This window comes from Hibiscus syriacus, unplaced genomic scaffold, assembly GCF_006381635.1.
Source record: "Hibiscus syriacus cultivar Baekdansim isolate YM2019G1 unplaced genomic scaffold, ASM638163v2 tig00110450_pilon, whole genome shotgun sequence".
In the NCBI taxonomy this organism is placed as follows: domain Eukaryota; kingdom Viridiplantae; phylum Streptophyta; class Magnoliopsida; order Malvales; family Malvaceae; genus Hibiscus; species Hibiscus syriacus.
The window spans coordinates 10726496-10797416 of record NW_024062743.1 but is presented as its reverse complement, the minus strand read 5'-3'; the positions used below and the strand labels follow the sequence as shown (position 1 = coordinate 10797416).

General features: G+C 33.8%; 2 protein-coding genes and 1 pseudogene across 2 annotated transcripts; 2 read left to right on the top strand and 1 right to left on the bottom strand.

Moving 5' to 3' along the window:
- The first annotated feature begins 10506 nt into the window (after positions 1 to 10506).
- On the top strand, positions 10507 to 24975 carry LOC120126225 (annotated as a pseudogene).
- Positions 24976 to 26883: 1908 nt separating this feature from the next.
- On the top strand, positions 26884 to 28933 carry LOC120126083. The gene is made up of 2 exons (XM_039144382.1): positions 26884 to 27236; positions 28226 to 28933. The coding sequence occupies exon 2, from the start codon at positions 28258 to 28260 to the stop codon at positions 28666 to 28668; it is 411 nt and encodes a 136-aa protein (XP_039000313.1). The 5' UTR covers positions 26884 to 27236; positions 28226 to 28257; the 3' UTR covers positions 28669 to 28933.
- Positions 28934 to 51700: 22767 nt separating this feature from the next.
- On the bottom strand, positions 51701 to 52996 carry LOC120126040. Its single transcript, XM_039144338.1, has one exon. It carries the CDS (start codon positions 52826 to 52828, stop codon positions 51806 to 51808), a length of 1023 nt encoding a protein of 340 aa, XP_039000269.1. The 5' UTR covers positions 52829 to 52996; the 3' UTR covers positions 51701 to 51805.
- Between the last annotated feature and the right edge of the window lie 17925 nt (positions 52997 to 70921).

The window sequence follows — 70921 nt, the reverse complement described above, 5'->3', positions numbered from 1 at the left end:
CTCATTAGACGTTGTGTACCCGAAGAAGAACAGCGTGACATTTTGTACCATTGTCATTCAGCCCCATATGGAGGCCATTTTGGTGGAGCAAGGACTGTTGTTAAGGTTCTGCAATCAGGCTTTTACTGGCCAACTCTTTTTAAAAATGCCCAAGCATTTTACAAGGCTTGTGATCGATGCCAACGGACTGGAAATATCTCCATAATACATGAGATGCCGATGTAAAATAGCTTGGAGATAGAGCTGTTTGATGTATAGGGCATCGATTTCATGGGACCATTCCCATCTTCTGAAGGAAAATTATATATCTTGCTTGTTGTGGATTATGTGTCAAAGTGGGTAGAAGCAATAGCAACATCAAGGAATGACTCCAAGATCGTACTCAAGTTTTTGCACAAATATATTTTCACTCGGTTTAGAGTACCTCGTGATATTATTAGTGATGAAGGAACCCACTTTGATAACAAGTTGATTGCCAAGGAATTGAAGAGATATGGAGTTCAACACAAGATTGCCACGGCATATCATCCGTAGACAAATGGCCAAGCAGAGATATCCAATCAAGAGATCAAGCAGATTTTAGAGAAAGTGGTGAACCCAAGGCGAAAGGATTGGTCGCCAAAGTTTGATGAAGCACTTTGGGTATACAAAACATCTTTCAAAACTCCTTTGGGAATGTCACCATTCAAGCTAGTGTATGGTAAAGCTTGTCATCTCCCGGTTGAGATTGAACATAAGACGTATTGGGCCATCAAGCGATTGAATTTTGATGCTCAACTAGCTGGGGAACAAAGATTACTGGAGCTTAATGAAATGGAAGATTTTAGAGAACAAGCATATGAGAATGCTCGGATATACAAGGAGAAAGCCAAGAAGTGGCATGACCAAAAACTGATGCCACAACATTTTCATGTTGGGCAACGAGTCTTGCTTTACAACTCCAGACTCAAACTCTTTCCTAGGAAGCTAAAATCTCGATGGTCAGGGCCATTTGAGGTGCATTATGTCTACCCCATGGAGCTGTTGACATCAAGAGAATTGAAAATGGGATGATCTTCAAGGTGTCAATGGCCAGCGTCTGAAAGCCTACAATGGAGTTCCACCACTGCACAACAAGGACGTGTTACGTCTGCACGATGCTAAAACGTACTAAGAGGAGAACCAAAATTTGATGTCACGGCATTGAATTTGTGTCTATGTATAAATAAAATTTAAAATTTAAGCTTTTATTTTATTTTATTTTATTTTATTTTGTAATTAATTTTTGATATGATTTGTAGGGACCACATTGCTGCAAACCGTGCAAGGAGCGGTCACCCAAATGGAGGAAATGACAGCGCATTAATGGGAGAGATATTCTTTGATTTTGTTTCTTTTTAATTTATTTTATTTCTGAAATTTCTTTTCACTCTCCAAGAGTTTTGTCCCATCATCATTATTTCTTTTGGAAGTTTTTACTTCCCCATACACGCATAACCCCTCCCCACCCACTAATTTCTCCTTTAACCGTCCTATCACCCCTTTTCCCTTCTAAACTTTTAATTTTTTCTTTTCTCTTTCTTCCTTAACTTTCTATTTCATTTTTAACTTTTACTTTTTACCTCTCATATTCTTCATCTTCTTCACTCTTATTTCCATAGCCAAAACTTCATAAAGCTTTTGAAAGCTACTTCCTTTTCCATTTTTCTTACTTCACAACTGTTGAAAATGGTGCGCACAAGACCGACTGCACCCGAAGGTTCCAAGTTCCAACAGTTTGAGAACGAGGAGGCCAAGGCTCGGTTCCAAAACTTCAAGAACCGAAAAATCTTCTATGAGTTAGGTTTTATTTTTACCGAGGAGACCGATGGTGGCTTGGGACCTGATGGAATGAACATTATTACGCCGCTCAAGTGAAAGAAGTTTGCATGCCATCGGGTTCAGTGAATGCCTCGTTGGTTAAGGAATTTTACGCAAATATTTCCAAGCCAAACCAACATGCCATTTTTGTGCAAGGTAAACAAATTCTTTTTACACCCACTACGATTAATCGATATTATCATTTGCAGGATGTGGTGGACCGACATGCCCAGTTCAAGGATGAAGTCGATAGCCACACTTATGATGACATTCTTGAGGATTTATGCTTTTCAAACACTGAGTGGAATGGGTGCCAAACAAGTAGATACTCGGTCAACCGAGAACGTCTTCAGTCGCATGCCAAGTTATGGAATCGCTTCCTTAAGCATAAACTCATGCCTACTTCTCACAATACGACGGTATCACTTTCTCACTTACTGCTTTTACATTCGATAATGGTATCTCGTCCTATTGATGTTGGTCGTATTATTTTTCAGTAAGTTCATGACTGCTTGAGTAAAAAGGCAAGTGCTTTAGTGTTTCCTAACTTAATTACTGCTTTGTGTCGTAAGAAAAAAGTAGAGGAAAATGATTTTGATGAAATTTTACCTGGATTATCGGGCATAACTAGGGCCAGACTACCACTGCTGTTGGGAATTGAATATCCCAAATCTAAAGACCCTGTTCATGAGCAATCTACAAGAACTACACAATCCAATATCAAAGCAAGATTGCTTGCTCTCGAGGAAGCTGTGATGCAGACTCATACTCACCTGCATGCTTTACACGGTGACATCCGTAATTTCTTTGGGTATATGAAGCATAGAGATGTTGTGGTGGAATCTATGTTTCAAGAAATTATTCCCCACGGTCAACGGAATTTCCCTGGCTTCCCAAACAAAATTCTACCGGCATTCAATGCCGAGGCATATCCAGAGCCCGAACAAGATGAAGAAGATCCTCCAGTTGATGACCCAACTCCTGATCAGCACCGTTCCGAAACCCCTGAATATCTGCCCACTGTCTTTTTCGAATAAACACCCAGTCCCGTTCTTGCACCACGTAGTGGCCAACGCATCAAGACTATGGCTGGACGTAAGAATATTATGTATTATTACTATACTTCTTCAGTGTCCAGCCCAGCACCTCTTCGCAAGCGCACCGATGAGGAGCTGCTAGCACCTCCACGGTAACACCACCACGAAAACATTGAGGTACCTCACTTGCATTCATTTTCATTTAGTTTGTATTTCATTGCATGGCATTTAGTTTATATTTAGTTTAGTTCTCTTTAAGCATTGAGGATAATGCTTCCTTTAAGTTTGGGGGAGGTAGTGTTCTTGTTAGGACATATGCATGATAGCATTAGCATAGTATTATGCCATGACATCAGTAAATGGTAGGATAGTTAGATAGAATGTTTTGAGGATACCCGATGATGATGATCTTGTTAGGCTAGAATATGAATGTAAATGACTGTTAAGAATGATAGAACTCACTCTAGGGCTTGGTGCTTTGTGAAAAACTTTTACACGATTTGTATGTTCTCTATACTTAGAAAATTTGGAAAAAATTTTATGAAGGAAATCTAGTTAGTTTTGGCATTAAAATATGGTTTTGTGCTTAAAAGAAAAATCAAAGATAACTCCCTTATATATAAAACTGTGAATAAATGCTTAGACATAGCTATAGAGGGACACTCCTCTTTGACGTGCCATTGCCTAGAACTCTCTTTAATAAATGGCAGCCATGTGTATATGAGTGAATGAAAGTAATCACGGGATGACTCTACTTAACTAGCTCGGGGGTGAAAGGTATGCTCCCTTTCACCTAGAGTGTTGGAAAGTAGGTGTGATGAGCTGACTCCCTTCGTAACAGCACAAAAAAATCATCAGAAAAAGAAAAAGGGAGTAAAGAAAATATGCTTAATGAATAAGTAAATGCATTGACAAAAACTAGGGGACTTGAGTAGAAATTGTCAAAGTTTGCTAAGTATAGATTGGATACAATCACGCACACACATTACCACAAAGGATCTTGACCTAGGGAAAAGTACTTGAATTCTTGATAAGTCTAGCATGTTGAAGCCTATTTTTCTGAGGGTTGAAATCCAATTTTATCCTATTGTCTTATTGTTGAACATTTCCATGACATTTTGCTTATGTAACTGCTATCCATTGCTTGAGGACAAGCAATAACTTAAGTTTGAGGGTGTGTTAACTTCCTAAAAAGGCTACTTTTAAGGCCTTTTTCACTTAAGTTATTGTTTGTTTAAAAGCTCATTTTAAGCATTTTAGGATCATGTAGTTGTATATAGTTGCATTTGTGGTGATAGTGCAATTTTATTTCTTAATGATGCTGCTGGAAAGAAAGGTGCAGTTTGTCTGTGGTGTGCAGGGAATAGCAAGCAAAAAGGATTCGTTGGGAAATAATGATGCGGCATCACACGTTTCTGAAGCAGATTGAAATGCCTTGGCATTACTGGCGCAGAAAATGACAAAAAGATACAGCTGTACGAGGACAACTGCTCTGCACGTGAAATGATTGTTGTAACCGCCTGCCAGAGCTGCTATGGGACCATTGCCACCTGGAGGATAAGGTTCACACACTACATGTGATTCTAGGGGTATGAGGGGTATTTTACACCCAACAACCTCATCATTACCCCTAGATATTTTTATTATATATTACACCTCAAGGGAGACACTACAACATGTGAAGAGGCACACGCATAGAGCAGAAAAAAATCAGATTTTTATTTCCTTTTCCTTTTCTTCTTCCTTGGGTTTTCCTCCATTGATTAAGCTCCAAGGAGTGGCGACCTAGGTGCCGAGAGGAGCTAGCGAGCTAAGGTGATTCGTGGTGGCCGAGGAGACCTCCGGTGACGCATCGAATGCTACTTCTCACTTCCCTTTTACTACTATTTTTATATTTATTTATGGGTTGTTGGAACGAATATTTGCATGACTTTGTGTTTGGATATTTCGAATCCCACCGTGAACTAACTTATTTGGTGGTTGTTGGTTTAATGGATGTTTAGACTTTATTTTAATAGTATATTTAAGTTTATTTTGGTTTTTTATTTGCTTTGCTTATGAATGCTTCGCCATCTAGGCTTGTAAGAGGCATGGAAATGTCCATTTCTTAGATAAAGTTTAGGTATTCGGGAGAAACCTAAGCTAAAAATACTTGTAAGTATTCGAGAGAACCGCAAGACAAGATCCTCATAAGCAATGGGTTATAGTATTTTCAAGGGGCTTTGAACCAGCCTAGGGATATTATAACCTAATCCCTTAGATCTTGAGAGAGACTAGGATAGGATTTAAACGACTAAAAAGGGTGTCTTTATCTATAGGGTAGGCTAGCCAACATCATTGAGTGAGAGTAGATGTCGTGGCATCCTATTCTGTTAGGTTCCTTTGAGAACAATTTAGGAAAACCCTGTCAAGCAAGTAAAGATTAGATAGCTTAAATATGCCTGATAGATAAGTTTAGCATCCTTATATCAATCCCTACCATTCATTCCATTGGAAGCTTGTCACGTGAGGATTATCTTCTTTTCATTTTATTTGTTGTTTATTTACTATTTATTTACCATCTTCCATTGCCTCGACATTACACCATTTTCAACACTAAACATCTTATCTTGCCCCTGCATTTCCATCTGTTACACCATCAGACCATTCATCTGCATCCATTAGCATACACATTTTCATTTGCCGTGACATTTGTATATATAAAGACTAACTATACATAGATAGATTAATACTTAGCTTTGGTTAGACTTTAGTAATTTCGCCCAATCCCTGTGGAGACGATACTCACTCATCATTATATTACTTGAGCAATTGTGTATACTTGCATATTATTTGCATATATTTTATAGTACTCACACACGCGGACACGGGTTAATAACCAAATTATGAGATTTTAAAATTCAGTGACCAAATTAGATAAATTAAAATGTTTAGAGACTTAATTGAAATATTTTATATAGGATGGTTTAGCAAAGAAGGAGGAATTAAAAGGGCAAATGAGTCATTTGAGCATGGGAATAATTAAAAATTTGTTGGGGCTAATTTATACCCATGTGGAACATGGTTGGGAAACAAAAATTTCCAGACATTTCTTCTTCACTCTTCTTCTCCAGCCGTGAAGCCCTATAGCTAAGGTAAGATGACTTTCATTTGGTTAATTCTTGAGAATTAGTTATGGTTTTGATTGATGAAACCTTAGGAAAGATTAGGGAGATAAAAATAGATATAGAAACTCAAAGAATGGTGAGATATGGATGATTTAAGGTATGAAGTTATTAAGTAAAAATTTGAATAAGAAGTCTTAAATGAATTTGGAAGCTGGAATTGACTTGTCATAGATGTGAATAAGAAATAATAAGTGTTAAAACTGAGTTTGGATGATGTTGAAAATCGGTAAGATTCTTAGTTTCAATAATTGAAATGAGATATGGAAGATAATAAGGTGTTGAAATGATAGAAGATAGTTAAGATGCTTATAGTTGGGTTTAGTGGCAATAAGGGAGTTAAAAATAGAAGAATTTAGTAAAGAGCTAATGATTTTCGGGTGAAAGAAGGTTGTTCTGGGTAAGGGGTATCGGTACCATATGAACAAGTATTGTTACCCTAAGACCATTTTAGTCGAACATCTTCATGAGGTATAGATACTGAAAGGGGTATGGTATCGATACCAGAAGGCATGTATCAATACCTGGAAACATCGAATCTAATTTAGGTACCGATACCCAAGTAGGGTATCGATAACATTCTAAAGGAAGTATTGGTACTGTACATTGGGGTGCCGATACTACTTAATAGAAAAATGTAAATTATGTTCATTAAATAGCTAAGTTATTAAGATCAAGCTTTAATTTTAGAATTCTGATAATTGCCTTGAAAATTATATTTATGTAGATACCGAGCCTAAACGAGTTCCGTAACAATTGACGAGTAAGATTGAGCGAGGAACGACAAAGAACTATAGGTGAGTGCATATTGGTAGAATAATTATATTATGATATGGAAATTAGACTTGTGATAAGTCTAGTTCCAACACAAGTAATACATGATTGCATTACATGATATAATACATTACATGAACTCCTATGATATGCATTAAATGATAATGATCTATGTGAAAATATATATAAGAAGTTTATATAAGAGATATGATAAAAGGTAAGAAATGATATATCGATGAGATATAAACTACGTGAAATGTAAAAGCCTATGTTATGTAGATGAGAGCTATAGGTATAATTGGCATGCCATGAGTCGAGGGTCTATGCGGTCCTTCAGGATATATATGTATCATTTAGAATATTTATGAGGTCCTTTGGGACACATGATTGGTCTTTTAGAATATGTATATAGTTTTTAAGGAGATTTCTATGTGGTCATTGTGGACATTTTACATGGCACTTCGGTGCATTTCTACGCGGCACTTCGGTGCAAATTCTACGTGGCACTTCGGTGCATTTATACGAGATGTGGTGACAAAATTGTGCACAACCTCAATGTACTCGCATACCTTAGGTTCTCAGTATTGTATCATGGGTTAATGAAATAATTAATATGAATTCATATTTGTTACCTTGATAAGTTTATATGTGGATTTCATGATTAAGTAGGTTACATTGCATGAATGCATTGTATTTTATATCATTATAATATTATTACATATTATGCCTCACTAAGTCGATGACTTAGCGTGTGAGTGTTTCACACGTAGGATTCAAGAAGGTAGACGAGCAAGGTTACACAGTCGGGACGGCATTACTCCTGCAACTATCATATCAGAAACAACTTAAACAGTAAGTTATTTTATTATGAGAAATAATGTTGGCATGTAGTCAAAAGTTTAAGTTGTATATGCTCTGATTATTTTTGTGAGTGTTGTATTAACTGATGTAAATTATGTGACTTTATAATATAAGTTTTAAATTTTCTATTATTTTGTACAAGTATATGGTTTTAAAAAGGTAATGTGGCATCTCGAACTCGTATCTGGGTCGAGTACGGGTTGGGGGTGTTACAAGGGTTTTCTCCGTAGATCTACACCACTAGGTTATTTTTTTGGTTGTTTGATTGTCGATTTTGGGTTCACAGTGTTGAGATGAGTTATTGAGGGGTTTTAGAAGTCTCCGGCCATCGTAGGTAGTGGTCAAAGCGGTAGTTAATGAGGGGTTGTTTGGGGTTGAGGTTGTCAGATTGGGAGAGAGATTGAGAAAGTTTTTTTAATAATATGGGGTAAATACAAGGCAGTATCTGTTCGAAGATAACTCTCAACCTTTCAACATTGAAAGCTCACACCCTTAGCTTCTATGGTGCTCGAACCCAGGTCCTCAGGAATAACAACTTCTTTACCACGTAGACCACTTGATTCGTGCGAGTTGAAAGAGTTTTTTAAATTGTTTTTTGTGTAAAGAGTGATAAATGAAATAAAAATAGAATGTTGGGCCTTTTCTACCCCAATATTTTGGGTTTTGGATAAACTATGTATGTCATCCTTCATATTTTGTTGGGGATTCAATTTGGTCCTTCCTTTTTTTTTAATTTCTTGTAATTTGAACCTTTAGTTTTTAATGGTATTTCATTTTGATCTTTAATGAATTTTTTTTAATTAATTTTCTTTTAATATTTCCTTATTTATATTTTATTTCCTATAAATTGGTACATTAATATGTTTCCTGTTTTTGCAACTTTTATTTTTAGATTAAATATTAATTTTACTTTTAAGGAATCTTTTAATCCTGAAATCTCTTCAAAGGTAAGTAATATAAATTGATTATTTAAATTTGTTGTCTAAATTTTAATTTTTGCAATTAAGACAACCAATAATCGTATTGGTACTGAAAGGGCAATACATGAATGCTCATCCTTTCTCATTTACAATCGATTCCCGAAATTGACAAATCTTTGGTCAGACGTAGATCGGTAAAAATGATATGTATAAGGTATTCAACCTTACCTTTATTCAAAAAGTTCGATAGCAACTCTATCACCCAATTCAAGTCGAGGCGAGATACCAAACTATTCGAAGGACCATTGCGACATTTATAATTAAAGGTTTTCTAATTTAATGAATAATATTTTATTATTAACAGATACAAATCGGCTATATAAATATTAATTTATTAATAATAAAAAACTATAACCTAATCAAGGAATCTATTTTTTTGCCGTCAGATCTTACAACCCTAACATTTTTCATATAAATATGTCCATATCTGATGATAATTACGCATAGCAAAAATATCATACATGATTGGGATTATTAATAATTCCATACCCTAATCTAGAATATAGACAAATGAGATGTCCGAAGCTTCCCATGCAGAAATTATATAAAATTATAAATTCATATATAGTTTTTATTTTATCATCGTTTATGGTGCTTTACTGCTCTGGATGTACTCTATTGAAAATGCCACCTTACCATTTCCTTGCTTTCCTTTTTTGTTTCTTTCTTTTTGATTCATGTGTAAAATTGGGACGCCTGTCATTTTAATTTTGAATTTCGTTTTTAACTTTTTTTAATCAGATTTAATGTTCAAACGATTTTTTTATATAATTCATACTTAAGGTAGGGAGAAATTTGTTCCTATTGAGTATTGAACTAATGACCTAAAGAAAATGAGAGGTGTCAATTGGCAGTTTTTAATAATCTGTTCTAGAGATTGTTGACTGTTCAAATGAGAATTTTGAAAAGTCAATTTTGAGATTTAAGTGAGAAACGAGACTAAATAGTGTAGCTTACAAAATTTTAGGAGTTAAACTCAAAATACGTTAAAATGATGGATAAAAATATGAAATATAGAAAATTTTAGGAATTGCAGCCTTTTTGTCTGTGATTGCTTGTAAAACTATCTTACGTGAGATCAGTGGCAGAACTTGGTGATAGAATTTGGGGTAATTTAAAATTAAAAAAAAAACGGAGATTTAAATTGAAATTTTTAAAAAATTTTGAAGGGTTTAGTTTTCATTTTTTTTTCCAAATAATTAGGGTCTAATTAGAATTTTTGAAATTTTGATATGCTTAATGAGAATTTTTAAAATTCATAGGAGGGTATTTAATTAAGAACATTAAAAAAATTAAAGTTTAATATGAACTTTTAAAATTTTAGAGGGACTAAATTAAATTTTTTAAAAAAATTAAAGGCTTAAATTATAATTTCTTAAATTTGGGGGGCATGTTCCCCACTAGTCCCTCTTTAGTTACTCCACTGTGCGAGATGTATTGTATTTTTGTGGTAGCTTGAAACACTTTGCATATTTGTGTACCTGGTCTGGTTGTTGTTGAATGGTGTTGTCTGTTCATACAAATGCATTTATTCATGATGGCACTTAACTTTTTTTTTTATATAAATCAATGTGAATATAAGATAATATTTGTTCAAAAACTTTAAGTCGTATTATCAACGAGATGAAAATCTTTTATTTTATTATTTGGAATTAGTGGGGGAGGTAGCTTTGATCATGTCAAATAGGGAATGAATGTTCATTCCGATCCATTTTATGTTTTAACATATATTATATAATTTATATTCATATCTTAAACCTCAAGGCTTTGTGGAATATAATTTATATTCATTTTATGTTCTCCATCTTATCTGCATCTCCTTTTCTTTGATTTTTTCCCCGTGTATTCTGCGAGGCTTTTTATCTTATAAGTGATTCATACTACCACCCAAATTAGCTCCACTTTCTGGTGCTGCCCGAAACAATTGGATTACTTCATTTGTAAATGAACGCTCAGAAGCTTGATTGTCAAGAAAATGTAGACCAGAACCGTGGGTTCAACGGGGACTACAATTTTGATCATGTTTGTTTTCAACACCCTTGGAACATGGCTGGAACCGAGTCACTTCAGCCAAATCCTGGAGCTCCGAGATCATCGTCATCGTTGATGGATACGACCATGGGTGGTTTTACGACGCCCGGTGCTGCCTTTTGTGCAACTGAAAGATGCATGGGGTTTCCCCAGTACAAGGTCTTCTGCAACTCTCAGTTTCCTTCATTTCATGTCGCGGGAGAGAACTTTTCCTTTGCTGCTCAAGATGAACCAAACTATGAGTCCATAAATACATTGCAGGCTTATTGGAATTCACATGGTTCTTCGCCCGTGAATATAAGCTTCTTTCAACAAGAGAAGCAATCTTCAAACTGTTCATCTGGTTCCGGGGGCTTTTCGGTTTCTTCCGGTAAGGCTGCTTCGACAGGCTCGGCGCTTGCTAGTAAAACTCGAATAAGGTGGACGCAGGACCTCCATGACAAGTTCGTGGAGTATGTTAAACGCCTCGGGGGTGCTGAGAGTAAGTCGATAGGGAAAATCTAGAGAATCCATTGATTGATTCTTCAATTAATTTGTTTATGTATTGCTTTTGATGTAACAGAAGCAACCCCGAAGGCAATTCTGAAACTGATGGATACTCAAGGGTTGACCATCTTTCATGTTAACAGCCATTTGCAGGTACTAATTCAGTTTTAAGAACTTGGGATGTTGATTAAAATATGATGATACTGACTTAATGCTAATATCAGATTTTGTTCCCGTCTGCTTTGTTGCAGAAATATCGAACTGCAAAATACATGCCACACTCTGCTGAAGGTATAATTTGCTATTATGATTCTTTTTCCTTTCTGGTTATAATCCAAATGGTTGGTAAATTCAGATAAGAAAATCCTTACGGTGTAAATGATTGGATTATGATTTGATTGATTAAATGATAATACGAAAATTCATAGTCTCCTCTCATCCAAAACCCTTTCCTTGTTGCAGGGAAATCAGAGAAAGGAACAAGTGATGTAACTCAGATGGATGTCAAAAGTATACTTCTTCACCCCCTTCATATTCACCAAAAAATGTTCATTTTTGTTTGCCCCAAAGCCTGAAATTCACAACCATTTTTCTTTTCTGCGTTTCCACCATGTTTGATGCTGCAATTTAATCAAATTTTTCTGACTCCATTCCCGTCTGGTAGCGGTTTGCACGTCACAGAGGCATTGCAGCTTCAATTGGATGTACAGAGACGTCTCTAGACACCCGTTTTTGTCCGGGTCTTTTTTGTCATTTAATTTAATTATTGTTATTATTATTATTATTGTTATTATTATTATTAATATTGCATTTTTACATATCATTTTGCAGGCCCAAATGCACAAACCCAAATACCCAACTCAAAATTACAAAGGCCCAATCTCGGAGCCCAGATAGCATACAAGCCCAACAGCAATTGACCCGACCCAAGCCCAATATGTGATAACCCAGTAATTTTAGGGTTTTTGAAACCCTAAACTAAAGCTCAGCCGTTTGGCCTTCCAACTCTCAACCGTCGCCTCTTCAGCAAACGTCGCCGTTAATACCAGCTCAAGCCGAGCCTTTCCTCCCCGCCGTTAACATCCCTCAAACCTGCACTAACAGTGATAACATCCATCCAACAGTGACCTATTCTACTCCCATCAGTCAAAAAAAACAAACATAGAAGAAAAATCACACCAAATCACAAGGATATCTCGATGAAATCGTGCTACGACAGAGACTGAAATCCATCAATTATCAAGTCATCTCATGCATCAAAATAAAAATAGAGGAGAGTGAAGAAGCAGAGGGAGATATTAGGGGAACCCATTCGGAAAAACGAAAGAGAAGGAAAAAAGAGAAGAAATCTCAAAATAAAAGAGAGATAGAGTGAGAAGCTTACCCTTTTTCGACCATCGTCGCTGCTTCACCGGAATTGAGAGGTACGTTCGATTCAGAAGGTAACCCCTTTATCTTTTGGGGTTTGGTTTTCATCAAATGAAAAGGCTTTGGGCTTTAGATAACTAAGAGAGGTCTTTTGGGTAGTCATTTTAAGCGTCGGCCGCCGTGCTCGGCTGTTGGGAACGTTGTGGATCGACATATATTAAAGGGGTTTGGGGAGAGAGTTTAGAACTCTCTTCTTTCCCTATTTTTGGTTGAGAGAGGGGAAGGAAAATGATTTAGGGTTCAGTTAAAACCCTTAAATATGGTATATAACTCACGCACAAAATGCAGCCGTTTTGCCTCCTCAACCTCATCCGTGTTTTCGAGTTATGGGATAACTACACTTTTAATCCCTATGGCTTTGTAAACTCACGCGTGTTCTTCAAGGTTTGGGGGTAAATCATAGCTTAGGTCCCTCTAGCCTTGTAATATTTATTTTTTTGCTATTTAATGAAATTTCATCTTTTTATTTCGAGCTGTGTATATGTTATATATTTCATTTTAGTCCTATATGTATTAATATCTTATATGTTTAAATATTTTGATTTTGATTGTTATTTTTGTAGTGATCGTTTTGGTTATCATTTAATGTTTCCGTTTACTTCATTTTTGCTTCAATATTTATTCTTATGTCATTTTAATCACTATTTGTTTATTAATGGATTTAGGGTGAATATTTTGTTTTGAGCTATGATTTATGATTAAGTTCATTTTAGTCACTTATTACATATGTTGTGTATTTTCTTTGATGTTCAAATTTGGCCACATAATTTGTGAAATTTTTATTTTGGTCACTGTTTGTTATTTTGTGTTAAATCCTGAATGCAACATGTATGTTTACTTTTATTTCATTTTAGTCCTTTATCATAATTTATGGGTTATTTCCATTTATGTACTTGTATTATTTAACATTTGTTAATTGGGCTCTGATTTATTTGTAATTACTATTATAGTCCCTAAGTTTCTATTTGTTTTATTTTAGTCCTGTAAATTTATGTTTATTCTATTTCAATCCTTTAACTTTTATTTTGCTATTTTAACCCTATAAGTTTTTTGTTTTATCTATTTTTGGTCCCTAAAGTTTCTCTTTTATATATTTTGGTCCCTAAAGTTCATGTTTTTTCTATTTTAGCCCCTAAAGTTTCTATTTTCAGTATTATGGCTCTTAAATTTTTGTTTTTACTTTTTTAGCCATTTAAGTTTATGTTTTTTTCATTTTAGTCCTTAAAGTCCTGTTTATACTATTTTGGATCTTTGAATTTATATTTTTCCTATTTTGTTCCTTATAATTTCAAGTACTTACTTTTTGGTCATTATATTTCGGTTTGAAATATTAAGTTGTTTTTATACATTATGTATGTACATTTTATATGTTATGTATTTTCTTGTGTCACATGTAAATATGTTTATCTTTATTTATTGTAAATATTTTTATGTTTCAAATTGTTATTGTGTATATTGTATTCCCTTAAATATTAATATTACTCGAATATGTTTCAAGAACGATATTTATAGAACGGGCGTGGAAAGTACCACTTGATCGAAGTGATACAATCCAATACGACATTCGAACAAATACGAACTTTAAATAAATCAATTTTATTTTACTAATTAATTTATTTTAATGATACAATGTGTGTTTTTTATTATTCACAATTTATTTCATTTTATGCGAATGCAAATTGACGATCTTCATTTATATTCAATTCATATTTTTTAATCAATGAGGACAAAAATATTCTTTAACAATGAAAAATAGTTGAAATAGTTTTCCCAACGGAGGATTGTTAATTTCAAGATTTTTTATCAAGTTAAAGGATTTTCTTCAATTTATTAATTTTGAAGTAAATTAATTATATTTCAATAAATGGATCGTAATTTAACTTTATATTCGATTTGTAATTTCCACCATTACGATAACATGTAAACGACACAGTACCAATTTTGGGCGCTGTGGGGGTGCTTATCCTTCCCCACGGGTAACCGACTCCCGAACCGTTTTTAATCGAATCTTTGGTCAACACAGGCCATTTTTGTCTTAAAAAATGATTTTTCTTAAAATTGTTTTAAAAGACGTTTTTAGGTATTCAACCTACCTAACCCAAAGGTCGATGGTGAATCCTTTTAATTTAATTTCAAATTAATTCCAAATCACCAATATTTCCAAAATAAATTCATAATCATTTTTTAAAATAATATTTAATTGTTTTACCCAAAAATGGTTATGACAGCTTGGCAACTCCACTGGGGACCTTTTTTAGAGAGTCATGCTGTAAGTCGCTTACACATTTCAATGTGGTGAAAATCATGAGTTCGAGTCTTTAGTTAGCTTATGATCCTTTTATTGAAGTTTTTAATTGCTTCATTTCGTTTTATTGTTATACTAACATTTTAATTTTGCTTTCAGATCGATCTAGGTTTTTATCGAGTTTTATCTTTTTTTGTTTTTGAGTCAAAGGTAGGTACGTTCCTCTTCACACACATCACGTGCATTTGTATAACATGAGCTCTAGAAACGAGCTTCGGTCCAAATTAGTCGGGGCGAATACTTTACTCTCGTAAGAATTTATTCTTCATATGAGTTTTAGCAAATAACCCATGGGATACATACCTTATACCTTCGTAGGGATTTATTCCTCGTATGGGTATAAGGCAGTGAATCCCCTTGAATTGAACTCATTCCGTTCGAAACTTGTAATGGGTGAGAATCGAGGGTCTTGCAGTCTAAGGGGGCACCGACATCAAGGACAATTCAAGTCCTTTTTTCCTATTAGATCCGAAACCATGCATATAGTGAACCGTAGAATGATCACCCTAGGCATAGTCATACTGAACCTTTGTCCGTCAGTAGGTACCCAAAATAGGTGTACACGAAGGAGGAACGACTCTAAACCTTTATCTTTTGCTTTAAATTCGTAGAATATATTTTTTTTCCGAATAAAAGCATGCGAACTAGATAACATGCGATTAGGACCAATTTCTTGAAAATAAATCATTTTGGGTAGATAGCATGTCCGGGCAGGAATGTTATTTAATTAAAGCATGTTCGGGTAGATATCATGACGGGGTAGGTGCTATATTTATCTGTAGATATCATCTTTTAACTCTATCTATTATCTTATTTGTACTAACTCATTTTTCTCTATGGTTTGTGTTACTAACTCATTTTTTCTCATTTGCTTGTGTTATTTTTCATCATTTTTTTGCATCATATTGCATTGACATGACATAATGCGAAAATGTTGATCCGCAAGGGGATAGTCAAGAGTAAATTTTCACAAGAAGAGGTGAAAGTTTTCAATCAAGCAGTCTCGTATACATACATGCACTGAGGGTTAAAAGAAGCTCAGAACACAAAAATGGGATTTACTCGAAGATCGTCCATAATTCGAGACTGAAATGATGATCCACTGATCCCAGAAGTAATCTAGCAGTAGATTCTTATCTACAATCATGTCATCGCTACATATCAAAGAGCGACGCAATGGATTTAGCACCGGCTAGGCATTAACATATTTAGTTTACAGAGCATTGAGGGGCATCAGTTACAAATACAGATATCTGAGACGAAGTAGTGAGCTCGAAGATCGTGCATCATTCGAGACTGAAATGATGATCCACTGATCCGAGGAGTAATCCAGCAGTAACTTCTCATCCACGATTATTCCATTGTTAACCATCAAGGAGTGACGCACTGACTTCACCACCGCAGGGACATCAACCGAGTTAGGTTACAGAACGCTTGAGGGGAATTATTTTCAAGGACGAAGATCCAAGATGAAGTGGCGATTCACTTCAGATTCAACATCTAAGAGAAGGCATGTCTGTAAAGTGGACTGTCTTGTAATGTGAAGGTTTTTTATCTCTGGTGAAAATTATTCTATGATATTCATCATTAGGATCAACATTTTTGCATTTGGATCTGTATTTCAATTTTCATGCATTTTCATATACATGGAGAATTCGATGGAAGTGATCCTGATCACTTGACGACATTGAGAACAGAAGCAAGATTCGAATAAATCAATATAGTGGGAGCTTGTTCAGTTGGTTGTAGGGCTAAGCCTTCCAGGATGATCTGAGCAAAGAGTCCCCATACCCTGAAGTCTATCATGTTGATATCACATAAGAAGCTCCAGACATTCTACTGAAAACTGTAAGGCACTGAAGCGCAAGATCCAGTACCTGATTTACTTAGGGGCATGAACAATCAAAAAAGATGGGAGCATTGCATCCACCATTTTCACTAAGAGATTGTTTTGTTTGAAATCGGTTTTGTTATGTCTTTAATATGTGCATAAATATTTTTAATCTTAATGATTGAATTGATGTTACCTTCTGAGGTTGAATAATTGAACAAATTTTAATCTTTAGTTCTTTGAATATTGAATGAATTACTCATTCTCTTGATTCTTCAAGAATTATAGACTTTTGACACATGACAAGATTAGACCTATCTTATCCCGTCTAAACCAAAATTAAATATCTCAATTTTTACCCAAAATAATTCATGGTCACTACAAAAGACCAAATTTTGACATTCTCTCTCTTTGAGACCTTGAAACATTGCATTTATCCTTTTGAAACACAAAATTCATACGCATACCTTTCTTTGAGCCAGTAAAGCCACAATCGTCTTCTTAGTCGCAAAACCAACATTTTTCCACCAATAAAACCAACAAGCATTGAGTGCAAGATGTTCATTTGAACATGAACCTTCCTGCAAGAAGACACAATGTGGGGCATCTCGAGAAGACAATGAGGGGCATCTCGACTCAATTTCCTGAAGATGAGTTTGTACACTTAAGGCACGCTGGAAGCAAAAAAGAAGAAAAATGAGAATTAATTCAAAATAATTTTATCATGCATTAATTACATTGTTTTCACTTGAATAAAAAAATTTAATCCTGAAAATCTATCCCCCTGGGATACCTCTTCTGCGAAGACTTATATGTATGAGATGATGAACGATTTTCTTTCTTTATCCATTCACAAAAGGAGAAAATATATATCTCATGTGTCCCTTTTGAGCCTAAATCATGTTTTCTTCTGATTCAACCCTAACCAAGGATCACCCTCCACACTTGGGGGCAAGTTGGAGAAAATCTACTCGCATGAGTGAATACATTGATTCATATGAGATACTGAAAGGTGAACCAAATGCCAAGTGCGAAGATCAAACCAAAGAGAAAAGAAGCAAAGAAAAACAAAGAGCAAAGAGAAAAATCAAAGAAAGAAAAACAACAAAGAAAAATAAAGAGCAAAGAGAAAAAATCTAAGAAAAAAGAACGAAAGAAAAAGCAAAGGACAAAGAGCACAGACAAAGAGTCTCTCGACTCAAATGACGCATCGAGTTTCAAACTGTGAGATGGATCAAGAACAATTATTTCAGAATAACTTCACTCAAAGATCACAGAACATCAAGAGAAAGACACATACAAGTAGATTCAAATTGAGCAAGACAAAATCTAAGGCATCGTAACAAATTGATCCTTGGTTCAATTACCCTTAAACACTTATTTGGGCCTATTTATCCATTTCTTTCATAGCCGTGAACCATGGCTTACATTACGTGCCTAAAAAGTCCTTTCTAATCATACATGGATTTCTAAGCAGAAGAGACTCTTCAGATTTCATTCTGCCCATCATGATTAATCTTTTATTTACAAAAAAAAGGTTTTCTAAAATCTTTAATGCATGATAGAGAAAAAATAAAAAAGGGGGGTTCAAGACGTAAATTCTAAGTAACGTCTTGAAACCAAAGGAGGATTCGAGTTGAAAACCTGGCAGCTCGAATATGAAGACTATTGCATATGAGGCGATCATACAATTCCCTTGATAAGGCATCGCACAACCTAATGAGATCATGAGAACTGAGAGTCGGAGAATACTTCCAACAAATGAGTACAGAAGCTATTCCATCAGATCAGTGAACAACAAATAAATGAGAATACCAAACCTTTGGCCAAAAATAACCACTTGAGACTTTTTTATTCTTCCTTGCTTAACCATTTCTCAAAGATGGAATTGATCTTGACACTTGTCAAATAGCTATAATTTATTGGAAGATTAACAGAATAATTAATTCTTTGATATCCAATGAACTCTTGTTTTATGATTTGTCAATTGTGAAACCTTGAAAGGAGCAATATTTTCAAAACTTTTGATTAAACATTTTTCAAAACTCTTTTAATTGATATTTTCATACTTTGAAAATACAAGAACAAGAAAAAAACGTTTTTCAAACAAGATAATCTCTCTGGAGGCATATCTTGGAATTCAACGAAGATCCCTTTGAAGCTAAAGATTGAAGCTGGGGCAAGAAAAGACAAATTTTTTGGGCAAATTTTGATGGGGCAAGGAAAACAAATTGTCTCAGGTTGAGGTTTGCAAGAGTACACCATAGGGGAAATGCAGACAAACTGAATCAATGATAGAGTGAAGACTGCTCTCGCAATCATTCTCCTTCCAGATCGAGAAAAGCATACATCAATACATACATACATACATACATATATACATACATATATACATATATACATACATACATACATACATACATACATATATTTATACATACATACATACATACATACATACATACATACATATATATATACATACATACATACATATATACATATATACATACATACATACATATATACATATATACATACATACGCATACATACATGATACATAAAATTTACATCAAACATTTATCATCATGTGTATTAAAGACATTTTTCGCCTCACTTGTGGACAAATCAAATGAATTTCATCATAACATCTAAGATAGTCAGTCAAAAATGCACCATTTTGATATCTCAAGAAATCAAAGCTCAGAAATAACCAGATGTCTCTAACTTGAAGAAGCAATGATTTTGACTTCCTGAAGTCAACAATCGAGACATTTCCTCAACATGCAGGAACAAACAGACTTTTTATCACCTTTGAGGGTGTTTTTCTTGAAACAAATTTTGTCTCGCTTGAGACAATTTCTTTCAAAACAATTTTCGTCTCACTTGAGACTTTTTTCCTTTGAGATACAAAATTTGAATTTGTTTCACATTAAACAAAGTTGATCTCATTTGAGATCGCCTTCTCTTAAAACAAACTTCATCTTGCTTGAGACATTTTTTCCTTTGATATATAAATTTTGAATTTGATTCACTTGAAACAAAAATTAATCTCACTTGAGATTGTTATTTCTTTCAAAACAAATTTCGTCTTGTTTGAAACATTCTTCCTTTGAGAATAAAAAATTCGAATTTGTTTCAAATTAAACAAAGTTGATCTCACTTGAGATCGTTTTCTCAAAAACAAACTTTGTCTTGCTTGAGACAATTTCTCTAAAAACAGTTTTTTTTCTCGTTTGAGACAATTTCTCTAAAAACAAATGTTGTCTTTCTTGAGACAATTTTCCAAATTATGAATTTGTTTCATTGGAAACAAACATCATCTTTGAGTCGTTTCTTTTGAAACAAATGATCTTTGAGTCTATTTCTTTTGAAACAAAACTTTGTATCTCTTAAGACATATTTTCTTGAAAAATCTTTGAGTCTGTTTCACTTAAAACAAAATGAAAAAAATCTTTGAGTATGTTTCTTTGATAAAAAAATTTTGTCTCTTTTGAGAAAGTTTCTTTTAAAAGAATCTTTGAGTCTGTTTCTTTGGAAACAAAATTTTGTCTCTTTTGAGACAGTTTCTTTTGAAGAAAAATCTTTAAGTCTGTTTTTATGAAAACAAAGGTTTGTCTCTTTTGAGACAATTTCTTTTAAAACAAACATCTTTAAGATTGTTTCCCTTGAAACAAAACCTATCTTTGAGTATGTTTCTCTTGAAACAAAAGTCTGTGAGTTGTTTCTTTTGAAATAAAAATCTTGGAGTTATTTCTTTTGAAACAAATCTTTGAGTTTGTTTATTTTGAAACAAAGTTTTGTCTCGCTTGAGACAGTTTTTCGTGAGAAAAATCTTCGAGTCGTTTCTTTTCAAACAAAAATAATTGAGTCGTTTCTTTTGAAACACCTATCTTTGAGTTAGTTTTTCTTAAAACACCCACCTTTGAGATCGTTTCTATTAAAACAAATTTTGTCTCCCTTGAGGCAGTTTCTCTAGAAATACAAAATCTTTGAGTTTGTTTCTCTTGAAATAAAAACATTTTTGAGTCGTTTCCCTTGAAACGAATATTGTCTCTTGAGACATTTTCTCTTAAAACAAGATCATCTTTGAGTTTGTTTCTCTGGAAACAAGGTTTTATCCCTTGAGACAGTTTCTTTTGAAGAAAAATCTTTGAGTCTATTTCTTTGGAAACAAAATTTTGTCTCACTAAGATACAATTTTTTGAAAAACAAAATTTTGTCTCTCTTGAGACAGTATCTTTGAGTTTGTTTCTCTTGAAACAAAAGTCTTTGAGTTTGTTTCTATTAAAACAAAAAAAATATTTGAGTCATTTCCTTTAAAACAAAATTTTACCTTTCTTGAGATAGTTTTCCTGTGAAAAATCTTTGAGTAGTTTCTGTTGAAATACAAAATCTTTGATAACAAAACTTTGTCTCTCTCGGGACAATTTCTTTTGAAAAAATCTTTGAGTCTGTTTCTTTTGAAACTTCACCTTTGAGTTGGTTTCCCTTGAAATTGTATCCCTAAAGATGGCCAGAACACTTCATCACGTATGAGTCGTGTCATCCCCCGACCAGATCTCTTCATCACGTAGGAGCCATGTCACCCATAGATAACCAGCAGTCCTCATCGCGTAGGAACCGAGTTATCACCCTTCCTAAAGATGGCCAGAACTCTTCATCACGTATGAGCCGTGTCATCCCTCGACCATACCTCCTTATCACGTAGGAGTCGTGTCACCCATATATAACCAGCAGTCCTCATCGCGTAGGAACCGAGTTATCACCCTTCCTAAAGATGGCCAAGAACTCTTCATAAAGTATGAGCAGTGTCATCCCCTGACTAAATCCTCATCATATAGGAGTTGTGTCACCCTTAGAAGACCTGAACTCTTCATCACGTATGAGCAGTGTTGACCCCAACAACCAACATTATCCAATTTCTATGCAAAAAGGGGAGAACCAGACAAAAATGTGATGTCTTATCGTCTTTGCCCTATTCTTGTTAACACAAGAATGTGCAAAGAGGGGCAGTTGTAGACACCCGTTTTTGTTCGGGTCTTTCTTGTCATTTAATTTAATTATTGTTATTATTATTAATAATATTGCATTTTTACATATCATTTTGCAGGCCAAAATGCAGAAGCCCAAATACCCAACTCAAAATTACAAAGGCCCAATCTCGGAGCCCAGATAGCATACAAGCCCAACAACAATTGACCCGACCCAAGCCCAATATGTGATAACCCAGTAATTTTAGGGTTTTTGAAACCCTAAACCAAAGCTCAGCCGTTTAGCCTTCCAGCTCCCAACCGTCGCCTCTTCAGCAGACGCCGCCATTAATACCAGCTCAAGCCGAGCCTTTCCTCGTCGCCGTTAACATCCCTTAAACCTACACTAACAGTGATAACATCCATCCAACAGTGACCTATTCTACTCCCATCAGTCAAAAAAAACAAACAGAGAAGAAAAATCTCACCAAATCACAAAGATATCTCGATGAAATCGGGCTACGACAAAGGCTCAAATCCATCAATCACCAAGTCATCTCATGCATCAAAATAAAAATAGAGGAGAATGAAGAAACAGAGGGAGATATTAGGGGAACCCATTCGGAAAAAAGAGAAGAAATCTCAAAATAAAAGAGAGATAGAGTGAGAAGCTTACCCTTTTTCGACCATCGTCGCTGCTTCACCAGAACTAAGAGGCACGTTCGATTCAGAAGGTAACCCCTTTATCTTTTGGGGTTTGGTTTTCGTCAAATGAAAAACCTTTGGGGCTTTAGATAACTAAGAGATGTCTTTTGGGTAGTTATTTTAAGCGTCGGCCGCCGTGCTCGGCTGAGAGAGTGTAAGGAAAATGGTTTAGGGTTTAATTAAAACCCTTAAATGGGGTATATAACTCACTCACAAAACGCAACCGTTTTGCCTCCCCAACCCCCATCCGTGTTTTCGAGTTATGGGATAAATACACTTTTAATCCCTGTGGCTTTGTAAACTCACGTGTGTTCTTCAAGGTTTGGGGGTAAATCATAGCTTAGGTCCCTCTAGCCTTGTAATATTTATTTTTTTGGCTATTTAATGAAATTTCATCTTTTTATTTAGAGCTGTGTATATGTTATATATTTCATTTTAGTCCTATATGTATTAATATATTATATGTTTAAATATTTTGATTTTGATTGTTATTTTGGTAGTGATCGTTTTGGTTATCATTTAATGTTTCCGTTTACTTCATTTTTGCTTCAATATTTATTTTTATGTCGTTTTAATCACTATTTGTTTATTAATGGATTTAGGGTGAATACTTTGTTTTGAGTTATGATTTAGGATTAAGTTCATTTTAGTCACTTATTACATGTGTTGTGTATTTTCTTTGATGTTCAAATTTGGCCACATTATTTGTGAAATTTTTATTTTGGTCACTGTTTGTTATTTTGTGTTAAATCCTGAATGCAACATGTATGTTTACTTTTATTTCATTTTAGTCCTTTATCATAATTTATGGGTTATTTCCATTTATGTACTTGTTTTATTTAACATTTTTTAATTGGGCTCTGATTTATTTGTAATTATTGTTGTAGTCCCTAAGTTTCTATTTGTTTCATTTAGTCATATAAATTTATGTTTATTCTATTTCAGTCCTTTAACTTTCTATTTTTTCTATTTTAGCCCTATAAGTTTCTGTTTTATCTATTTTGGTCCCTAAAGTTTCTCTTTTATATATTTTGGTCCCTAAAGTTCATGTTTTTTTATTTTAGCCCCTAAAGTTTCTATTTTCGCTATTTTGGCTCTTCAATTTTTGTTTTTACTTTTTTAGCCATTTATGTTTATGTTTTTCCATTTTAGTCCTTAAAGCCCTGTTTGTACTATTTTGGATCTTTGAATTTATATTTTTCCTATTTTGGTCCTTATAATTTCAAGTATTACTTTTTGGTCATTATATTTCGGTTTGTAATATTAAGTTGTTTTTATACATTATGTGTGTACATTTTATATTTTATGTATTTTCTTGTGTCACATGTAAATATGTTTATCTTTATTTATTGTAAATATTTTTATGTTTCAAATTGTTATTGTGTATATTGTATTCCCTTAAATATTAATATTACTCTAATATGTTTCAAGAACGATATTTATAGAACGGGCGTGGAAAGTACCACTTGATCAAAGTGATACAATCCAATACGACATTCAAACAAATACGAACTTTAAATAAATCAATTTTATTTTACTAATTAATTTATTTTAATGATGCAATGTGTGTTTTTAATTATTCACAATTTATTTCATTTTATGCGAATGCAAATTTCATATCTTCATTTATATTCAATTCATATTTTTTAATCAATGAGGATGAAATATTCTTTAACAATGAAAAATAGTTGAAATAGATTTCCCAACGGAGGATTGTTAATTTCAAGATTTTTTTATCAAGTTAAAGGATTTTCTTCAATTTATTAATTTTGAAGTAAATTAATTATATTTCAATAAATGGATCATAATTTAACTTTATATTCGATTTATAATTTCCACCATTACGACAACGTGTAAACGACACAGTACTAATTTTGGGCACTGTGGGGGTGCTTATCCTTCCCCACGCGTAACCGACTCCCGAACCGTTTTTAATCGAATCTTTGGTAAACAAAAACCATTTTTGTCTTAAAAAATGATTTTTCTTAAAATTGTTTTAAAAGACGTTTTTAGGTATTCGACCTACCTAACCCAAAGGTCGATGGCGACTCCTTTTAATTTAATTTCAAATTAATTCCAAATCACCAATTTTTTCAAAATAAAGTCATAATCGTTTTTTAAAATAATATTTAATTGTTTTACCTAAAAATAGTTATGACATCGTCTTCATGAACAGTTAGAGGTTTTAACAATGTCCTTTGCTTCTTTTTCATTTTCATGGTGTATCTTGCCATGATTTCTGTTCTGAGTGCAGTAACTTAGGCAGACAAGCACAAATATTTGTTTAGCTATTTGGTGGCATCATGCTCTTCATCACCATAAAATTGAAGTTTGTTTCTTTTTCGTGCTCAGATTCAGCGAAATCTGCAGTTGCGAATTGAAGAACAAGGAAGGCAGCTGAAGATGATGATTGATGAGCAACAAAGAACAAATGAAAGCATTCTAAAAAAGCAAGTCACTCCATTTGATAATGATCCATCACTTAGCTTGGAAGATGCTGAAGCTTCGATTGCAGAGAGTTCAGGGACTTCTTACATTCCATCCAAGATATCAAGTTAGAGCTTAGGAACTCATGTCAAAAGATGACCCATTTAAATAAAACAAAAACAAAAAAATTCCCCAATTCCTCCACATAGAAATACAACTTTGTTCAATCATATGAGCTTGGGGTTGCGAATATTAATTGAACTATTTATGCACATCAAGCTCTTATAACAATGTCTGGTTCTAAACGTTATAGACTGATCAATGGAATTCTTTTTAGCCCTTTTTGACAGCAACTTTCCTTGCAATATTTGTGTTCAATCACACGTGAGAAAGTAGATTTTGAAAATTTAACATTTTTTCATAACCACTTAATATTTGATTCACATACTGATGACACTTGACTATGTTTCTTGTACAAAGTAAAAGCTTCACCTTGCCTGCAATCGTACATAGTAAAGAGAATCCGGTCTTCTTCAACTACCATTATCATATATGGCCAGAATCATTTTGCATCAGGTAATAAAGTTAAAGTTCTAGATTCTGGTTCCTACTTTATGGTTTCTTTTCTTTATTTTAGGCTCAGAATACAGACATCCATCCACATGCATTTCTTATTATAACCATTGACTTCAAAGTGAGGCCATCATGATACTGATTACTCCAACCAGCTGTAACTATTTATTTCAGTGTGCAATTCTTTAAGATGGAAAATTTATGTCAACTTTGTGTAGGACTAGCAAACTTGTAAGCAAAGGGCCTAAGAATTTATGTGGATCTTGTGTTTAATTGTTGAAGTGCTTCTGATTCTACATATTTGTATGAAGAGTTCAGCCCTTACAGCTACTGGAATGCCATATTATAATAGTCCCTAGTAATTTCTTGAACCATGAGAATTTATGGTGCACATTAGAATTTGGATTATCAGTGCACATCAAGAACCTTCCTTTAGCTGTCGACATGGTACGGTCGGAATCAAGAAAGTCAAGGCCGGCCAGGGAGTAATCTCGAAACTTCATATCAACCCCTCGGAGTATAACAAAGTGAGCTTCGAAGCGCAGCTGATAAACTGCAAATAACAATTATCTTTAGTTGATTGTACTGAATTTTCTGCACCAGATTTATCCAGGAACTAAAATAGAGTTTTGTCAATTGTTGTTGGGACTTAGGAGTGGCATAAATCATAATATAATTAACTTGTGAAATGGACTTCCTCTTTGTTTACACTTTTCACAACTACACAGAGACTAAAACAACTACTTGTATGTTAATCAAACTCTGAACTCTAATCCTTTTTATTTTTTTCATCCTCCAATAATAAAAATGATAGTAAATTAATTTAATTTTTTTATTTTTTATTTTTTGAAAAAAGGCTTTTTCTTTTTTTGCTTTGAAATTGTGAAAAACACCGTTCAACCACAAAGACAGATCCATTTCATCAGATAAAGGCATACATAGTTTGTATATTTGATATATCAGTCCATGTGGAAAAATGATTTATTTTGGAAATTTCCAATATTACCCGATGACGATTATACCCTCATAACAAACAATAAATTACGGTATAAAATGGGGTGAGAGATTTTAGGTCATGTCAACAAACACTTCCACTGAAATGAATAAATAAGAATCCAGTTTTCTAAATAAAATAAAAATAAATAAAGGGCCAGCCTTTGTATAATGTTTTAGCTTTGAAACTCACTCACATGCTTCTGTTGTATGACTGAAATCAAGTCAGCTCACCAAGTACATGAAAAAGAAAATCTGAATTCAAAGCAAACCCTTACTCTTCTGATGTTATGCCACGATCACCATACACGTGTCAGTTAACATACCCCTATACCCACAGTCAAGACTTTTCTGCCCAATGAGATATTTTTTATTAGAATACTCACAGTCTCACAGTGAGGACTCAAGCAATGATCTTTAGTTTTTACCCTACAATAACACCTTTTCTAACTCTAATGCTAGAAGTAGAACCACCCTTCGTAGACACACCAAAGCGGGAAAAAGTAATCTTCGTAACACTTTTTCTCTTCCTCAGCCTTGCCTTCTCTGTTCCATGGCTTAAACTCTTAAAAACCCATTGTGTCTTTGCTGATTGTTCCCTTTTAACTTGCACCATATTATCTGATCTGGGTTTTCTTTATTTCTCATTCAGATCATAGTTTTCCAAGAAAAAGAAAGCTTTCTTTTCTTCTTTGTTTGCTTCAGTAACCTTCGAAAGAAATAAAGACCCGGCTTTACTTTCCCCCTTTTGCTTGTAGTAACTTCTTGTATTGGTATAATGAGATTCTGAAACATGAGATTTTGTTTCAAGGAGGCAGAATATTGATGTATGTTAAAAGATCAGCTTCATTTTTCTTGTTTTTTTCTTTTTTTTTTATGGTAACGGAGTTATCTATAGAAAAGAGAGAGAGAGAGAGAGAGAGAAAAGTCATGTAAATGTTTCTTTCATTTTGTATTGATTTATCATTTATGAGGAGTTAATGCTGGTTTTTTGGTGATGAAGATATGTATATTGTTATTTTGAGTCATAGATTTTGTATCTTTTAGGAATTCAGATAGGAAAAACTTTTGCTGTTCTTGACCTTGGATTAATATATTGAAGATTGTGCATGTTTATATCGGAAGGTAAATGACATGAAAAGGTTATGGATTTTGTATTGATTTGGTTTTTTTTGGGGGGGGATTTCTTTATTCTCTCTAGGTTGCTCAAACTTGGAGATTGCGGTTGTTTGGTCTTGGAGTTTGTTCTTGTGAACTTTTTAGGTTAAATTTAGTTCGAAATTAGGTTGATTTTTCTTGAATCCTATTATTCGAATTATTCTATTTCTATCCAATGATTATTGTCTCTATGAAATCTCTTTGATTTATTCTCACAAGAAAAGGCAGTTCTTATTACTTACAATGGGGAAACCTGCAGTTGGATGAACCAAATAAGAACATCTGTTTTGGTTTAGGTGTTTTTACAAGGTCTTTTTAGGAGAGTAAACATTTAGTATATTTGACTATTTGTATATGTGTGGTGTATACTTGCTATTTCTTTTGTTAGATTTTTCGCATTGAAATAAGATAGGAATGGGGTGAGTGTTTTTGTTGTAATGATTGAATGGCTGCATGGATGGTCTTCATTTATTTAGCATTGCCTCTTGTTTCCAGACCTTGCCAATTATATGGATGTTATGGTATGTAATTTGCTTAGTTTTTAACTGGATTTCGAAAACGGAGTGTGCTATTTCCATTTTGTGTCACTTGTTAAGCTCTGTTCTTGGTATTTTCATATTTAATTTTTTGCAATGAATCCATCTTTTTGTCTTTGCAGAAACCTTCTTTGGTTGTTTGAAAACTTTAACAATGAGAAGAGGTAGAGGAAAAGCAAAGAAGCAGAATGTCGTCTCTTCTCTTGATGATCTGGGAAGCGGTGAGGATGAAAAAATTCCGGCTTATAAGAGAAGAGGAAGGTCACAAAAGCAGAAGGACGATTTCGATGACGATGGAGTGGAGAAGACTGAAGAAGATGGTGAAGACTTAAAAGGTTCAGTTCTTGCCAATGAGATGAAAAATCAGGCTGCCACGGAGAATGGAGGGAAGAGGAAAAGGTCAATGCAAGCAAAAGAAAACATAGATTCAATCAAGAAAGGAAATGGTGTTACAACAAAGTTGAGCACTGGTGACTCAACTAAACCAGTCGGATACCGGCAATACGGTAGCAGGCGCAAAAGCAAGCCTCGACGTGCTGCTGAAGCTGTTGTTGAGTGCAAGTGAGGTTCCAGATTCACTGTGGATTTTGTCTTCTTTCTTATACCAGAAAAAAAGATCATTCCACAAGCAATGCTGGCCTGTGCGTGTATGAAATCAAATGTTTCTTTTTGTTGCTCGTTATTTGTTTTTGCAGTTTTCGTGTTCCATTTCCCTAACAGTTAATTTTGGTTTCGAGCTATTTCGATAAGTAATGCATGTAATATTCTACGGAGTCATCAAAAATTGAAAGGAAAAAAAACATTTTTCTAGTGATTTTTACCATGAGAAATCTTGTTATTTAGTGGATCTGCATCTGGGAGCAACCTTTTTGTTTATCTAGCTGCATATTTTCTTTCATGAGACCAAGTGTACTTTACTTGGAAAACCGACCAAGAATGAGTGCTTTCGGTGTTGTAGAAAGAAGATGGAAGTCTTTGAGCTGAAAAACCGACCAAGAAATGTGCGTGTATATGCTGATGGACTGAAGCATTGAGCCGGGTGGCTTGTCCAAAAGGAGTGGCGAAATCTTTGTGATGCCTAAATGGTGAAATGAGGTAAAGTTGATTTCTTTCGTTTGCTTCTATAAACAAGTTTTCTGGTATGTTTTAGCAGTCATGTTTTGATGAAACGGCATACCCCCATTGCATATGGAAATATACTCTTTATTGGCAGAGTCATCTTTGGTTAATTTACTTCAGTTGAGGAAATGGCAGATTGATTGAAACTTTATAGTAGACAAAACCTGATCTCTGATGAAAGATCTATAACATTCAACCTGTGTTGAAGAAGGTGAAATTTGTTGGTGAAATTACATTTGTTGTGCTTTAAGGTTTGAGATGGGTTTCTTCTTCGTGTTCGAGCACATATTCATCAAGGTGGTTTCGGGTTCAAGCACAATATTTATAGGGGTGTTTAAGCATTCGTTACCTGATGATTAAAAATCTTTTAAATAGATATTATCTTGTAATATTTTAAACTAATTAAGAAAATGTTGCCCTCTCAACAGCAGTGAAATGGACAATTCAAGTAGTACATTTTTTTAAATCTATTTTACTTGTCCAAATGGAAAACATTAAAAAGATGAAATAATATCTAGGCTATCATAATTAAAGTACAACGAAGAAACTAACCTAGTGGTGTGATGAGCGAGTGCATGGGTAGCTTGATTCGTTATACGTCGGACATAGGCAATCAAAACATGGGCATGGAAATCGAGAAGACAGTTTGCCTTAACAAGATGAAATGAAGCAACGGATAGATCAATCCGACGGTGAAAGAGTTTACGCACAAGGTTTAAAGAATCACTCTCCACAAACCAACTGGCGGACTTGAAGGGAACAAGCAAGATGAAGACCTGCAATGGTCGCAGACGCTTCAACCACTGCAGCATCACCACGCCCATACAATAGAATGGCTTGGCCTGCTACCACCATATCAAGATTATCTCGAACAAGAACCTCAACTCCAGCTTGTGTAAGGTGACCGGCCACCGCATCGTCTTCATTGATTATAAGAGATCATGTTGGAGGTTTACACCACTTATGCATGGGGGGGCAGGCAAGGACGACGTATGGACAGTTACCGCTAGGTGCGCTATCTGTAGGGACTGAGATTCCATCAGAATATTCCAACCTAGAAGTAGTTGACCCTCATGCACAGAGATATTCCTGTTGAACCTATTTTTATATAACAATTTAAAGCAAAATATTTTTTTGGTATTAATAGAATTTGTTAAAAGTTTTTAAAAATAATTTAAAGTACATAAAACTTGAATTTGAACACAAAGCAGTTGGATAAGTAGTACTAATATTGCTCTTACAATATCGATACTGCATAAACAGTATTGATATTGTTCTTGCAGTATCGATGCCAAAGATAAGAGAAGTATTGATACTCTCATGATACCGATACTACTTATTGTTTTTCAAAGTGTTCAAATTCCAGAATGTAAAATTGGTACTGATATTCTAGGAGTACTGATACTACTTTACATAGTAGTATCGATACCATGAAACTCGAGTATCGATATTAGTTAATCCTAACGATCGATAACGGATAGTTTATTTAAATATTATAAAGGAAGTATCATACTCCAAGCCCGAGTAACGATACTCCCTGTTCTAGGTTGTTTTATTTTGTAGAAATTTAATCTTCAACGACTCCAAAACATCTCAAATTATTAGAAACGGTCACAAACCCATTCCAACATATAAAAATAAGTCAATGACACTTGAATAAGGTTACAATTCCTATCCAAACAATCAAAATCAAGAGCAAAGCTTTTTCACTCTTTATTCTTTCTTTTCTCTTGTACATAGTGTTTTTGTGAGCTTAAACTTGTAAACACCTACCTTTGTCAGATTTTTTTTGTTTATATTATTTTATCCTTTGTAAAAGGGGAGTGGTTCTATCTTAGCTTTTGAAAAGATAGAAATTTCTAAATGTTACTCTTGAGCGTAGAAAAAGAAAGAACAAATTAGTGAATTTGTTAGAAATCCTTAGTGTGGAGCTAAGGTAGTGAAAGAAGACTTGGTTTAGAAGTCGAACCACTATAAATCATTATGAAAATATCTCTATCTTTCTTTTCTCCATACCCAAGTTTTCTAAAGACCAATTCACCTCTCTAGGCAACTTTTTCTGTTGATCATTAGAGCCTACCGAAATCTCATGTTGACAACGTCATCGTTTTGATTGCCAAATAAAATATGCCTTAATCTCAAAATAAAATCAAATAAAGAATTGTATAGAGAGAGTAAGGGTTGATCCGTAGAGAATATGGAATTACTGATGAAATGATTCTTGTTCCAAGGCTAGGTGTGATCTACAAAATAAAATAAAAAAGGGAGTTTTGTTCGATTGAAACTAAAGGAAATAAAATTGAAAAGTAGTAAAGTTGAATTGAAATTCTAATTATAAAAATCAGCCTTCTGCTTTCGCTTTGCCTCAAATTCGTCGATCATCGAAATAGATTTTTCACTTCGGATTCATGTTGATTACACTCTATAGGGTCCGACCCCTATAACTTGTTTTTCTCTCAATTGAACTGACAATCCAAAACAATCTTTGATTGTAAGTCCTTATGTGGACTACTCGCGACAATCGTTATTAGTGCCACTCAATTTTAAAGCTTTGGAAAAACCCGACTCGGATAGTGTCTCGGTGAGAATCGAATCTGATCTCAGTTCCCAATAGTGGACCGCTGTTAAGTGTGTTCCCAGCAAGTCGAATGTGCTACAAGCCGATCCTTCCTCCCAATTGTCAATCGAAAGCACTATCAATCCAACATGCACTTTTTGAAAATAAAATGTTTTTTATTTTAAAAAGATGGTTGATTACAAATCCTTGATTCCAAAAAACTGAGAATGTAACTCGAAGGGTATTACGTGCTTTTCAATTCTCACGATTGGAATTGAGTCATCACTTCAACCTTTGGCTATGAAAAACTTAGCTAAGTATGATAGAATCATACTTAGCATTTTAAAAGAAAAATAAGTAAAAGTGAAAAAGTAAAAACGAAAGAGAAAAGTAAAAACTTTTATAAAACAAGAGCAAGAAAAACAAGAGAATTTGAGATGTCAATGATCATTTAAGGCTTACCCAAGGGGAGTATTTATAGTCCTCAAAAGCCCTAAAAATCCTAAGAGATAATTCAAAGATAATTCCTAAAATTACAAAAGATAATTTCAAAGGATAATTCTCATAATTATTTGAAATAAATCCCAAAAATAAAGATAAATCCTAAATTTGTGTTTGGATTTGCGGCTGAGTCTTCTGACTTTACGAAAATGCTGACTGGACCTTCTAGAAGATGTTGATTTGTTACCACATCAGCGAAGTCATATCCCAAGTCATGCCCATTTGTCCAGCCATGATTCCAGAAAAATAAAAACTTGCAGAAATCGTCCTTTTAGCTTAGTTTCTGGAATCCAATGTCCTAAACAAAAAATAACATAAATCGCCCAACTTAGCAACATAAATTGAAAAATAAAGGAGTAATTAATGATTAAATTAAGCACTCATCAAATTCCCCCTCACTTATTCAATACTTGCCCTCAAGCATTTCTCAATCAATGAATCAAAGTCCTTAAGTTGTCATCTCAATTTTACAAAATTCCCAAGACTTCCAAGTGAATTTAAATCAAGCAAGTGATGAAATCCAAGAGTAATCAAGCAATGGCACAATTAAAAGCAAGTTTAAGCAAAGAAATTTTAAGCAAAGCATGACATTTCAATTATTCGTTAATCTCAAAGAAGTAAGACTTAGTACCTCACTGTGGTTCACCCATTTCGCTCAAGTGTTTCAGGTAAAAGAATCGCTCAAGCGCAACTAATCAAAGCATTATCATAGGCTTGTGACTAAATCTAATCTCCACCTCTAAGTATGAACATGATGCAAAAGTCAAGAGGTCTTTGAAAAGGGATGTAATGGGGCTAAGGTTCAGGTAGGATAATGGCAATAAATTGGGTGAAAATTTCAAGACAAAGAGAAGATCATTCCAAAGATTTATTCAAAATAAGGTAAAAATCAAAGAAAGGGAAACAAGAAATCGAACAATCAAGCTTTATTCACTCTCTTTTTTGTTGTTCGATTTTTTTTTTTTTGCACTACATTTTTTTCTTTTATGTACTTTTTTCTGCTCATTCGAATCAAAATTGCATTGTTCAATTTTTTTCTCTAAATTTATGCATTGTTCGAACCAAACTGCACTGAATTTTTTCTACTGTTTGAACAGTGTAACTTTCTAGACTGATTTGTTCGATCCTGCACTATTTCGAACAATTTTTTTTTGATTTGGAACAACTTCACCTTTTTCCTAAAAAAAGGGTGACAAAAAGAGGGAAAACAAAAATAGGCTCTGGTTTAAAAGTGTTGTGAACAAAGAAAGGGATAGGCTCAAAATTGGCTAACTAAGCGGTAAAATAAATAAAAGGTATGCCATTTTTTTTGGAAGAGAAAGGGGTTAAATCCTAATGCTTCTATCATACTAAAACATCACATTCAATCGTGTAATCTCGACAAACATTATGCCACAAGTTCTAGAATGCAATTAATTAGTCGGTACACTCAAATAAAACAAAGAGCAATAATAAAAATATATGCTCATTAGGTTCAAAACTCACATGAAAGGTTAATTGCACTAAGTCATGCTATCAATTCAACCAACAAATGCATGGAATGCCAAAAAAAAAATTAAAGAAAATCCAATTAATCATGTCAATTGTTATCATGCTTCCTAAATTCCAACAAAAACAAGATTGAAACTCACAAAAAAAATCAAGGAAATCATGCGAAAACAAGATGAGCAATCAAGAATTCCAACACATCAATTCAAGAAAAATTCAAGTTCAACCAATTGAATAAGCAAGGTAAAATTTGATGCAATTTTCCACCCCTTCACTTAAATTATTTTGTCCCAAAATGTAAATTAATGCACAAGAAAGGGAACAAAAAACTCCCCTAATCAATGTCGGTTGTGGCCTCGTATGCGTCAAGATGTACTCAGGTGAAGGTACGAGAGAATCTCATAAGGTTTGTCTCAATGAAATCCAATCAGCCATGTACTTCATGAATTTCATTGCACACATCCGATTGAGGATGCTCTTCCGGTGCTTTATTAGGCGTGTCCCTCCGAAAAAATATGTGTGCATTGCACGGGGTAATGATGCCGGGAGGAACAATATGTGGAGCATCAGGAGTGCTAGCTAGTAATCCCATCGAGTCCAAGAATCGAGCGTCTAATGGATCCATCGTAAAAGCATAAGTGAAATGTGATGTATCAAAAGTCAATGGAAATAATCTAGATGCAAGATTGGTAATATAAAGGCTGAGAATCAATGGGCGACACACGTCTCGCTCGAAAGCGTGTGCAAACCAAAAGCCTAAGTTTACCTTTATTTTGATTTGCATACAACATAAGAAAAACAATTCAACCTTACTCAATCATGACGTAGTAGTATTACGTCAGGAATAGTTGTATGCCAAAAACCAGTGAATATAGCGTAGGGCAGGATCGTGAAAGTGCCAACCTTTTATCGTCATCGCATTTTATCGAGCACCGGTCGAACCTGTGATTGCCTCATATGCTTTATTCGTGTCAAAGTCTTGTGGTATCTCACGTAAAGCGTTAAAATAATCTTGGTATGTGACATCCGTCACGAACCCCATGGAAAAATTAAAATCGGACAAAGTCATTGAAAAGTGTTGTCCAAGCAAACGGAAAGATATGGCATCGGGAGAACCATTAGTCACAACACGATGAGGTAAAAATGTAAACGTAGCATAAACAGCTGATTAATCATTATATGCTTAATGTTATGTTTCCTCAGAGCTGGCATATCAATCATCTTATCATTCTTATGGTAAACATTACAGGCTCATAACATGGAACTAGTTAGTATAGAGGAACTTAAGATTTGTCATAGTAGATAAGTTGGATGTGTATGCGGATTTTTTATTGTACCTCTGAATCTGATCTTTCTATATCCAATTAATGACTGTTCTGCATTGAATACACTCAACTGATTAATGATCAGAACTTATTCCCCTATCTTCATTTCGGCCTTAATGTGGAAGTCATTGATAGAATTCTTCTTCAATGTCAAAGTCTGCTGCTGCCGCCAATAAATTGGAGAAAGCAGGTTTCCAGAATATAGCATGTGTAGACATCATTTTTTTCATTTAAATTTATTATTATTATTATTAAAATTATTATTATTATTAGTATTATTATTATTATTATTATTATTATTATTATTATTATCATTATTTATTATTATTATTATCAATATTATATATTATTATTATTTAATAAATAATTACAACTGGACCGGCCCAGTTACAAACCAACCAGAACCGGTCCAGACAACCAGAAACCCTAAACGATTAGTAAGGTTTCAGCTAGGGTTTCTAAACCCTAGCCACCCCCAGCCGCCTCTGATGCTTCCAGAATCCCAGCCGCCTCTGATGCTTCCAGAATCCCAGCCGCCTCTGATGCTTCAAGAATCCCAGCCGCCGCCTCACTGCCAGGTGGTCCAATGCCCCACTGCCGACGCCTCCACCGCCATTGCCGACACTCCATAACGTCGAGAAGCTACCCACGTTGAGCCCTATGGTGAGTCACCACCATAGCTATGGTGACTCACCGGGCCTTTCATCTCTGGAACCGGTCCAACGAGAGCCTCGGTGGTGGCTATAAAAGCCACCCCACCTGCAAGAAAGAAAAAGGACAGCCACAGACGGCAGAGAACGACAAGAAAAAAAAAACAGAAAAGAAAAAAAACAGAGAAAGAGAACACAGCAACCAACAAAGCAAGAACTACACCAACGATCCCAGGAAATACAAACCAAAAGAAGAGAAAAAGAGACTTACCGAGAAAATCGCCGTCGTGAGAGCCTCCACAAATCATCAGAGAACCAAAACGTCGAAGAGAAATATCCTAGATCTACGACGATTGGTAAGGTTTTAAGCTAAAATAACCTTAGATCTAGATATAGAAAAACAGAGGCTTTGATTTGGGGTGGGTTTTGTAATTTCCGGCCACCGTCAGCGGTGGCCGGCGACAGCAATCGGAGCCCGACAGCGGTGGCTGACCGGGCCGGCTTCTCTCTAATTTTAGAGAGAAGCCAGAGAGAAATCTTCTTCTCTCTGTTAGAGAGAAGAAGAGAAATGAAGAAATGAATGGTTGGCCCGAAGGGCCAACCGGTTTGGGGTTTATAAACCCTCTTCCATACGACGTCGTTTAAGGGGGAGGGGTATCTGTGTAATTAACTAAAGGTTAAACCCTTTCAGTAGCCATCTAAACTTGTAACTCTTACATTCTAGTCACTAAATCAAATTTATAATCCTTTTAATTCGGTCCTTTAATTTTAGATTTATTTATTTTAGTCCTTTCTATTAAATAATATATTTAGGATAAATACGTATTTAGTCCTTTAGTTTTAATAAATAATATTTTAATCCCGAGTATATATTTTTAATTTATTTTAAATCTGATATTGAATTTTTTTTTATTTTTATTTTAGTCATCAAATTAATAAATAAGGAAAATAGCATTTTTAATCCCTATAATTTTAAATAATTAATTATAAATTAGGTATTTAATTTTATTATATTATAATTTAGTCCCTAAGTTAAATATTTTCATTTATTTTACGAGCTTTATTATTTTTTAATTGTATTTTAAATATTATTTAATCATATGTTACCTTTTTTTTTATGTTCATACATATTTAATTATCATTACTATTATTATTATTATTCTTTATTAATTATGTCAATATATAGTCTTATAATATATATAATATTTATTTATTCTATTTTCCTATTTATAAATTTAATTTTATAAATTACTTTTAAGAAAAATAATTATATTTTGATATTTATTTATTTTTAATATCAAAGAAAAAAGTTGTCTTAAGGTACCTAGAAGCTCTTTTCTGATATTTTTTTTTGAATAAATAAATATCTTACTATATTAAAATAAAATGTTTTTTTATTTATTTTTAAATATTAAATAAAAGAGCTGTCTTAAAGCACCTAGAAGCACTTTTCTGATATTTCTAAATAAGTAAATATATTATTTATGTATATTAATATATTTTCTTTAAAATTTTGAAATAGTAGAATTATAAATTAAATATATTTTTGAATTTTTAAAATTTTAATAATAGAGACAATTTATAGTTAATAAAGTACCAATTTTGGACGTTGTAGGGGTGCTAATCCTTCCCTAAACGTAACCGACCACGAATCCCTTTTTATTATTAAAAAGAACGAATTTTTGGTTAAAACGCAGATCAGTTTATCTTTTAATTGATGTTTTCTTAAAAACTCTTTTAAAAGATATTTTTTAGGTATTCGACCTACCTGATCCAAAAGGCCGATGGCGACTCCCAAATTATTTTCAAAACCATTTATTCATATCACTTTTCCCGTCAAGTTAAATATTTCGTGCCCGGACGAAAACCGGTTACAACAGCTTGGCGACTCCGCTGGGGACTTGTCAAACTTTTAAAAATTAATTATAAATCGTCTCTATTAGTTAAAAATTAAAAATTTATATATTTAATTTTTATTTCTTTCTTTTCAAACTTTTTATTTATTTATTATTTTTATAATATTTATATGTTTTATTTTATTTGCAAGTATTTTATTTCAGTATTTATTTTTATGTCAAAAGTTTAACATTTCTCCTCACACACAACACTTGCATTACATTACATAAAGCTCTATAATTGAGTTATCCCTTTTAAGTGGGAGTGAAAGCAACGTCTTCGTGAGAATTTATTCTCCGTGTCAGACCTAGCAAGTAACTTCCGGGGTTCATATGCTCTATGTCTTCGTGAGAATTTATTCTCCGTGTCAGGCATAGAGAAATGTATCCCCTCAAATTGAACTCGATCCATTTAAGTCTGTAATGGACTAGGATTGAGGGTTGACAGTCCAAGGGGGCATCAACAAGAACAATTCGAGTACCTTTACTCCTAGAACTGAAACTCTGCATATAATGAACCCTAGAAATTCTTCTGATCTAAGACAATACTGAACCTCTGTTCATAGGTATACACAAAGGAGAAATAAGCTCTAGCTTTTAATTTATTTTATTTCCTTTTCATTTTCCTGAATAAATGCATGTGAACTAGAAATCGTGCGGTTAAGTTAAATTTTCCAAACAAAGCATGGAACTAGAAAGCACGAGGTTAAGATTTATACATTGATATACATTTTTTTTAGTTGGTACTAACTATTCTATTTTTTTTCATGTATATTACATTGCTCTAACTTGTTTATATTTGATTTCTTTTGTTTGCATTACATGATCATGGCATAACCAAAAGGTGTTTACTGGAAAGACTGTTCATCATATTGGAAAGAAATCGTAAATGGACAAAAAGTTTTATGATCAAACAAAATATGATGCAGCCAAAGAAAGACATCCTGAGGAAACTCCAAGGATGGAAGCAAGCAAAGCACACAGAGATCCTGTTATATTAATACCAAAAGTATTACACAAAGATCCTACCAGATTGATACCAAAAGCAGTCTATGGTAAGAGCATCAGTCAGGACATTCAGAGTAGTGGAGATTTTTATGAAGCTCAAGCATATTATTTGAAGGACTTGAATGACCAAAACAAGAAATTAAGCACAGAAATGAAAACCATGCATGAAGATTTTCAAAAGATCAGTCAAGCCTTTCAAAATACTGGCCTAGGAGGCACCCCAGAAGAATGGATAACGGGGGTCACCAAGCTGAAAAAGAGCTGCAACATATATGAAGATCTTGTTCAAGAACTTCTTAGACAGAAAAGATCTCTTATAGGGGAAAATGAGCAACTTCGAGAAGTGACACAGAAAATGAAAGAGAATGTCATGGAAGAGGTTACAGTCCAGACAAGCAATATGTCCCTTAAGTTGATAGACTAATTTGGCTTTGGAGAAGTTAGGAATGAAATATATCCCTATATGTAAAGTTTTGTTTGATGTACCGAAACTTTTGCGTTCAATGAAATCTGTTCTAAGATGATCACTCTTGAGTAACACCTTTTCATACATGCATTTGTATTTTGCATTTGTACATTTTTACGTTTGTATTTACATTTACATTTTTACATTTGCATATTTACATTTGGCATCTTTGCATGTCATAATACATTAAAACATTCATTCATTAAAATAAGGATTTCAAACGAAGTGATCTTGGTTTTTCCTTGAAGCAAGAACGCTCAGCACGACACAAGAAAAATGTTTAAAGAAACCGAAGATAGGCTAGCCAAATTTGAGATAAAGCAGAAAGAAATACAAGAGGAATTGAGAAGCAAGTTGGCACAAATCGAAGCTAATTCTCAGATCAATCTACTGAACAATATGAAAGAAATGATTAATAAGCATTTGACTGCTGGAAAGAGTTTTGTTAAAAACCCCACAAATTCTTTGGGTGTTACACCTGTTCATATTCCTGAGTTCACCTCTGTACCCCAGGAAATCCAATCACTGATTTACTTCGCTGGTAAGAACTCACAATATCAAGCTGAAGCTTCGTTCCCCGCTGATTGTCCTATTGCTTCTGAGTTAAAGTCAGATAAATTTTGTAATGAGGTCCTTGACTCAAATGAATTAGTTGAAAAGAAAAAACTCATCCAAAGATTGAAAAATATAGAAGAGGGAATAGAATCTAAAGAGAGGGCTGAGTCATTTTATGGGTTTGAAGCCAAAGAGTTAAGTTTGGTCCCTGACCTAATTATCCCACCAAAGTTCAAGGTTCCAGATTTCGAGAAGTATAATGGGACCACATGCCCTTCATCTCATATCACCATGTACTGTCGTCGCATGACTGGCTATGTGAAGAATGAAAAGTTATTGATCCACTGTTTTCAGGATAGTTTATCTGGACCTGCTTCCAACTGGTATAATCAGCTAAAACGTACTCAAATACGTTATTGGAAAGACTTAGCTCAAGCATTTTTGAGTCAATACAAGCACATGACTGATATGGCCCATGATCGAACAACATTACAAAATATGAATATGAAGTGCAATGAGAACTTTCGACAATATGCACAACGATGGAGGAACGTTGCTTCTCAAGTGCATCCACCATTGACGGAAAGGGAATTCACTACTTTGTTCATCAGTACATTGAAATCTCCCTATATTAATCACATGATAGGGGCTGCCACTAATAATTTCTCTGATATCATCATGTGTGGAGAAATGATTGAAATAGCTATCAAGAATGGCAAGATAAGAGGCTTCGATAATACTGACATTGAGAGAAAATCTGAGATCAATACAGTGAGATCTTATTCAACTGATCATGGGACCAAATCTTATCGAATGACCCGAGAGAAAGCTCATATTGATGAAATTCCAATGACATATGAAGAATTGCTCCCATTACTAGTTCAGCGGAATCTTGTGACTCCAGTTCAGTCTAAACAAAAAAAAAAAAAAAAAAAAAAAAAAAAAACCCATTTCCTGAAGGGTATGAAGTTAATGCAATATATACTTACCACAAGGAAAGTACGGGGCATACTACTGAGAATTGTGGGGCATTAAAACGCAAGGTTCAGAATTTAATTGAATCAGGAGCATGGACCTTTAAGGAGTAATGAGGCATAATAAAATAAAAAAAGTGGAAATGTTATCTACCACTGTAGTACTTTTCTATTTTCAGCATCTTGTTTGAACTTGTTTTTGTTCCTTTCTCCGCTTTTTGTGCAATAAATAAATTGTGTTGCTTTTATGGTTATGAGCAAAGAATCAAGTTTTAATCTTGAGATTATTGAGTATCAAGTAGATTAAATATTCTTTTAAATTTGCAAGAGTTATAGATCTATTGGCAAGTGGTAAAATTATATCTTCAATATCCCATCCAATGTCAATTACTCGACCCTTACCAAAACCAAATCCTGACACTACATTTATCTGAGATTCTGAAGAAATGTCTCTACTTGTTTTTGAGACATCAACTCTAGATGTTTACCTTCTCGGATAGAGTTGGTTGGTTTATGAGATTACCCCTTCCACCATATACATGACTTTAAGAGTCACACATTTATCCTTCCAAACACAAAACCATCATAAACCAAAAGACCTCAAAAGAACCAAACTTTCAATTATCCGTGAATTTTACTGCAAGAAGAGACAAGATGAGGCATCATGGACCAACTCATTGATGATAATTTTGAGTGATTAGGGCATACTCAAAGAAGAAGGGGAAAGTGATTGATTGAAATAAATATATCATGCATTAATTACATTTTTTCATGTAAATAAAGTTAATCTTGAATATTCATCCCTCTGTGGATACCTCTTTTTACAAAGGTTTCTGTGTATGAGATGATGAACGGCATTGTTTCATTTATCCTTTAATATATATATATATATATATCCTTTGTTGTCCCCATTTGAGCCTGAATAATTTTTCTTCTAATTCAACCCTAACCAAGGATCACCCTCTACATTGGGGGGCAAGGTAAAGGATATTGGCTCACAAGAATAAAGATTGTCAATACAGTTTTATTACGAAGACAAGTTTCCATGAAGTCATGAAAGTTTTGAACTACAAAGTATGTCAAATACAGAGTGCTTGAAGATCAATCCAATCAAGAATAATGGAAAACCTCCAAAATGCAAAAGGAAAAGGAGGTGCTCAAAGCAGTTGAAGTATTATACTCATCCAGCAAAGAAAGAAAAAAAATAGAAAAAAAAAACAACAACAAAAAGAAAAAAAAAGAAAAAGGAAAATTGAATCAAGATGGGTGATTTATTGAGCCTCAAGTTACAAAGTTGATCAAGTACAAACAAGAAGAGCAAGAAATGCTGAAGATATGAGAAATTGGAAATGAATTCAAAATTTGGCAGTCTTGAGGGATCCAATTAATGGAAAAATCCCCAACAAAGCAGATCCAAGTTAAGCAAGGCAAGGTGATTGCATCAGAATTAATGGATCCTTGGTTTGATGATCCTTAAACACTTATTTGGGCCTTTTTATCCATTTTTTTCATAACCATAAGCCATGGCCTACGTTACGTACCTGAAAAGTCCATTTTAATCGTACATGGATTTCTAAGTAAAAGAGAATATCTTCAGAATTCATTCCGCCTCTCAAGATTGATTTTTATTTGTAAAAATTGGTTTTTAAAATCTTTAATGCATGATATGAAAAATGATAAAAGGGGGGGTTCAAGATGTAAATTTGTAAATAACATCTTAGAAACCAAAGGAGGATTCGAGTTGAAAACCTGAAAAGGCGGCTCGAATATTGAATGGTGCAACAACGACATAAGAGACGATCTTAAGCTCTTAATGAAGCACCACACATCTCAAAAACGTTCCTGAAATTCTGGAAACGAGAAGCATCTCTACAAGATGAGCATAACAACCATTTCTTCAAGTTAGTGGAAGCCCGAAACGACATACTGAACCAACTTGAAAGAACCTACTTTACCAAAATCAACCTACATCTCAAATCAGTCAATAATTTTGACACTTGCCATAGAACTATGATTTTTGAATGATTTAAAAGTGTAGTTGATTTATTTGATTTTCATTAAACTCATTGTTTATGATTCGATTATATTGTGAACCTGAAAGGGGTAATACTTTGCAAAATTCTTTCATTCTTCAATAAAGAAAGGAGAAAAAATATTTTCAAACAATACAGTCTCAAATGAGGAAGGTCCTAAAAGAAATTGTTGCCTATTCTACCTCAATTGAAGAAAAAGAATAAACAAGGCCAGAATGATGAAGCATTTCTTGAAAGCAAGTAGTCCAAGAAGCCAGAAAGTCTGGAGAATTGAACTTGTGATATTCTCCTATGACATTATTAGCAGCTCATCAAGAAAGATTATCGTTTATCTTATGCTGAAGGCGATAAGCATCACCAGACAGATTATTTTCCCCAACCATTAATTCATGTTCTCTAGAAGATTACATCATAGAGATATGAACAAGTCACTACCTGCACTCTGGTTATACCGTGATGCTGACTCAAGTCTTGATACATCATTGCTACTTCTTCTATGTCAATCATTTTCTTTGTCAAGATGATATCCATTATGTCCTTCAGAAGATTGTTGAATTTGAATTTGAGGACTTATGGCACAAAATAAGACATTGGAACAGAATCTACCCTTATAGGCCTTTTATATAGGGTAACATTGGTTACAGGATTCCAAAAGTTGAAGATGACCAGTTTTACTGTTAACTAAACTGTTCCATGATTCAAAAAGAGTGGGATATATTGAAACAGCAGAAGAGACAGTCATTGTAGCAATCAATGCAAGGAAATGCACTAACAAAAATCGTCTAGCTCATCCTGATGATGTTTATTTCTTCCAGTAAGGTTGTTACGCTGGATGCCACCGATAACAAGGTCGAATTCGACAAATCCACTCATCAATTGCTCCAACTGATCACCATTCAGTTCTTGCTCATCTGTTTTCAAAGGTATGCCAAGACAGTAGAAGGCAACCTCTGCATCACTGATCTCAGAGAAAAGAGACAGGACATTGATACCACCAAGGAACATGTCTCTAGCAGATTCTCCTCCTTGTGTATGGTTTTTAGGGAAACCTAGAAACATTTCCACTTCATCATATTTAAGCGGAACAACTTTATGCCTTCCAACTCATATTGGATTCCATTTTCGGCACTCATCAAGAACATACTTTTGGACACTCGAAGATGACTCATCGTCATAAACTTCAAAAGTCTTACGGATCCTTTCTGTCAATTTGGATTCATGTACATGTTTGTAAACAGTTCAACTTTATCCCAGGAAGGTCACCAGTTTGTTGTCAATGGAAAAGCATCATGTACAGCACATGGAGGAAGCAGAATAAGAGAAAATCTGTTCTTAATTGGCAGAATTATGAATATAGCCCTTTTCAGTGTAGTAGCATGGAAATGCTTCGAATCTACAAATTCTGGCTCTACATCGAATAAGCACTGGGATATCCTAGTCCAAACATTAACTGGAACAAATATAATGTGCTCAATAGCATCTTCTGGAAGTGTTCTTTGAGTTATCTGATCTGGTTGAACAAGACTAATCATTGAATTTGGAAGAATAATGTGCTCAATAGCATCTTCTGGAAGTGTTCTTTGAGTTATCTGATCTGGTTGGACAAGACCAATCATTGAATTTGGAAGAATAATGTGCTCAATAGCATCTTCTGGAAGTGTTCTTTGAGTTATCTGATCTGGTTGGACAGAACCAATCATTGAATTGGATATAATGTGCTCAATAGCATCTTCTGGAAGTGTTCTTTGAGTTATCTGATCTGGTTGGACAGAACCAATCATTGAATTTGGAAGAATAATGTGCTCAATAGCATCTTCTGGAAGTGTTCTTTGAGTTATCTGATCTGGTTGGACAAGACCAATCATTGAATTTGGAAGAATAATGTGCTCAATAGCATCTTCTGGAAGTGTTCTTTGAGTTATCTGATCTGGTTGAACAAGACTAATCATTGAATTTAGAAGAATAATGTGTTCAATAGCATCTTTTGGAAATGTTCTTTGAGTTATCTAATATGGTTTGGTATGAACCCCAAAAACCAATCATTGGATTTTAAAGATGAATTTGCTCATAATAGAAATAAGGAGGCTCAATAGCATCTTCTGGAAGTGTTCTTTGAGTTATCTGATTTGGTTGGACAGAACAATCATTGAATTTGGAAGATGAATTTGCTCATAGTAAAAATAAGGATACTCAATAGCATTTTCTGGAAGTATTCTTTGAGTTATCTGATCTGGTTCGGTAGGAATCCCATAACCAATCATTGAAATTGAAAGATGAACTGCATTATCATCTTCATTAAGAAGCTTCTTTTCAAGCTTCCTCTGCTTCTTCCTTTTCCACAAATCATAGCCCAAGTTTCGCCTTTGCTTGTAATTGGGATCATTGCATAATGGCTTCCTATCTTCTACCATAAGAAGTGCATCAGTAACCTTAGCCATTTGATCAGCACATATAAAATCTGTCAATTCTGCAATTGATGAATCTGAACCACATCATCATCTGTCAAGATCATTGACTTGAACAGATATTTCCAATGAGACAGAAAGGTATGAAGAATGAAAATTGTGAAACAATGACAATGAAGCTGACTATACATAATTGTTTCGTTCATCAGGCAGTTACATTATGATCATGTTGTTGAAAAAATATCTACTCAGCAAATATGTTTTCAAATACCCAATCTTCTTAACCATGTGTCACATGATAGCGTGTTCCTTATTAAGCTACATCACAATCGCATGAATAAAGATGGTCCCTTTGTAGACCATTCGATCCAAGGATCAGTTCCTCGAGGCCTCGAAATCTGAATTTGGCCTTTTGTGTGTCGGTGATGATTGGAAATATTTCTTTGAGATTCCTAGCAGTTAGTTTCAACCATAATGTTGAGATTATGAAGCTGTTTTTCACATCAGTTTTTTGCTTACTTGATGACATTGAAAAGGGAGACTCGACTCTCCCTTATATTACTGTTATTCCCGTTGTTATTGGGATCATCATTGCTAGCCAAGATGAACTGAGTTTTCATCTATTTTGGTTTTATCATGGGTGTTTCATCCCCAGCGGCAAGAATTCCATGAACCTCTTCTTGTACATGGCCTCTATAGCTGATATGTTTCTAATTCTTACAACGCTCATTACAGAAGAAAACGTGATCAGTATTATATTTGCCTTTGCCCGATATGAAAACGTGATCAGTTGATATCTCCTATTCAATTCGACACTAGTACATTTTGTGAATTTGACCAACTTTTTGGTCATACTAATATCACACTTGAATCTCCACTGAGTTTTGCTCTCAAATGGTCTTATGACATCATTCAAAAGCTTTGAACACTAGGCAAAGAGCTTCAATGATTAAGAAATCTTGGCAGAAGCCACAGAAAAGGATGAATGTGTTGTCAAACGCTTTATGAACGTCTGAGCAAAAACCACAAGAAAGGATGAATGTGTTGTCAAATGTTTTACAAACATCTGAGCAGAAGCCACAGAAAAGGATGAATGTGTTGTCAAGTGTTTTACATCTCGACAGAAACCACAGGAAAAGATGAATGTATTATCAAATGTTTTATGAACCAGTGATTATGGTGCTGAACCAATGTTGTGATCATATGGTTTCCATTTTTGATCCAAGATGAAGTCTGTCTTCTTCAACCCCAAGATTAGAAGTTGAGATATGATGAAGATTTCTTTCCACAGAAGGAGAGCTGAAATTTTAACAACAAGAAACTATTGGAGCCAACTAAGATCAAATAATAGGTTGTTGTTAAACATCTTTACATGATATGGTTTGAGTTGCTTTGTTCGAGATCCAATTAGATGTGGAGACATGAAAGGAATTGTAATAAATCCTCCTTGTGATATGTTTCAAGAGTCAAATCAGAACAGACTCTACTCTCTTAATTAATCCCTGCTGAGTCAGGCATATCTACATCTACACTCTTCAAAGATGATAGATTCTCTTTTTAAAGATGACAGATTCTCTTTTCAAAGATGAAAACTTTATGGGATTTCTACACAAGTCCAAACAAATAAAGTTGGTTTTATCCAAGACAAAATGGGGCATTAAGGTCATAATTCTGACTACGACAAGAGTTCCACAAATAAAACAATTCTTCTGAGACTTTCATGAAGCAAAGAATACATAAAGATACAAGTTGATCAGATAGTTCTTCAGAAATGCAAGCTTGATAGCATAAGTTGCTACACTGATATCCAGAGGTAACCCTGGCAATAAATGATGAAGTGGAGGAAAACCGAGTTCACCATTTTGAAGTCAAATGAAGATTGCATTAACATTCATGCATCATATTTAGACATTTGCAAAATAGGAGCATTTTCATTCATTTTATCCATGTTGAATATTTGACAGGAATTTCAAAATTTTAGCAAAGATTCAAATCCATCATATGATGGATCAACTTTTCGCTTGAATTCATCATTCGATGATTCAGTATTTCCAGTTCGAGTTCATAATGAGAAGAACTCATCTGAAGAAGGAAGAAGAAGTTCATAATGAGAAGAACTTGTTCAACTTTTCGCTTGAATTCATCATTCGATGATTCAGTATTTCCAGTTCGAGTTCATAATGAGAAGAACTCATCTGAAGAAGGAAGAAGAAGTTCATAATGAGAAGAATTTGTTCAACCTTTTACTTGAATCCATCATTTGCTGGATCAGCCTTTCCAGGTAGAGTTCATAATGAGAAGAACTCATCTGAAGAAGGAAGAAGAAATTCATAATGAGAAGAATTTGTTCAACCTTTTTGTTTGAATTCATCACTTGATGGATTATTGTTGCCAGAGAAGTTCATAATGAGAAGAACTCATCTGAAGAAGGAAGAAGAAGTTCATAATGAGAAGAATTTGTTCAACCTTTTTTCTGAATTCATCACTTGATGGATTATTTTTGCCAGAGGTAGAGTTCATAATGAGAAGAACTCGTCATCTGAAGAAGGAAGAAGAAGTTCATAATGAGAAGAATTTGTTCAACCTTTTGTCTGAATTCATCACTTGATGGATTATTTTTGCCAGAGAAGTTCATAATGAGAAGAACTCATCTGAAGAAGGAAGAAGAAGTTCATAATAAGAAGAATTTGTTCAACTTTTTGCATAATTCTATCACAGAAGGAGATAGATTAGCATCAGCCTTTCTAGAGAAAGTTCATAATGAGAAGAACTCATCAAGAGCTTATTCAACTTTTTGAATGACTCTATCACAGGAAATAGGTCAACATCATCCCCAGCGGAAAGTTCATAATGAGAAGAACTCTTCTGAAGAAAGAGAAGAATTTATTCAACATCTCCATATTAATCAAGTGAAGAAGAGATTGATACAATCCACAAGAATGAAAATTATCTTGAGATTAGGCCATGTTACCCAATCAACATGTTATTTCAAAAACATAATGAGAAAACGATTTCCATAGTTTCTCATTCAATCTTTTCTGAAAATGAAATCGTTGAATAGTAAGAAAACAATTTCCATATTTTCTTACTTAGTAAACTATTTCCCACATCTGTAAGTCCTTCAGTGCATGATGTTTCCAAAAAGCCTTCAGGAGCTTTTTAATGTTTTCAAAACCTTCGGGTCATCTGTAAGTCCTTCAGTGCATGATGTTTTCAAACATTTCTATCCTGCTCGAAAGAAGCCAAATGAAAAAATTATTGTCTTTTTCGTCTTTGCTCTATTCTTGTTAACACAAGGATGAGCAAAGAGGGGCAGCTGTAGACATCATTTTTTCATTTAAATTTATTATTATTATTAAAAATTATTATTATTAGTATTATTATTATTATTATAATTATTATTATTATTATCATTATTTATTATTATTATTATCAATATTATATATTATTATTATTTAATAAATAATTACAACTGGACCGGCCCAGTTACAAACCAACCAGAACCGGTCCAGACAACCAGAAACCCTAAACGATTAGTAAGGTTTCAGCTAGGGTTTCTAAACCCTAGCCACCCCCAGCCGCCTCTGATGCTTCCAGAATCCCAGCCGCCTCTGATGCTTCCAGAATCCCAGCCGCCTCTGATGCTTCAAGAATCCCAGCCGCCGCCTCACTGCCAGGTGGTCCAATGCCCCACTGCCGACGCCTCCACCGCCATTGCCGACACTCCATAACGTCGAGAAGCTACCCACGTTGAGCCCTATGGTGAGTCACCACCATAGCTATGGTGACTCACCGGGCCTTTCATCTCTGGAACCGGTCCAACGAGAGCCTCGGTGGTGGCTATAAAAGCCACCCCACCTGCAAGAAAGAAAAAGGACAGCCACAGACGGCAGAGAACGACAAGAAAAAAAAAACAGAAAAGAAAAAAAACAGAGAAAGAGAACACAGCAACCAACAAAGCAAGAACTACACCAACGATCCCAGGAAATACAAACCAAAAGAAGAGAAAAAGAGACTTACCGAGAAAATCGCCGTCGTGAGAGCCTCCACAAATCATCAGAGAACCAAAACGTCGAAGAGAAATATCCTAGATCTACGACGATTGGTAAGGTTTTAAGCTAAAATAACCTTAGATCTAGATATAGAAAAACAGAGGCTTTGATTTGGGGTGGGTTTTGTAATTTCCGGCCACCGCTGACGGTGGCCGGCGACAGCAATCGGAGCCCGACAGCGGTGGCTGACCGGGCCGGCTTCTCTCTAATTTTAGAGAGAAGCCAGAGAGAAATCTTCTTCTCTCTGTTAGAGAGAAGAAGAGAAATGAAGAAATGAATGGTTGGCCCGAAGGGCCAACCGGTTTGGGGTTTATAAACCCTCTTCCATACGACGTCGTTTAAGGGGGAGGGGTATCTGTGTAATTAACTAAAGGTTAAACCCTTTCAGTAGCCATCTAAACTTGTAACTCTTACATTCTAGTCACTAAATCAAATTTATAATCCTTTTAATTCGGTCCTTTAATTTTAGATTTATTTATTTTAGTCCTTTCTATTAAATAATATATTTAGGATAAATACGTATTTAGTCCTTTAGTTTTAATAAATAATATTTTAATCCCGAGTATATATTTTTAATTTATTTTAAATCTGATATTGAATTTTTTTTATTTTTATTTTAGTCATCAAATTAATAAATAAGGAAAATAGCATTTTTAATCCCTATAATTTTAAATAATTAATTATAAATTAGGTATTTAATTTTATTATATTATAATTTAGTCCCTAAGTTAAATATTTTCATTTATTTTACGAGCTTTATTATTTTTTAATTGTATTTTAAATATTATTTAATCATATGTTACCTTTTTTTTTATGTTCATACATATTTAATTATCATTACTATTATTATTATTATTCTTTATTAATTATGTCAATATATATAGTCTTATAAATATATATAATATTTATTTATTCTATTTTCCTATTTATAAATTTAATTTTATAAATTACTTTTAAGAAAAATAATTATATTTTGATATTTATTTATTTTTAATATCAAAGAAAAAAGTTGTCTTAAGGTACCTAGAAGCTCTTTTCTGATATTTTTTTTGAATAAATAAATATCTTACTATATTAAAATAAAATGTTTTTTATTTATTTTTAAATATTAAATAAAAGAGCTGTCTTAAAGCACCTAGAAGCACTTTTCTGATATTTCTAAATAAGTAAATATATTATTTATGTATATTAATATATTTTCTTTAAAATTTTGAAATAGTAGAATTATAAATTAAATATATTTTTGAATTTTTAAAATTTTAATAATAGAGACAATTTATAGTTAATAAAGTACCAATTTTGGGCGTTGTAGGGATGCTAATCCTTCCCTAAACGTAACCGACCACGAATCCCTTTTTATTATTAAAAAGAACGAATTTTTGGTTAAAACGCAGATCAGTTTATCTTTTAATTGATGTTTTCTTAAAAACTCTTTTAAAAGATATTTTTTAGGTATTCGACCTACCTGATCCAAAAGGCCGATGGCGACTCCCAAATTATTTTCAAAACCATTTATTCATATCACTTTTCCCGTCAAGTTAAATATTTCGTGCCCGGACGAAAACCGGTTACAACAGCATGTATAACATCGAGACTTCAAACTGTAAAACCAGGTTAACCATCAACTGATTGCTGTTGTAAAGGCCCTGCTTGTGGATTGTATGCAAGGACAAAAGCTTGAAATAGTTATTGTTTTCGCAGGCACATTCAATTCCATAGGTAAAGCAGAGTTGCAAGATGCTGGCAAAGCTGGTTTGGTGACAATTCAAGGCAAGATTTCGTCCGTGCTCGGAACCGTGCTCATCTGTAAGTAATTCAATAGCCATAAAGGAAACTTTTGTCCAAATAACTGTGACTCGTATCTTCCACTTCCTTTTGTTCTTTTAATGTGATAATCTCATTAATGGCGCAGGTGCTTATTTGTTTATAACATTGTTCCCGGACCAAGCGGAGAAGCTATTGAGATGAGTCCAGTAGGTAGCCCTTGCAGGAGAAACCCAAAAATTTTGTAGTTTCCACGGTGGCAATTCCAAAAAGGAATCCTAAGTGTAATTCATGTTGTATATTTTATTTTGTTAAATTCTTTGCTTTAAAGATAATTCAACGTTGAGCATTTAGTCTGGGCCAGTATGTTCCGTTCTAATATGCAATGAGATTGGGGGCACCTTTAGATGGGCTATGAGGATGACTCCTATTCTTAAATCAACATCTTCCTTATCATTCAGTTTAGTCTATGTTTTAGTATTCATCTCATTCTATCTGGTTTAAAATACCCATGTCAAACCATTGAGTGATCTTAATAATAAAAGTAAATGTTATTATTTTTTCACGATCTGGGCTCAAATAATTGTATTTACATAGTGTATGTATCTTGTCAATAGGTTCAAAAAATTCTAAATAGATAAATGCGCCGTACTATTCTCAAAGTAAAAGTAAGTACCCTCTTAAAAAAGCAAAAGAGAAAACTGCATTTTTGAAGGAAACATATTCCTTTGCTAAGACATCTGATAACAATTTCAGAAATTTACATTTCAATTATTCACACTGATAATAATGGTAGAAGCAAATCTCACACAAACAAAACTATTTTTTATTATTCTACCCATAATTACTAATCCAAACACAAATTCAATAATTACAGTAACAGAACCAAACAAAACGCTTACTTGTAATTTCAGGAAGTAGCTCCTTTCTGTCCCTTGTTCAGGTCCTCGTTCCCATCCCCTTCCATGGATTTCTTCTCCATCATTCTTCTCTCCGTTTTCCCATTTCTTTCAATCTCTCTGTGTTTCCCGCTGTTCAAATCCTCGAAAAATTCGCCCTTGATTTCTCGTCTCAGATCATCCACAGCTCTCTTCAGTGACTCATTGTCAGCTTCCAATGCTCTCAACTGCATCTTCAACAGAAACCCAGAATCTTCAATCTTAACAGTCTTGATAGGATCCACCTTGTTGGCTGTGGATGTAGCCTGCTTCGAATCAACGCTTTCCAAGTGTTCAATCACAATCTTATCCATCACCAAAAACGGAACTTTCCTAACCGAAATCCCAGCCGCCGGATAACCCAATTCACCGACGCCGCTCTTCATATCCGATGGAATCCTCATTCCCCATCGGAATTTCACCATTGCTTTTCCCTTCAACGGCACCGCCGTGTTGGCTGTCAGCTCCATTCCGGACAGAATCCCAGCGATATCCCCCGAATTCAACGTCGACAATTGCTTCTTCTCGGCGAAGAATCCGGCGTAGCCACCATTAACGACGGGCGAATCAACCACCTCAATCGACTCGTCCAAAACGACGCCGTTCTTAGGTTTCAGGACTTTATCGAAAACAGAAGACTGCGACTTCTTGATTGAAAAATCACCAAACTGAGGCTTGAAGTGAAGCATAAAGCTAGGGTTTCCACGGCCAAGGAGATTGAACTCAGCACTCATAAGCAAAGAGCTGGAAACCGGAGAACCGAAGGGCCCAGTCCCGGTCTTGACGATAAGAGAGAAAGGGTTCCAGGTGTCATTAGGACGGTAAGCGAACTTGACGGACGGCCCAGATTCGAAGAAGGTGGAAAGATTTAAAGTGAGCTCCTTGGATTCGCCGGCAACGATGCCTGATTGGAACGGCAAACCCAGAATGCTTAGAGGCACTTTGGCTCTCAACAATGGCCTCTTCTCTTCACGAAACCTCAATGAAGCTTTCATCTTTAATCAAAACCCAAACTTATGTTGCAGGCAGGCGCGGAGTACTGAAGCGTAGGGTTTTGGGATTTATAGGAAGTTGATAATTTTCTTGTTTGGAAAAAAAAAGGAAATTATTTAGCGGAAATTCCGCCAAATTTTGGAAGGATGGGATAAGGATTTGGAGGAAGGTTTCAGTTTCCGAATTTTGTGTTGGATGAATTTTTTGAATTTCAAATTTCAAAACTTTAAGCAGATTCATTATCAAAACACCTATCATTTCTGGGTAAACTACACAAATGGTAATTACTATTTGAGTAATTTTTTATTTTTCTCACTGAAAGTTTTAAAAGTGATAGTCACTAACGTTATTAATTTGTAAAAAAAAATATCATTAACGTTATCGATTTATAACAATATTTTCATTCTACCATTATCTTCATTAAACTAATGATGTGACAAAGTTAAGAAAATGATTAATATTTAGTTTTACCCCTAAACTTTAGCTCAAACATCAAATAGGTCATTGAACAATAATTTTATATTTAATTTATCCCTAAAACTTTATAATTTCATTTTTTTCAAATACCCTACCACCTTCACTATATTCGAACCACCTTCCTTACAAAATAAAAAATGGTGGAGACATAAAAATTGTTTCTTTTTCATTTTTTATATATATATTCTCATTCTCATTTTTATTTTTTAATATTATAGGTTGAGATTGTTACTTCAAGAACACAACAAACGACAAATTACAATATTTTTAAAACAAATGGAGTCAAATGCATCTATTTTACTAAATTAAAGAGACCAAGAGATACAAAAAGCTACAAACAAAACAATGAAGCTTCAAAACTTGTTAAAGAAGATGGAGATGGATAACCATGCATGGAAAAAAATGACGTGTGAGAGCAAAGCAATGGTTGTGTTCGGAACAATAAAGTGAAAACATTACGAGAACAAGTAAATGCCAACAATGAAGTCGAAAGATGTAGAATCATGGTGGGAAGTTGAAGATCAACAAGACAAATAAAGAAAAAATGGTTTACAAACATTGTGATACTCCAAGTATTTGTGTTTTGGACTCTACAAAATTTGTTATATATTGGTTAAGTTAGCAAACAACCATAATGAAAATTAGTAACGCAGAACATTGATCACTAACACAAATGTTTTCGTTTATTGATCGTTTTGGGTCAAATTATTTAGCTAATTTTATGTATTTAGTGATGACATTTCTATGTTAATATTTTATGCCTTATTGTGTAGTTCATAGTTGTCTTGTTATTTTAAAGTTTACTATGGAAACTACTGTTAATTTTAGACCTGCAGTTGGCGACATAATTCTTCCTATCAAACCACCAGTTGTATTTCATGTTCCTTATTGATCACTCAAGTAAGGAGGAAAAGAACATAAAAATGTGCATAAATATAATTGTAACTCCTCGGATCCCGGGTTAGGAGTTTGGGCTAACCCGATATAGACCTTGGATTTATTTTTAAGCTTGTAGGAAGCCTTTAACAAAAAAAAAGTGAAATCAGACTTGGATTTAGCCCAATAGTGGATAAAAAAGGCGTTTTTAGTTTCCAACCAAAATCAGGATGACCAAGGAAGTAATTTCACTGTTTATAAATTCAAAAGATGAAAACCTTTAATTGTAGGTGATATCACGTTGTTCCCTCCCCTCTTTACCTCAACTTATCCTTATCTTCTTCTTTTTCAATGCATCTTATTTCCTATTAGAGTTCAAGTAAAGGTGGAATCTTTGTAGCATTTCAAACCCCAATCAGTAGTTTAGAGGTAAAAAACATAACCATCGTCTTCTAAGCTTCAATTCAAGCCTTCATTTGCAAAGTTTGGTTATGGTTTTCAAGAAACAAGTTTTTTGGGGGTTAAGGATTCCAAGATTTCAGCCCATTTTCAATGATTTCTAGGCTTAAGAAGAGTCTTTAAGATCTTCTAAAGCATTGAACTCAGCTAGTAATCCTTGTATTTGGTTCTTGTCTAGTGAGAGAGGTTGGAGAAAACTCCAAAGTTAGGGAAAGGAAAAGCTTGCCTTGGGTTGAGCTATTGACACTACCGGTAGCTTAGATACTCAGGTAACTCATATCTAACTCAATTATACCATGTATAGCTCATTTAGATGAGATTTAGTACGTTGCATAAGCTTGAAGCATTTTAATGGTATATTCATAATATGGGTGTTTCAACATGTGTTAAGACCTATTTATGACCCCTAATATCAAATAAAACACTTAAACATCAGTTGGGGACCTCAATAGGGCATTTGGGACATAAAGATGGGATTTTTCGTGCCAAAACAGAGCATTTCGTAGCAATGGTGTCGATATTGTTCATCTTTCAGGCAAAAATTAGGCAACTTTAAAAGGGTATTATCGATACCAAGGCAGGAGTATTGATACTCCCCATAGGGGTATCGACACTTGGGTATTTTTTAAAATATCAAACCAAAATTTGGTATTGATACTCAGCCAAGTATCGATACCACAACACCAGAGTATAAAAATTTATCCTAGGGTATTGATACTACCTTAATCAAATAACCACATTATTTGGGGGTATCGATACCAAAGGTTTGGTATCAATACTAAAGGGTCAGTATCAGTACCCACGAATATATTTGGATAAATAATCCAAGGATTAAGGGATCAACTCGAGTTAATCCATATACTTAGTATAACAGCAAATAAGACTTTAAGCGATAATAGTAATTAATATCATAACAGTAGAAACAATAACAACTAGGTTTACATAAAACTAGCCTTGTTTGACATTTGGGAAACAACAAGGACACCCGAGTCTCTCTTAGAAGAATACAATAGTTAGTGGATATCCAAGTCAGTGCCAAGGCACTTCAGTAGCTGATTGGGTATACATGCCCCAAGACTCTACGGAGTAAGTTGGCGGGTGTATGTTTCTGATGCAGCTCTAGATCTTACCCTAGATACTCGAGGGTATCTCAAAAATGCTAGAAGGGTGTGTGAGCTCCAAGATGCAGAACCCTCAGCCACACCATGATGCCTACTCAGTAGTTAAAATTAGTATTTAGTATGTTTTAGACATGTTCCACTAGCATTTTCATGGAATGAATGCATATATTATAATATATTATAGTTATTAGTAAAGCACTGAGCTCGTAAGCTCATCGTTCGGAATGTGTTTCCGTGCGTAGGTTCTTAGGGGTAGAACGTGGGGAGTTATCGTCGCTAGATATTCCAGTGCATCAGCACAAACCAACCGAGACCATCAGAGTACATCTTGAGTCATCTTTAGAGGGCATGTACTATTTATTGACCCTTGTTCGTATTTAGACATATCTTTGAATTCTATTTGGTACTGTATTATTTTGAGATATATTTTAAGAGCTCCCCATTATTTGTAAACCCATATTATCATGTTTTATTTTTATTACTATGGACGGATTATTTTCAGTGATTATAAAACAATTTTTAAAGAAAATTTTTGGGTCATTATTTCGGTAGTCTCGTGTAACATTGTAATCCAGATCTTTGGGTCAAACTGGCTTAGGGTGTTACAAAAATCATAGCTACTCTTATTATTGGACGTTGTTTTCTTGAATTTGACCAATGTTCATTGATTTAGTAAGATTCAAATTATTCACATAGGTTCAAGTTGCATAATTTTCATTAATTCAATGTGTTGAGTTAATCGAATAACGAAATTGGCCAAGAGGGGGGTGAATTGGCAATAAAAAATTTTGTGGAAGCTTTTGCAGAGAATTGAAAGTATTTGCACAGCGATTTACAGTGGTTCGACTTTCTCAAACAAAGTCTACGTCCACTACCTTAGCTATCCACACTAAGGATTTTCCAACAAATTCACTAATTTGTTCTTTCTTTTGAGGCCAAAGAGATAACCTTACAATTCCCTCAAGAGTATACCCCAACTCTTGAGAACACTCTTTTCTCAAAGAGAAGATTACAAATTTGCAAACTTACAAGAAAACCTCACAAGGTAAGATGTTTGCACAATTCTAGAACAAAGAAAAGAACACTCAAAGATGAATACAATTGAGCACAGAAAGTGTTCTTGAAAGCAAAAAGAATATTGAATGAAAATAGGCTTGAAATGCTCAAACTTGAGGTTTGATGCTTTCTCTTTGATTCTCTCTTGATTCTAGTTGCTTGATATTTCTTGTTCTTGATCAATGGCTTCTAAGCTTGCTTAAATACACCTTGGATCACTTCTGAACGTTGGGGATAATTAGAGAAAATATTATAGCCGTTTTAGTGTGAAAACATTTAATAAAACAGCTTGGACAGTGGGGGGAATCGGTTCCCTCTCATAGGGAATCGGTTCCCTAAGTGTAAAATTCAAATATTTCGACCGTTGAACAGGGGGGAATCGGTACCCCCTTGGGGGGAATCGGTTCCCTCTGAGCATTCTGGAAATCTCGGAGCCAAACCATTCAGGGGGGAATCGGTTCCTCCTATGGGGGGGAATCGGTTCCCTCTGAGTAATCTGGAATTTTTGGCTTTGAATTGGTTCGAAATACTTTGTAAAATTATTTTGAAATTGTTTTATGATTAAAACTTATTTTTACACTTAAGTAAGGATCAAAAATGATTTTTGAAATATTTGGAGTAATGTTTTGATATTCGAATAATTATATCGAATATACTTAGAAAATCATTTGGAAAATCTTAAAATCCATTTAACTTAATTTGTTATATCGAAATATTAAAATGTTTCAACAATCTCCCCCTTTTTGATATAACAAAACATTTTAGTAATTTTAAGATTTTTGAAATCAAGTTTTGAAATTACTCCCCCTTACTTTAACACTTCTTCAATTTATCATGTAAAACATTTAACACTTATTCTTCTCCCCCTTTTTGTTAAATCAAAAAGACATTGTAAAACAAGGTTTTGAAAATCATTTAGCCAATTGATTTATTAATTATAAGCTTAAGCTGCTAAGATCACAATCAAAAGAGAGGTTAGCCATTAGTTTCATAAATCAATATTCATAAATAATGTGATATGGCAAAATTGGTCATATTGCTAATGATAATGTAAATGATGCAAAAATGAATAAAACACCAAACATATAAGTTCACACCATTCATATATCCAAAATCCAACAATCCACAAAATCAAACAAATCAAAATGTTGAAACAATATTCATTTTGTTCAAAGTTTTAAAGCTAAACATAAAATCAAGCATCCGGATCGGTAGGAGGAAAACGGGCTCGCATAGCGGCCATCTCGTGTGTGAGTTCATTGATACGAGCGTTGGTTGATTCATTGTTTGCACGCATCTCCCGAAGAATCTCTAATTGTTGAGCTCCCATTGTGGATAAATGAGACTCTATAGAGGAAAAGCGCGAGTCCATGGTAGCGTATCGGAAATCAAATGTCTCCATAAAGGATTGAAAATATGGAGGCATTTGATGCGTTTGTTGTGCTTGCTCCTCGGCTGCTCTTCGGGTTGTTCAGGTTCTTCTTCAGCTTCATCAATATCCCTCATTAATTGTTCAAACTCGGGATCTTCGTCAGCCTCGGGTGGAGCTTGTGAAGAACTAGCTCCCGGAGTAGAAGAACGAACCCATTCACCGGTTTCTTTGTCCTTTACCCATCCCGCTCTCGTTAAGGAAAGAAGATTTATTTGTTTCTTAAGAGGAAAAACGGCATCTAGACCGACTCTAAGCCCAGCTTTGGAAAACAGATTACTCAAAAAGCAACCGTAAACTAGAGATGAACAGTGTTTCTTGTTAGGAACAAGATTTACGGTTTCAACAATTTCAGCAAAAATAATCTGAGGTAGGTTAATTTTAATACGGTTTTCGAAACAATGTAACCACCAAAGATCCAAAGCTCTAAGAGTAGAATAACGACCTCCGGATGGTCGAAACCACCAAGAAATCATTAGATGAAGAAAACGCTCATGTAGGTCTAAAACACTCGCACTATCTCTTCTTTTATAACGAGAACCTAAAATTTGTTTTTCATTCGAGATACCATCATTATCTAATCCAAATGTATTGGCTATATATGCCAGGTCAATATATAAGAATTGTCCTAGGAGGTAGGAAAGAATTCCTATGGTTTCGGTTTCAGCTTGGTTTTTAAGACATACGGCATTAGAGTAGAATATACGAACAAGTTGATGGTAAACGATGGGTTCAAGATCAAATAGTTTATCAAATTTCCATTCTTGTAAAATGGGAAGATATTTAAAATCGATAGCTAACATAGCTTGACGAGAAGGAATACGTTCTTCCCGGATTTTGTAAGAATCGAAATATTGATAATACCAATATCGGTGATTTCTAGACCCAGGATGATTGAAACACGAATTTTGGATAGTCAAGTTAGGATCAGTGGGATTGGGATTAGAAATTGGAATAGAATGAGGATTTGGAGGTGGATTTGGTTGACGACTAGAACGACTAGATGAAGACCTAGGTCGTTTAGGATTTGACATGGTGAAGGAAATCGGAATAGATAGAATAACCTGCAATTTTAAAACAAATGTATGCAATTCAATTAATCCCAAAACTCAAATGAGTCCTCAATATTTCAAGATTCTCTAAATCAATCCTAATGGGCAAAGTTTTTGAAAAACTTTTGAAAAATATGGTTTTGAGAAACAATATATGTATAGTTTTTCATAACAACAATATAATTTAATCAAAACACAATAATTTGAAAAATAACATTTTTATTATTATTTCGAAAATTTAAAAAAAAATTAAAAAATTCTTGTGTTTTTGATGAAATTAGTTGTAACATCTAGTTTCTAATCACTAAATACTCAATGCCCGATCACTATTTCAACCTAGAACTAATTGAAACTAATCCTATGTTCAAAAATAATGAAATAAAGAGTTTAGAAAAATTTACCTTGAAATATGAAGATTGAGGGGATTTAGATGTTGTTTGCACGATTTTAATGATTCCAACAGGTTTGGAAGATGATTTATGAAGCAAATTCCGATTAATATCGTTGATTTGAGGCAAAAATGGAGATTTGAGGGATTTAGAGGGAAGAAACGGCGAAGAGAGAAGAATAGGGTTTTTGAGATTTGGGGTTGTTCTACCCGATTTTAGCAGAACCCCAGGGGGGTATCGATTCCCCTGTGGGGGGAATCGGTTCCCCTTCAAAGGGGGAATCGGTTCCCTCAGGGGGGGGATCGATTCCCTCTGCACCAAAATGCTAAAATCCGATTTTTTAAGCACAAAATGCTAAATTAATCTTTTCTAGTGGTATTGGCAACTCATATATCAAACATTAATTATGTTCAAATAATTAAATTAATCTTTAATTGATTTTTGAACATAAAATTAATTTTCTTTAAGAATCACAAACTCCCCCTAACTAATAGCAAGAATGCAATCAAAAATTATTATTATAAGCATTTTTTTCAAGATTTATTAAAAGTGCTAAAATTATTTTAAACACTAAGTGAAGATAGGTTGGTCAAACCTAATTCTCTCCTAAGTGTCCAAAATCTTTCCTTGTCTAAGGGTTTTGTAAAGATATCCGGTAATTGGTGCAAAGTATCAACAAATTCTAGAACTACATCTTCCTTAGTGACATGGTCTCTAATGAAGTGATGTCTTATTTCAATGTGCTTAGTTCTAGAGTGTTGGATGGGATTTTTAGTGAGACAAATAGCACTAGTATTGTCACACTTGATAGGAATAGTACCTACTTCAATTCCATAATAAAAAAGTTGTTGTTTCATCCATAAAACTTGTGCACAGCAACTACCAGCTGAAATGTATTCGGCTTCAGTGGTAGATAATGCAACACAATTTTGTTTCTTTGAAAACCAAGAAATTAGCATATTTCCAAGGAATTGGCAAGTACCGGAGGTGCTTTTCCTATCTAATTTGCATCCTCCATAATCCGCATCAGAAAAAGCATGCAAGCTAAAGCTAAAGTCTCTAGGATACCAAAGTCCTAAACTAGGAGTGTCCTTAAGGTATCTAAAGATTCTCTTAACAGCTAGTAAATGTGATTCCTTAGGACATGATTGAAATCTAGCACATAAGCAAACACTAAACATAATGTCCAGTCTACTTGCAGTTAGATAAAGCAAAGAGCCAATCATTGACCTATATAATTTAACATCTACACATTTACCTCCTTCATCTAAGTCAAGCTTTGTTGAAGAGCTCATTGGAGTGTTATGAGGTTTCCCATTTTCCAGACCAAACTTCTTGAGCATATCTTTGACGTACTTAGCTTGATTAATGAAGATGCCATCTTTTCTTTGCTTGATTTGGAGTCCCAAGAAAAATGAGAGCTCCCCCATCATGCTCATCTCAAACTCACTTTGCATTAGTTTAGAAAATTCTTGACAAAGAACATCATTAGTAGAACCAATATTATATCATCAACATAAATTTGAACTACTAATAAATCTTTACCTTTTCTCTTTAAAAACAATGTATGTCAACCTTTCCTTTTAAAAACCTTTTTCAATTAAAAAATTTGACAATCTTTCATACCAAGCTCTAGGGGCTTGTTTTAAACCATAAAGAGCTTTTGTCAATTTTAAAACATGATCCGGAAAATTTGAATCTTCAAAACCTGGAGGTTGTTCCACGTACACTTCTTCTTTTATAAAACCATTTAAAAATGCACTTTTAACATCCATTTGATATAATTTAAATTCATTGAAACATGCAAATGCTAATAACATTCTAATTGCTTCCATCCTAGCTACGGGAGCGTATGTTTCATCATAGTCTATGCCTTCTTCTTGAGTATAGCCTTGAGCAACAAGTCTAGCCTTGTTCCTCACTATATTACCACTTTCATCAAGTTTATTTCTAAAAACCCATCTAGTACCTACAGTAGATTTATTACTAGGCCTTTCAACTAATGTACATACTTTACTTCTCTCAAATTGATTTAATTCTTCTTGCATAGCCATAATCCAATGTTCATATTTTAATGCTTCTTTGATGTTCTTAGGCTCTATGCATGAAATAAATGCAACATAATTACAGATATTTCTAAGAGAAGATCGAGTAGTTACCCCTTTTGATGGATCACCTATAATTTCACCATCCTTGACATAGTTGTACTCTCTTGGAAAAGATACTTCCCTTTCTTCAATGGTTGGATTCTCGAGGGGATCATGAGTTTCCTCATCTTTTGTTTCTTCCTTTGATGATGATTCTCCAACGTCATGTCTAACGTCATTTGCTTGTACAATACCTACATCATCATTAACAGAAGAATCCTTCCTCGGAAGGGGATTATCATCGAAAACAACATGTATAGACTCTTCTACAACTAAAGTTCTTTTATTAAATACACGATAAGCTTTAGAATTTAAGGAATAACCCAGAAAATTCCTTCATCACTTTTAGCATCAAATTTACCAAGATTTTCTTTACCGTTGTTTAAAACAAACATTTACATCCAAAAGGATGAAAATAGCTAATGTTAGGCTTTTTATTTTTGAGAATTTCATATGGAGTTTTCTTTAAAATTGGCCTAATCATTACTCGATTTACAACATAACAAGCGGTATTTGTGGCTTCCGCCCAAAAATATTTTGGCAAATTATTTTCACAAAGCATGGTTCTAGCCATTTCTTCTAAAGTTCGATTTTTCCTCTCAACAACTCCATTTTGTTGAGGGTTCTAGGTGCTGAAAAATTGTGGCTAATACCATTAGAATTACAAAACTCAATAAATCCAAGATTTTCAAATTCAGTTCCATGATCACTTTTAACACTAGTGATAAAGTAACCTTTTTCATTTTGGATTATTTTTGAAAATGTGATGAAATTTTCTAATGCTTCATCTTTAGTACTTAAGAATAGAACCCAAGTGTATCTAGAATAGTCATCTACCAAGACAAATGCATATTGTTTTCCTCCCAAGCTAGTAGTTCTAGTTGGCCCAAAAAGATCTAAATGGATCAATTGTAATACTCTACTAGTTGATACATCATTAATAGATTTAAAAGAAACTCGTTTTTGTTTTCCTTTAGCACAAGCATCACAGATTTTATCATTATCAAATTTAAGCTTAGGCAACCCTCGAACTAAATCACCTTGAATTAGCCGTTGCAAAACACTCATACTAGCATGACCTAGTCTCCTATGCCATAACCAACTATCATGCTCATCCTTAGCAACTAGGCATAAATTAGTCATATCAATAGAATCTAAATGCACCATGTAAATGTTTCCTATTCTATGACCAACAAGCATAATCCGATTAGATGCAATGTCAATGACTTTACAACCATTAATTTTAAATAAGACATTGAATCCTTTATCGCATAATTGACTAATACTCAATAGATTATGCTTTAATCCATTCACATATAAAACATTCTTAATTTGTATGGAAGAGGTATTACCTATTGTACCAATACCTTCAATGTGACCTTTTGAATTGTCTCCAAAAGTCACTTCTCCTCCATTTTTGGCGTTAAGCTCATGAACCGGCTTTTGTCTCCGGTCATATGTCTTGAGCATCCACTATCAAGGTACCATGAGTTTGAATTTGTTTCCCGTGCCTTGTAGCAATGCTCCTTTCCCTACAAACATAGATTAATTTTTGATTTTTGGTACCCAAATTCTTTTGGGTCCATATTCATTAGTTTCCAAAATCCTAGTCCCTTTAGGTATCCATTTGTGTAGGATATTTTTATCTTTAGTAGTAATGAGTTCTTTAGGAACCCACATACTTCTAATGATTTTTCCATTAGAGGTTCTTTGGGGACCTCTATGATTGTAGTTTCTAAAACTTTTTCTAACAAAGTTGGATTTTGAATTTTCACCTTTTTCAAAATGTTTTGTTCCAACTTTATCAAAAGAAGTTTTAAGATCATCAATTTTCTTTTGATGATCATCATTGATCTTTGAAAGTAAATTTTACAAATCTAAATTTTTCTTTTCAAACTCTTCTAGTTTGATTTGCAAATTTTTGATTTTACTTTCAAGATCGTTGTTGGTTTTGGATATGAGGTTGTTTTCATTTTTCAATTTTGAAACATCATTTTTATATTTTAAAAACAATTTCTCATAATCCGAAGCCAACCCATTGTACTCCTCAAATAACTCATCATAAGATAAATCATCAAAATCGGATGAGTTAGAGGTTACCTTAGAATCTTCCCCGAATGCCATCAAGCACAAGTTTGCTACTTCTTGTTCCTCTCATCGGAACCTTCTTCATCGCTCCATGTAGCCACATGAGCCTTGTGCTTATTCTTTGATTGACCCTTTTTCTTCAATTGTGGGCAATCATATTTGACATGCCCCGGCTTTTTGCATTCATAGCAAATGATTGGGTCCTTCTCTTTTGGTTCATTTTTGAGGCCTTCGTTTCGTTTGAATTTTCTTCCTTGGTAAGGTCTCATCATTTTTCTGAACTGTTTGGCAAACAATGCCATTTCCTCGTCATCATCATCATCATTAGAATCACTCTCATCTTTTGTGGATTTGAGAGCAACTCCAATGTTTTTCTTCTTCTCCTTCTCCTTTGGTGTCTCTTCAACTTTATCAAGGTCCACCTCATCTTCAAGCATCATCTCATGAGTGAGGAGTGAACCGATAAGTTCTTCAAGAGTTAAGGAAGATAGGTCCTTAGACTCGATGATTGTCGTCTTCTTTGATTGCCATGATTTTGGGAGGGAGTAGACTAACTTCCTCACAAGCTTTTCATTTGAGATGATCTCTCCATATGATTTGAGACCATTGACAATCGTTGAAAATCTATCCGTCATAGCTTTGATGTCTTCATTTGGTTTCATCCTGAAATTTTCATAGCTATGCGTTAGAATACTAATTTTTGATTTCTTTACCTCATCGGTACCTTCATGTGTGACTTGAAGCTTGTCCCATATTTCTTTGGCGGTTGTACACGATGAAACTCTTCCGTATTCATCTGGTCCAAGAGCACAAAAGATAATATGGATGGCTTTGGAGTTGAGCTGGAACATTTTAGTATCTCCTTCACTCCACAACCTTGGATGAGTGATAGGCTTAATGTATCCTTCTTCTACGGCATTCCATGCTCCCATGTCACTTGCTTGAATGAAGTACATCATTCTATTCTTCTAATAGGCGTAGTTAGCTCCATTGAAGAAAGGAGGCTTGTTGACGGGCATCGAATCGAGACCAGAGTCGAAGTTTGAAGTGGAGGCCATTGATGACTTTGTAATCGATGTAACTCTTCCCGGATCGACTCAAGAGGCGATTAAACCTTCAAATGAGTTAGGCTCTGATACCAATTGTTGAGTTAATCGAATGACGAAATTGGCCAAGAGGGGGGTGAATTGGCAATAAAAAATTTTGTGGAAGCTTTTGCAGAGAATTGAAAGTATTTGCACAGCGATTTACAGTGGTTCGACTTTCTCAAACAAAGTCTACGTCCACTACCTTAGCTATCCACACTAAGGATTTTCCAACAAATTCACTAATTTGTTCTTTCTTTTGAGGCCAAAGAGATAACCTTACAATTCCCTCAAGAGTATACCCCAACTCTTGAGAACACTCTTTTCTCAAAGAGAAGATTACAAATTTGCAAACTTACAAGAAAACCTCACAAGGTAAGATGTTTGCACAATTCTAGAACAAAGAAAAGAACACTCAAAGATGAATACAATTGAGCACAGAAAGTGTTCTTGAAAGCAAAAAGAATATTGAATGAAAATAGGCTTGAAATGCTCAAACTTGAGGTTTGATGCTTTCTCTTTGATTCTCTCTTGATTCTAGTTGCTTGATATTTCTTGTTCTTGATCAATGGCTTCTAAGCTTGCTTAAATACACCTTGGATCACTTCTGAACGTTGGGGATAATTAGAGAAAATATTATAGCCTTTTTAGTGTGAAAACATTTAATAAAACAGCTTGGACAGTGGGGGGGAATCGGTTCCCTCTCATAGGGAATCGGTTCCCTAAGTGTAAAATTCAAATATTTCGACCGTTGAACAGGGGGGAATCGGTTCCCTCCGAGCATTCTGGAAATCTCGGAGCCAAACCATTCAGGGGGGAATCGGTTCCTCCTATGGGGGGGAATCGGTTCCCTCTGAGTAATCTGGAATTTTTGGCTTTGAATTGGTTCGAAATACTTTGTAAAATTATTTTGAAATTGTTTTATGATTAAAACTTATTATTTTTACACTTAAGTAAGGATCAAAAATGATTTTTGAAATATTTGGAGTAATGTTTTGATATTCGAATAGTTATATCGAATATACTTAGAAAATCATTTGGAAAATCTTAAAATCCATTTAACATAATTTGTTATATCGAAATATTAAAATGTTTCAACACAATGCAATGTTACTTCATGTAAAAAATTAACTAAGCTCAAATGAAAATTATGAACCCAAGAAAAATAAGTTTTTCCTCTGACAATCACTTGGATTCTCACAGCGTTTGTAAACTATTGTCGTTCTTTTTCTTATTATTTCTTTATCTTGTTGATCTTCAATTTCATACCATGATTATGTATCATCGACTCCATTTTTGCAGCTATTTGTTCTCATAGTGTTTACAACTTATTGTTTTGAGACACAAGCATCACTTCGCTCTCACGCTCCACTTTTTGTTGTGCATGGTTATCCATCTCTAGCTTCTTCAACAAGTTTTGAAGCTCTATTGTTTTGTTTGTTGCCTTTTGTATCTTTTGTTCTCTTTGATTAAGTAAAATAAATGCATTTGACTTCATTTGTTTTAAAAATGTTGTAATTTATCGTTTGTTGTGTTCTTGCAATAACAATATCAACCTCTCATCTTGAAAAAATAAAAATGAGAAAGTATATATAAAAATAAAAAAGAAACAATTATTATATCTCCACCATTTTTTATTTTATGAGGAAGTGGGTCTGAATATAGTAGAGGTGGTGGTGTATTTGAAAAAAGTTGAAATTAGAAAGTTTTGGGGTAAATTAAATTGTTCAATGACTTATACGATGTTTTAGCAATAGTTTAGGGGTAAAACCAAATATTAACTATTTTCTTAATGTTGTCGCATCATCATTTTAACGGAAATGACGATAGAATGACTATTTTGTTACAAACTGGTAATGTTAGTGACCATTTTGTTACAAATCGGTAACGTTAGAGACCAATTTGTCACTTTTAATACTTCAGTGGAGAAAATAAAAACTTACTCAAATATTAATGACATTTTAATAAATAATAATTTTATAATAATTTTTAAGTAAAATTGTCACATGCTTATCCATTCATAAAAAATAAATACAAATAATTAAATATTTTAACAACAGTTTGATTTAATCCTCTTGTAGTTAGTTTTTAGTCATTAATTTGATATTAAATTTTAATCTTAAATTTGAGTTATTTAAAAGTATTTATTGATTCATATATATTTTTTAAAAATAACATTAGATTCATTTTTTTTTGTTTCCCTCTAGTTTCAAGTCTTTGCCTTGACTAATTTAGATCAACTAAACCTAGTTTTGGTGGGTGAGTCTTCAAGTGAGAATTGTTTTTCATACACAAGGACTCGAACTTGATACCATGCTTAAGCAATATCAAGCTACTTACCATTTGAATCAACCCCGTTGGTAGATTCAATTTTTTAAAATTTAATGATTTTATTATAATATATTAAAATTTAGCAATTAATTTAAAATTTAAAATGATTGTCTTAAGACTAGGGTTGCTCATGGATGGTTAACTATACCATTTAGCTTAAACGATCGGTTAACCGTTATAATGGTTATGAAATTTTTCTAATTGTAATTTAACCGTTGAGAAATGTTTAACCACTAATGGTTAACCGTGATTAACAATTTAATTACTGGTTAACCTATTGCAATTATTTGTCAATTTTTTTCATAATTTATACTACAAAAAAGTGTAGCACTTAACAGATACTTACACTGGTGTACATAAATAAACTAAAAAAAATATTTCACTTAATACACACTTACACCGGTGTAAGTATATACGTCTCCTAATATCTTAGTACTTAACGATAAACACATAAGTATATTGGTGTAAGTATATTTCTATATATTCAAATAAGTATATATATATATTTTTAAATATATATATATAAAGTTATTTGTATATAATATTTTTACTAAAAATATATAAATTATAAATGACAGTAAATTATATCAAGTTATTTGTATAAAAAATATTAAATTAGAAATATAATTAGAAATTTAACTTATTATCTGTTAATAGTGGTTAATTATTTATCAAAATTCGTAAATGTAATTTTAACCGTTAACCATTATTTTTAACGATTTGGTTAACCGAATTAATGATTCAGTTAATTAACCTGTTAAATGTAACAATTATACCAATTAACGCTAACGATTAACAGTTTCAGATTTTTTTACACCACTACTTAAGATATCTAGTTTAATTAAACAAAGGTTTAAGGGTTATTTTTGTCCATGTTGTTGATTCAATTTATTATTTTCGGCCATATTATATTTTTACATCAATTTAGCCCTCGAAGTTGTTTAATCGTATTAATATTTAAAATATGGGTAAACTATATCATTGACCACACAACTATAACTCATTTTCATTTTGACCACCATTTTTGAATTATTATCAATTAAGTCACCCAACTATTTAAATGCATTCAATCAGACCACTTGTCATTAACATTTAACGGAAGTATTGAAGTGACAGTTAATTTAGTTCTCATTATTTACACAATCTATCAAATTGATCATAATTTTAAATTAATTCAATATAATTAATCTTCTAGTAATATGACAACATGTGTCACAATCTCATTGGAGGGCTTTTTTAATTTAATTTATATTTAATTCAAATATTGTTCCTCAAATCAGATGGTGACATTGCACCACCTGATTAAAGGAAAATAAATTGAATCAAAATGGATTTCTGGGGAGTAGAACATGGGACTTCATGGAGGAGAGAAATAGCCTCAATAACTGCACCAACACTAAATTTTGGTTTAAAATTTGCAACATTTAATATATATCATATACGATAACGAAAGTCGGATAAAATGAAAACAAAAATAATATATTTATACCGACTATATTCGAATATATATATATATATATATAAGAGAAAATAACTTTAGTGACCGAAAATGCCTTATAATATACGATTTTAACCAATTTTTTTGGATTGCGAAAATAACCAACAAATTCGCAATGTGAACTCCAATTTCACAACACAGTTTCCAAATTCGCAACGCGATTCTCCAAATTTACAACGCTAATTACCGATATAGGTAAACACAACTATTCGCAACTCAGTTTTCAAATTCGTAACGCGATTCTCCAAATTCGCAACGCGATTCTCCAAATTCGCAACGCTAATTACCGATATAGGTAAACACAACTATTCGCAACTCAGTTTTCAAATTCGCAACGCTAATTATCGATATAGGTAAACACAACTATTAGCAACTCAGTTTTCAAATTCGCAACGCGAATTTCGTTTTCGCAATGAGATTTTTTACTAATCAAAATTCTACGTGTGACCACCATATTGAACTAAAAAAATCTTCTAATCATATTGAACTAATTGTGATTAGTTACTCACTTTTAAAATTGACAAAGATCAAATTATTATTTACTCATGATTTTTTTTAAGAGGCGAGATTTTATATTTCACAACACGAATTTACCAAATTCGCAACTCAGTTTTCAAATTGTCGAATTCAGATTTTTTACTGGATTTTTTCCACAGAGTTTACCTATATAAGTAATTTAGTTGCAAAATTGGCTAATTCGAGTTGCGAAAACGAAATTCGCGTTGCGAATTTAAAAACTGAGTTGCGAATAGTTGTGTTTACCTATATCGGTAATTAGCGTTGCGAAAACGAAATTCGAATATGTTATAAAGGGTAAATTAATATTTTATACTGGGAAATTTCGACCAAATGATAACAATTTAATAGGAAGCTAGTAGATTTCGACCCGACCTGATCCAATATATTTTTTGTTGTTGAAATTTTGGGTTTGGGACGGGGCAGGTGGGGTCAAGTTACCGACCCGACCCGATATAAAATCATTAGTTTACCATTATATATATAATTCGGTCGGTATAAAAATATATATATATTTTTTTTCTAGTATTCATTATTATATATGATATATATTACATGTTGTAAATGTTAAAACAAAAATTAGTGTTGGTGCAGTGGTTGAGGGTGTTGCTTCTCCTCCTGAAGTCTCATGTTCAACTCCCCCACAAAGCCGTTTTGGTTTAATTTATTTTCCTTTCATCGGAGTGCCATGTACCATTAAAATAAATATAAATTAAATTAAAAAAGTTCTCTAATAATATTGTGACACAATATTGTGACACGTGTTGTCAATATTATTGGATGATTAAATATATTAAATTAATTTAACATTATGATCAATTTGATAAATTGTGTAAGTAATAAGGACTAAATGTCTAATTATACAAATATTTTTTACTCTCACATCAGTACTTCCGTTAAATATTAACGATAAGTGACATGATTGAATGTATTTAAATAGTTAGATGACCTGATTGACAAGAATTCAAAACTAGTGGTCAAAATGAAAATGAGCTATAATTAGATGGTCATTGGTATAGTATGCCCTTAAAATATTTCCTATACCCTTCTTAAAAACATCTACTATTTGAATGTTAAAATCTACTATTATAATTTCATTTCATTTTCTTTCTAAGAAAATTTTAGCAAAGCGTTCATAAAAACTTTTAATAAATATATATTTGTTTAATGAAAACACGTATAAATATATGAGTTTTATTCGATAAATTATTTTTGACTATCAAAATAAAATGTCTAATTCCACCTGTGCTTAATGACTTTGGAAAAGAATTGTGATGAGTTAAATATTGGATCCCTAAGCAACAAATCGTGTTTTTAAAAAGATTTCTAGTCATTGTATAATCAAAACAAATTCATTAAAAACACGACTGAGAGCTCCATTTGTTATCCCTATGGTTCTCTTTGATTGTTGAACAATTTCACTAAACACCAACTCAACAAATCATAATGACAAATAAAACATTTATCCTATCTTTATATAACTATTAATAAAAACAATTAAAATCAATCCATCGACAATATTTTCCCTATTTTCATAGAAAACATTCTAGATATTTCCAATCACTTAAAGC

Coding starts and splice junctions, on each gene's coding strand:
- LOC120126083 (XM_039144382.1), top strand. CDS start 28,258: ATGAGAAGAGGTAGAGGAAAAGCAAAGAAGCAGAATGTCGTCTCTTCT.
- LOC120126040 (XM_039144338.1), bottom strand. CDS start 52,828: ATGAAAGCTTCATTGAGGTTTCGTGAAGAGAAGAGGCCATTGTTGAGA.